This window comes from Botryllus schlosseri, chromosome 8 (genome assembly GCF_051294905.1).
Source record: "Botryllus schlosseri isolate E-star chromosome 8, Bs_hap1, whole genome shotgun sequence".
NCBI lineage: Eukaryota > Metazoa > Chordata > Ascidiacea > Stolidobranchia > Styelidae > Botryllus > Botryllus schlosseri.
The window spans coordinates 24,087,256-24,159,344 of NC_137243.1; the positions used below are offsets into that span (position 1 = coordinate 24,087,256).

At 41.2% G+C, this 72,089-nt stretch overlaps 1 protein-coding gene and 1 non-coding gene across 2 annotated transcripts; one reads left to right on the top strand and one right to left on the bottom strand.

Annotated features, from left to right (window-relative positions):
• Positions 1-6,512: 6,512 nt before the first annotated feature.
• LOC145444921 (anosmin-1-like) lies at positions 6,513-38,015 on the bottom strand. The gene is made up of 15 exons (XM_080322982.1): positions 37,519-38,015; positions 37,190-37,235; positions 32,800-32,933; positions 32,188-32,374; positions 26,733-26,879; positions 25,795-25,884; positions 25,602-25,731; positions 21,847-21,975; positions 21,637-21,788; positions 21,396-21,465; positions 20,170-20,286; positions 20,011-20,111; positions 17,228-17,414; positions 16,232-16,422; positions 6,513-7,402 (listed from the first exon to the last, which is right to left on the bottom strand). Exons 1-15 carry the CDS (start codon positions 37,620-37,622, stop codon positions 7,250-7,252), a joined length of 1,938 nt encoding a protein of 645 aa, XP_080179108.1. The 5' UTR covers positions 37,623-38,015; the 3' UTR covers positions 6,513-7,249.
• Positions 38,016-64,288: 26,273 nt separating this feature from the next.
• Positions 64,289-64,375, top strand: Trnay-gua (transfer RNA tyrosine (anticodon GUA)). Its single transcript is given in 2 exon segments — positions 64,289-64,325; positions 64,340-64,375. It is a non-coding gene; the product is annotated as a tRNA-Tyr (tRNA).
• Positions 64,376-72,089: the final 7,714 nt, after the last annotated feature.

Sequence of the window (72,089 nt, forward strand, 5' to 3'; positions counted from 1 at the left end):
GGGTGGTCACGATTCGTTTCTGGACCCGGCGCAGATTTCATCAGTTTTGGTTAAACCTGGACTGGATGCGTCCAAGTGTCTTTGAGAGTCGGATTTATGATACATTTTACCCAGCCTAATATATGGAGAAACCAGGACTTTACGTGTCAGTCGGATTTTTTGGACTTTGATTTTGCAATCCTATAGTCGCAGTGGATTCCGATTTCGAAATCTCCCACTCATCTTTACACCTCACCGAAAGCAGGCTATAGATCGCATCACATATGATCTGTCACAATTCATTCCCAATATTGCACCACCGAGCGCGTTTCAGCCAAATAAGGTCAGTCCACTGATCCCCGATGAAGCGAGCTACCCCGATTCGTCACTGTACATTGTACAATTGAATCTGACATCGTACTCGCAGTTACCGAACGGGAAATGCGAGGCTCAAAGGGGTGACACAGCAATTCTCTGACGGTAACACTCCCCCGAATCAATATATCCGTAGTATGATGCCGCAAATATGCTTGGAGGTATTGGTATAACATGTGTTGAGGATATATTTACGACACATACGCGAACACAACTGACTGTCTGCAGCGAAATTTGTCGACTTCGAGCGACAGTGCGTGGCTGCCGAAGCAATATATCCCTAGTATGATATTGTAAATATGCGTGGAGGTGTTGGCATAACAAGTGTTGATGATATGTTACGGTACACGCGAACACAACTGATTGTCTATAGCGAAATTATTCGCTCTCGAACGACAAGTGCGTGGTGAGCTCGTGATCGATATATATCGTACAGTTGGGTAAAGCATCAGTTCGACAACTGATCGATTCAAGTTGTATATCATGTACAGCATACAAAATTAATATCGCGCGGTAAATTGCATATCATTTATAGGCACTGGTATGATTACGCTTGACCAGACGTGAAGCAGTAAAAAGAACCCATCATAAATACATTGTTCGGATGGGACTGTCTGTCCTTATGAAGACGCTAGAACGCGGTATAGGTATGGAACAGCCACATTTGTTGCTTGCACCAATTACTAGGTACGTAATATCGGAAATTAACACGTTGATGCGAGTCAAATTGAGAATCAGCTATTTGTTTAATTACTTATTATATTCATACTGTTACTTTATTTAAGCTAATCTATGTCGGGGCGCCTTATACAAATTTCTACTACGACATTCATTCTGATTCTCGGTATGACTCGAAATGACACACATATTTATATTAATAACAGATCATTTCTCGTTACTGTATGGGTGGACAACAAAGCAAACGGGTTCAAGTACGACAGTATGAGACAGACCACAAGCGTCACCTTACACAACCGAACGTATGGACACCTAAAACACGCACCAGGATCTCATGGATCAGAAGAAAACTATATCGACGTCACGACCGGCAATTATTCCTATGAGCCACCGTACACGAAATTGAATTAACCGCGGAACGACAAGTCAACCAGTTTGACGGGCTATTGCTCCCCAAGCCACGAAATTGGACCACGGAACAACGGGTCAGGGCAGGCAACTATTATCACCGTCGTGTACGACCGAAGTCAGCTGTGGATCGTGGAAAAATACAGTAAAATTACAATGTATTATAATAAATCCCAAGTTTCGTGCCTGACCAGAGTACAAAGGTCAATCGAGATTCTTTGTTGTTTTCTCTCTAGCGTCAATCCCCCTTTTTTAATTGCCGCACAGTCAGAAGGGATTTCCCCTCGAGTATTGCTGCAAAACTGAGAATGAGGTAAATCTTTCATTGTTTATTATATTGATAATTCTTGTTTGTTTAAGTAAATAGGGTGCATGCGCGAGTTCCGCACATTATACTAACTACTAACGTGGCTATAGCGATGGCAATTTTTGTAATTCGAGTTTGTAATTGGGAATGTAACGTCCAGGGCAGTTCATTTTCCGCCGTAGATCAGGATGATGATGTGTACTTGAAAACTGTGTTGTCATATGGGCGTCGCCATGTCTGATTTTGATGACATGATTTTCTTTGATCAGCCAACGTATCGTGCAATCCAAGATCTCGAGTCGGGTACATCAAATTCGAGAGTGATATAGGTCGCCGGCACGACAGTAACTTAAAATTTGAAAAGACGAGGTCCGAGTCCCTAAACCTGAAGACGGCATTGTCTTTACCTCTCAAAGACATGTTTATACTGCCCCGAGAATAATCATTCTGACCGTGATGACAATTTACTAACAGGTTGCTGCAATATTAATCAATTCAGTACAAAAATAAATATTTGGCAAAGAGCCATATATGACTCGCGAGCCACAGGTTCTTTAACACTCGATTACACGGTTCGATAGACAGTATTCTGGGTCTTGGACTCAGCTTCCTAGGTTTGGTACTACAATCGAATTGTTTGCCTCTTCAATTACACACACAACAGATAGACGAAGGCTTTCGTTTCAGTAGAGTCAGCAGCGTGTTTGAGACGAATACTTTTTCTAATAAACTTACACTTGATCCATTATGCTGCGTTATTAGTGGTGAATCACAGAATGTTATGGTGATGAAGTGACCCTACTACAATCCGCACTAGATTACAATTGGCGATCATTAGGACAATTTTTTACCTTAAAAACGAATATTTTGACCTCAAAAAACTAATTTTGACCAAATTTTGACCTCACGTATGCAGCTTAGGTGTTTTATCACATAATGTTAGAATTGTACTACTTATCTTCGTTTCTGGTTCGAACTGTCTGTCCTCACGAATTGGCTCGGCCTGAAAAAACTTTTTTGACGAAAAAACTAACAATTTTTTTCATGAAAAAACTTGATTTTAACGAAATCTGGCCCTATGAAGAATTCCAGTAGGTACATCACGTATTATGGTGGAAATAATTAAAATCTGTTTCAGTAAAACCAAAGATACTTTCCTACACTCTCGGGTAGAAAGTGTCCGTCCTTACCAATTAGCTTACCAAGAATGGAGAAATAACGTTCAGCAGTAGCAGTTGTTGGCTGACAACACTGAAGTCGTGCGTACACTGCTGGTGACACACCGTGTTGCTTCATTCTGACACTGGTGCCTACATCACAATTTTTCATAATGCGCTTCTTAATAAAAGAACCATGCAATTCCCACGCAGTCTTGCTTTAGTTAAGATATTGCGGTACGTTGAGCATAACACCTTGTCAACCTATTTGTTTTATTTGAATGTTTATGATTCACAAGGAGCAGACAATGGGCCGTCTACAATAGTAGGCCCATAAAGTAGGCTACAAGCTGTAAAATGTCAAATGATAAGTCCCCGTCAGTGCAAAATCTACGATACAAACGAAATGCAGGCTGTAAAAAAATTTTGACTTTGTTTACAATTTTGACATTTTTGACCTAACGCTGCAATTTTGACCTAACTTTGACTTTTTTGACATGTAAAAAAATCGCCCTAGTGATCATTAATTGATGCAATGGCAACAGTCCATCACAAGACAGGATCCTCAGCTACAGTACCAAATATATTGCCACAAACAAGAATGTCTGTGCGACGGATAAATTTTTCGGATATACCATCACTGTGAATTCATGGTTGGAAATTGGTGTGAGTGTGTCCATCAAAGCACGAGATGTAAATCAGGCAAACGGCACTCCAATGGTAGAAAATGAGTTAAATAAAGCAATATTTGAGGAGATTATCACAGAAGTACCGTGAATTCTTGATATTTCATCGGACGACACACGAAAACATGACCTACGAGACCCCTGGGGTATAACACCACATGAATTGCTATATTTGAATCATTCTCATCTACTTGAAGGGGTGAAAGTACAATTTGGGGCGAAATCGGCGAAATGCACGATTTTCATTTCCAGTGTATCGGTGTATGCATTTAATTTTGGGCACTTGTGAAGAATAAATAACAGTAATGTATACTGCCAGTACAGAGTGAATGCACTGGTTCTATTTCTATCACCATGTGTTGAAAGCGCAGAGTGTGTCACAATGAGGAAACCACGATAAATATATAGTTTCCTGAGAGGTTTCGGTTACAGTCGCATTCGTTCTCGAGGTGTTATGATGCGTTTCATTTAATCAATTCTATGATTTTCCGGCTCACGTACGAGAATGTTGCAGCTGTACGACCAAGTTATTGCTAAACAGAGGAAAGTTACCCGTTTGTCGAAATCATCGTGTTTAAGAACCAAGCAGTCTATTCTAAAACAGGGGACAGTCTTCCAAATATATAGCAGGGAATTGAAATAACAAATGCTTTGCTGGAATCCTCTTCATCAATAACAGGGCTCGATTGTATGTTAATCAAGCAAAGCCAAGTTCATCCAACGGCAATAGTAATGACATTATACCCAGCAACTATTGCTCTGGAGCAGTGATTCCCAAGCGCGGCCCCGAGGGCCGCATGCGGCCCCCAGATAGCCTTCTTGCGGCCCCCAAAATATATTCAGAAATCGATTTATGACAAAAAATAAAATTTATATTTATAAAATAATCTTGCAATTGCAGGGAAGTTGTGAGTATAGACTGCTAACGTTACGTCACTGCTGTTTCAATGCAATGTGCCCTAACCTTCCAGTTGAACGAGCAGTAGCTATAGATATAAATAGGTATTGATAACTTTCAAAACCGGAGGAAAATCCTGAAAAAATGGTAAATTTTTCCCACTCCGTGATCGCTTGACTAAAAAAGAAAAAGAGGCTCAACTCCCGGAAAATACAGTTTTTCTTTCACATTGCCAGGTGGTTGACTGAAAAAAAAGGTCAACTTTCCGGTCCAGCTCCCGAGATAGCCGCCGTAGCGTTCCTACAGAGCTGATTTAATGTATATCAGTCGAATTTGGCCCTATATGTAACCAAAATCCTCAAAAAAGAAGACATTTGGGCGTCCTCCGAGGACACTTTAAAAAAAATCAAAAAAGAGGACAAATCATCTTAAAAGAGGACGTATGGTAACCCTATGATAACTAGATGTGCAACACGTGACTCACGGTTGAATACGCCGAGATGCATACTGCTTAGCAGGCTAAAAGCAGCATAATTGGTAGTCCTATATTCAGGGCCGTAACTGCCGCACCCCAAACCCCCCAATTGAGGGGGGCCGAGCTCGAAGGGGGACCCAAATTACTTCGTGAATTAGCATAAATTATAGAGTATTTTTCGAAAATTTATGCAACTTTTTCAAAAAATTTTCGCGCATTGCGCGATTTTAATTCGCCACATATCTGGATTATTGGGTACTCTTCCCCAAGAAAAAAACCGCAAGATTTATAGAAATGGACATATCAGCGTTGGCCATGACCCCACCACAACGCGCCAAGACATATAAAGTTTTAGGCCATGTAACATGTGACTCCAAGAAGTGTGTCAGAACGATTGTGAGCGAGAAAGCCCTGGCCGTAAAGGATTGCTTTTATGCTGACCAGAAACTTCGAAATACCAAAAACTTCGTTATCTATACAAAATACATATAGGTTCAATTGTCCATATAGGCGCCTAAATGACTGGCGCCGAATGTTCTTGTCTTGGCAATCTGAACCTCACAAGACAAATACCATCCCGCAGGAAAGAAAGTTATATGCCAGTGAAGAAATACCAATCTGAAATCGTGTGATCTTTCAGTTTAGTAGGTTTAGGCAATTCTACATTTTTTGATATAGCAGACAGGAGGTCACGAAATAACATCATGTAAAGAAGTCATGCCTAGGGGTCCGCCCACCCGAAGATGTTTAATTTTACGGGGTCTGCAGTTTCAAAGACACCTCTCACTCAGCTCTACCGGTAAATCTGATTACGTGGGCAAAGAGGACAACCATGCAATTCCCGATCTTATTCACCGATTTTATCATGAATTATCGAAATATTCGGGCGTCGCGCTGTCTCACTAAATAGTACAACTTTAATTTCGTGGCAAAAGCGAACAACGTGATGCGGGGTCAGTTTATCACCCTATGGGAGTCCGGGGTCCTGACGAAGTGCCGTTACGTTCCTGCCAACGGGTATACCCCCGGAGATGTTTAATTACTATTAGGGGCCTATGCCTTTTCAAACACACCTCACTCAGCTCTACCGGTAAATCAGATTACGTGAACAGAGACAGGATGAAAATTGATAGCAATACATGCAATTCCCAATCATATTGATCGATTCAATCATGATACTAAAGAAATTTCTCGCGCTTCGCGCGTTTAGGCGAGAAAAGCTGATTCACTCAACGGACACCCAATGCAGCAGATAAGTAGCGGTAAACAGTGTACAGTTTTGAAATCTCGCCAGGGCAATAAAACTACTCCGAAATAGCCATGATTATTGTTTGGGTCCGTTTCATAGCTGTAGTATTCGTGCGGCCCCGACCGTACTCTGAAATTCTAAATTTGGCCCTCACACCGAAAAAGTTTGGGAACCACTGCTCTGGAGCACATATAGAGTGCCTAGGGTGTTAATAGGCCCTTTGCTGCGCGATCGAGCATTCTTTCTCTCACTCTCATCGCGCCGCTGCTCACTTTTTCCTGATCTGTGACATATACGACATTATTGCGCCACAATGCAAAATTCGAGGTTGATGTTGCGGGTTTTCAGATCCACGAGCAGAATAAAATTTACACTTACGTAATTGGTAAAGCGGTAGCTTTCGATTGATAACAATTTTATGAAATTTAGCCGTGCGATTTGGTTGTGTCTGCACCACTACAGGACACTATGATAATGTAAACAACAACATCGGGGAATCATAAAAGTGTAGCTATAGGTGTCATTACATTTTGTGGTTTATGGTGCATATTGGTTATTGAATAAATTACTTGGCAGACTATTTCAGAGACATATCTGGTGGTGGAAATGCAGGAATTTTATAGAACTTCATAAGTTTTATTAGTATATGAATTTTCATCACAGCAAAACAACACAAGATTGCGATAAAATGAAATGATAACAAGGTGATTTGGAGTGATCTCGCTGCACACATACCACCTGAAAAGCCGTCGTGTAACACTGGTGGTACAATCCATCAATGAAAACATGGCTTGCAGCAATAAAAATAACAAATAAAAGCGGGGCATGCACACTGTGGGACACTACAAAAAAAAACATAAAATGATCCGGCGATACCGATGTAAGGTAGAGCCCAATTCGTTAGATCAAACCCTGATGCGATGACGCAGACAACTGCTTATTCAACAAGGATAGAATAATCATTGTCAAAGAAATGGTTGACAATCAAAATTATCAAACTGCCTTGAATCAGTATCCAAAGGTGTGATGCAACATCTCTACGAATTCACACTATTGAAATTGTTCTCAGTGGAAGGTCCGGTCCTGAATATGTATTTGAACTCCTGTATGGCTCGATTGGAGCTGACAGTGACGAAGTAAACGGCGTAACTTTGCAGTGCTGGTAGAGATTTCACTTCGCAAGATTGATCCTGTAAAATGTTAAAGTAGATCAGTTTCTGTCGCCGTCCAGACATTTTACGGTCTGCGAGATGTGAGAACCCAAAGACGGGCAGTAGGCTACCGGTGACCGGTGACCGTTGCTTAAATGTATTGATAGCGAGTCTTGGAGGAACAGAACTTCAATATACAATTAAATATTATTTTCATACTGTAATAAAAAAATTTTGGCTGACACTCGTCACTGGTGATCGTCATCAAGTAGTGGAGAATTGAAAAGCATATTGTATGACACATAGGCGCCGACTTTTATTTTTGCATGGGGTGGCGGCTAGGCGCGTAGCCAGGGGGGTGTCGAAACCCCGTCCTTTTGAAACGCAAAACCCCGTCCTCTTGAGATGACCACTCGGGCGCTAATATTCAGTTGCAATTCAAAAAGTCGGATTATCAGTGTTACGCGGTGCCGCTACCAATTAGCAAGATTCGTTTGTGCACGCATATCGCATCGCACAATGCAGCGCGACGCGATCTCCCGATTGAGGTCATTGATTTTGCATTCGTCGCTGGACTGAGCAGTAACACGGCGCGACAATCCTGGAACGCAATAGGCAGACCAGAATTATGATTACAAACGCGCGCGGCTAATCGGTAATTATCCCTTACCGTCAACACAATGGGATTTTACTTGATATTGAGTAGCTCGCATCGCGACAATTGGTTGCTTATTAAAACATCGATTTTGACTGCATCGCTGCTTTATGGGCACTGGAATAAATTCCCACTAGCAGGCACACACAATAAAACACTGTTAAATTTTGCGCTCCGAGCATATTAATCACAAAAATAGTTCACAGAATATTTTAAACGCGGCTTGCGGCCCTCATCGATTCGAATAATGCACTTTAATTTGTAGGAGCTGGGCGTATATTTGGTCATCAAATCGCGATAGGATATGGTGTTTCTCAGAGCTCGCGATGAAATCTACGTTTCTAACGACGAGGTCGAATTTGTACATCTGTTAGGATCGTTAGTTTACTGAAATCAGCATCAGCATCAGTACGCAGTGCGAAATACATAGTAGTATTCACTTTTATCGGACTGTACAATCGGCCGGCAAAGTTGCGCTGATAACGAAATTGCAGACATGCCGCAACCTGCAATAGGCCTAATTACAATTACAGGGTGTACTAGTCATACCTAAATACCCAGATTCGGCAATCGCAACGAGCACAATTTGTTGAGACGCGGGCATAAGTTTTAAACAAAAAGGCACATTAACAAAACAATATTACACTCACAGATTGTTACTGTTTGGCGAAAGTGTTTCTGCGGACGGTAGCAGGCCTGCATGCGGACGCGCTAAATCAAATCAAACCACCGACGATAGTGCACATGAGATATCGGTGACCCATTTGGCATAGAAATGATTCTCGCTAATTTGCAGTACGCAGCATCGATAATACGAATTAGTGAATTGGCATCTCAAAAAAGACGGGATTTCTAGTTATAAATGAGAAACTACCTGGCATTGCACCTGGGGTTTTAATGCCGACAACGCGCTGGTTAATATAATCCCGGGGCCTACGGCCTACGTAGGCCCCGATCAGCCAGTCGAATTTGATCGTAAAATGGTGCTGTTTTAATTATCCACGTGTTATTGCAGTAAGAGCAATATGGGCGCATGCCGCGACCTTATCAATAGAAATACATATCTCAAAGGTTTGACATTCGATCCGCGATATAGTTGGCTCGATTGAGTCCATCAAACAATGGAGTTTATTGGAACATGGAAGGTTCTCGTTCAAACTAATCGAATAAATTCAGAATTTGCGCCACCGATAATCTCGTGTTGCATCAATTTTGACGACGTAATTCAACGCCGTGCACAGCACAATGCGCAGTATTAATAAAAAATCAAACACTGATAAGTGACACCGAGGGAACACGAGTGTATGAAGCAGACGAGAATTAGTAGCCTACAGATGATAGCAAACGAGAAAGCGCGCATCTAATCAGTAATTCCTCAACTTGCGTACAGCAAAATTGGGTTCCAAGTCTGACATCGTGACAATCGTTTGCACATTATAACGACGTTTGAGCTGCATTGTTTCATTTGCCGATAAAATTTGACAAAGCCTTGTTAAAGTAATGAATATGCGCACTTTGCGCAGGAATGACTTTCAATTTGCAGGCAAATACAAACACACTGTCCTATTTCGCGCTCCAAGCCTCCAATTAAAGAGAATATTACGGAACTAACTCAAGAATTATTTTGTAAACGAATATGGGCGAAAATGCGATTTAATTAGGAGAAGGAGAACGTGAATTCGCTCGTCTGGTCGAGAGAAAAGATGGTGCTTCTCAGCGCAAGCCGACTCGAAATCGACGTAGTAAACTAGGCTGCTTCGACCTTCGATTGTCTGATTACTAATCACGGATTACAATTTATTGGGGCGTTTTAGGGTGGAGGCCAAAAATATAGATCAAATAATAGATCTGGCGATTTTGCACGTTGCTGGATTTTCTGCGGACCAGAAAGGTAGATTAGTAAGATTCTGCCACAACCAACTGAGTATAGACTGCTGCTTCTTGATCCTGGTCGCCACCAGGATTAAAGTCTCGATTAAGGTACACAAGCATATAAATTTGGCCAGGTTTGTAATAGTTAGGACATTGTAGATTGGAATTGCTTATCTGAGGTTCGTTATAAAGATAGTGAAGATTGCATGTTGACGATATTTTGTTACCGGTACTCAATTGTGCTTCTTATTGACTGATGATCATGTTATTACAGAATGTTTAATGATAATGATAATTGCATACAAACTATGTAATAAATGAGTTCCGCCGTTCTCTTGCATTGGATACAATCAACCAAGCCGTGAAATGCTACATCGCCAAACATGGCAAAAGAACAGAACAGTAATTGAAGGTTGCTTCAAAACAACAGAAAGTGCCCAAACTGAAAATGCCTGTTAAGGCCTTCAGAACATTCAATTGGAAGAGTGACTGAAGATATGGTATCTGACCCGGTGCTATTTATTTCAAGGTAAATTTGTAGACATTGATTATATCGATAATGTGGCGCATATCAGTAAATTAATGGTTATAGAGCTGTCATACCAGCATAGGATCAGCCACTTGAACATCATTTTAAAAGTGATTCCACCGTATTGTCTGTAGTTAATGCAGAAAATCAATCATGTAAGTTATATTGCGAGAGAGTAATGAGAACTTGTTCGATATATTGACCGCATCGAGAAGTGTTCCCCATGATGATGATCGGTTCGTGTCAGAGGCAACTCTTCTCGGTATTTTCATCACTACTTTTTGCTTACATATCAATTGTATGAGTGTAGATGTATAGGCTATTATATCGAATTCTTATCCAGTGGTGTATTCAAGGGAATGCATTCACGATATCAAACGTTCTTGTCATAACATTCAGCGATTTTATAATGAGATTTTTTGCTAGTCGCCAGTCGGTTTCAGTATTTTCCACCATACTAGCAAATACGCATGTGCATTGTGCATATGTAAACATACGTATAGCCTCAAATCCTTCTGAAACATTCACATGTTTTCCAGAAACAAGCTACATGGAATCGCAGTCAACATGCGTGACAAAGACAAGTGATCTGCCGATCTGCCACCTGGTATGTAGCTTAAACTCATTTGAATTTCATGTCGGGTTGATATTTCAAAATATACAATCTTGCAGTTTGGCAAACTTTTGCTCCACTGCCCCAACTATTGTTATGTAAAAAATTCCCACATTGTACTGAGTTTGCTAGTGAAGTGTATCTGCGAACGATAGAGTTGGAAATGGTGTTTGACTGCTCGAAAGATTGCTGATTACCAGTGCAATACACATAGTTACAATCCTGTAACAATTGATATAAGATGGTATACAATAGAGCCTGACCGATTATATCGCTTTGCCGATAATATAGATTCGATATCACTCTTTGAAAGAATTATTGGTATCGGCCATTGGAAATGAATATATATGGGCAGTTTTCGTGAGGTCACAGCATGGTGATAGGAAGTCCATAAACTATAATCTTTGACCACTAGACTGAGAATATTGATATATTTCACATATATTACACTTTACAGGTGTCCTGATACAGCCTTTCTAGTTTATTTCCTGTCCAAGTATAGCATTGGCTGTAAAGCTGTTCAAAGAGATGCCCTGAAGGTTTTAAATGCGCATTTTAAGGTATTCCACACAATTTGAATATAGGCTATAGTGGTTATCGGTGAAGGGGTTAAATATTGGTTTTATCGGTATCGGCCCAAAACTCCAATATCAGTCGGCCTCTAGTATACATATACAATACAATGAAAACTAACAATTCTGCACTTTATGATCAGCTGCTTGCAGAATTACAAGTTTTTAATGACTAGAGACTGACCGATTATTGGTTCACCGCTCATATCGAATGGATACCCCACTTGGAAACAGATATTGATATCAGCCATTAGAGGAAAAAATATCAGCCAACAAGGCAGGGAGAATTTCCAAATGATTTCTTTGTGATTGGCTTCCTAATACAAGTTTTAGTTTAATCATAGGTTACTACCTCATCGCAAGTTTAATCATACGTTACTACCTCATCGCAGAGTCAATATGAACTTCTTTTAATTCAGAAAAACAATGAGCTGAGAATTAAACTCATGGTGTCGAAGATTGAGGAGCTCAAAAAATGAAAAGACATGAGAGACGAAGAAAGATATTTCAGAAAGCAAGAATTCGAAATGCGTATTGAAGAACATGCGATAAAAATGGAAAAATATAGATTAGAACTTGGACAATTGAGGAATTAGTGACATCTGTAATGCAATATTTCTGTGTTCAATTATTTCATTGTGCCTTCCTGTCAAGTTATGTAAATAGCCGAATACTCATTTTCTGAAAAGCAGCATTTCTTTATGATATTTCATTGTGCCTGCCTGCCTGCCTGCATTGTGCCTGCCTGCCTGCCTGCCTGTCCTCTCTAATTTTCGACGAGTTTGCGCACACTCAGCAACTCACTACAGACCCTTGGACAACAGTGCGTGAACGTCTGTAAAAAAAGTCATCACTTCGGATTTTTTCGTGCCCAACTTGGATTTTCTGTGCGCAGAGACCATGTCAGCACTGCGCATTTGCGCACGTGAGTAGCTTAGAGGGAACATTGCTTATAGGTATTATTGGCGGTGCACATTTTTTGAAATGCAACATTTCTTTATAATATTTCATTGTGCCCGCCTGCCAAGTGTTCCTCGCCTTATAGGTATTGTCGATGGCGCATATATTTTGGTACATTTTTTCAATTCATATTTGTCAATTTGAATACAAATAATGGGACACTGCTCTTTGTTTATTACCTACAGTGCAATTGTAGTTAAATCTTTCATTCCACGAAGTCATGCACATTTCATTCTCTTTATTATTTTTACACCAGCACGGTTTACTTATTATTTTTACACCAGCACGGTTTACTGTGTTCGTTAAAATTTTAAAATAAACATAATTAGTAGAAATATGTGTTGATCTTATTTTCAAGATAGGCTATTGCGTCAGTGTATCCAACTTCAGATGTTATATCCGTAGCTTCCTCGGGAGTAACTGCAATATCAGGAACTGGCTCATTGGTTTTTGTAGCAAAATTGTGCAAACATATGGTTGCAATGATTGCCAGGACGGTGTTTTCGATTTGCATTCGCATAGGATTTAGCAACATCTGGAAACGCTGTTTCAGAACGCAAAAGCATTGCTCGATCAGCATGCATGTCTTTGAGTACATATAGCTGTATTTTTTTTCTTGTGCAAGCTGTGGATTTGTTAATGGAGTCATCAGGTACATTTTTAGAGCATAGAGCCTCTGTCTCCCAGCACAACAGCATTAGTCACTACCGGTATTCTCTTGGCATTGCAGTTCATTTGACAGTTCGAAGAAAAATATCCTTTCCTGCAACGATAAATTTTCTGGTACAGAGCCAACTGGGGACTTTATTGGGATATGCGTATTGGGTACCATCAATGCAACCGATGACATTTGGAACTCCAGTATGTCAAAGAAATCACTCTTTGTTGGTAACGAATCATCCAATCGTGGGATAAATTTTCTCTATTCTCTGATGATGCCCGAGAAATGCAGTGGATTATTCGGCGTGCAGTTGTCCGGCTTACACACCAATCAAATCAGCATCTGTTTGTTGAAAATGACGTAGCAAAAAATCGGAGAGCACAGAGTAATTGCATCATGGGGTGCAAAGCCTGGCACCGTACATCCAACCATGGGCTGTCTTTAATCATGTCCAATAGAATTACCGTAGCTCCCTTGTAAAATCTGTAGCAGTCAACGAATTCATTTTCTGGGTATTTTACAAATGAGTCCGATATGTCTGCCAGGTAATGCCTGGGCATAACAATTGTATTCTTGTTGTCCGAACTGCCATCTACGATGTCCAAAATATCCATACTACAGACAGTGATAACAACAGTACCAGTTTGCAATGCCGTCTTTAGAACTTATAACTGTGAATAAACTACAGAGTAATATGCATTAAATCTGCAAAGTGGCTTCAAATCAATTTCATAAGTCTACCTAGGAAACGACGGCATTCATAGCACATGATCAAAATCGACAACATTTCCAATCAGCATTGCCGTTGAAGCAATATTTACTACGAAGTCGATTGGTTGACATGGCAACCTTCCACGGATGACTACATTTTGCGTCATTTTGACGCAATAGCGTCCTACATCCTGGATTTGTAGATCTACTAACTTCGCACGAACATCCAATGTTTTGGCGTGCGGATCATCTACTTCTAAATCGGGAGATCTTGGAACTCGCAGATTAAGCGAAAATCCAGGATGTTTTTACTCAGCTTTTTGGCCTCCACCCTTAAGCACTAGCTCATCGTCGCCAACGAAGCTGCGTATTCAATTATTGGCGCGCGTATCGGTTAATGGTAAATAGTTGGCATTTACGCGCTATCACTTACTCGCTAATTGACAGCACTGATGATTTGAAATCGCAGACGGCGGGCGTTTAATCTGATTGTATGGGGTGGCCGCCACCCCATAAATGTGTCATGGGGTGGCTGCGCCACCCCGCCACCCCGTAACTCGGCGCCTATGGTATGACATATACTATACCAACAATTAGGGTTGCATTTAAACCAACGGGTTCTTTAAAACACTTTGTTTAAAACATGTTTTAAACAGTGTTTTAAAAGGCCCTTTAAAAAATATTTAAGTTGTAAAATTATGCCCTAATTGTGTAAATACTTTCCCAGAACATGTTGTATGAGCCTACGGACATTTACCACCCGACATAGTCGACGTATACGATATGAGGTGGTTGGAACCTTCAAAATAGTCGGTTCAACAGCTATAGCACGTAAATATTTCGTCAAAGAAGCTATATTTATCCTATATTTTAAATTGTCAATGTCGATCCTATATGACGTCACAATTGAACATTTGTGACGTCATGACTTGAATTTGTTTAAATGGATTTTTGTTTCAAATGCAACCCTACCAACAATAGTATCATAATGTAACGCCGTAGTAATCACATTGTTGTGTTAAGGATCTGATTCTATAATTTATTTATGTATAAATGGTCAACACAGTGGATCTTATCTCATTTTAGGACTTGTGGTTCATGACACAAATTTCATGATGTTAATGGGTCTTGGCTTTCTTGTATTGTCGGGAACGTCTTTCAATCCCTCTCGTAGCCATTATTCGGACGCTAACACTCCAATATGCGTCCCAATCGTAATCGTTAGTGCCGATTTGTAGCTCAGCTCACTTTATGTCTTGGCTTTTTGAAGCACTGCAGTTGCAGTGAGGTCGGCGATGAGGAGCCCAGATAAACCGCCGACATGTGGAAGTAGGTCAGAACCGGGATTCGAAACCACTTTCATTGGTGTCGTGACCCTGGTGTTTAACCAAATGCGCCATTCGCTTTCAGGTAGTTTCCATAAAGTTCTAGATTTCAGTTGATAAATGTATGTTATAAGGGATGTGAAATGTTGAGACAGTCTGGTTGCGAGCGTGAGTGGGATGGTTATGTGTCAGTGTGAGTGTGCCCCGGGTCGGATATGGAATATAGTACCAGTATGAAGTAGAGTCGTGTAGTAGGGAGGGGTCTTGTAATGAAAGGGGCTACTGGGGTGTGCGTAATTGTGTTTGTGAAGCAGACATTATTGGTCTGTGTGGATCGCCGTTTTGAGATATGATATGTCAATATACAAATAAAACCATATGATATGTGTTACAGTTGTGGGCAATCTCGAAAAGACCAGATCCTGAATCCAGAGGATTAGGATTTGGAAAACCGGATTTGGCACATTTTGACGGATTAGGATTGGATTAGGATTTGACATTTATTTTTTGGTGGATTAGGATTACGATTGCATTTACTGATTTTCGGGGAGATTGATGTCCTGTGGTGAATGGCAAGAAAGTTTTTCGTTCTGCCACGATTTTGTAAAGTTTGCCAATAAGTTATTACTTCATGTTCTTTAGCACTCATTGAGGGTTTTATTTCTGTTTACAGAAATATATAGGCATAAGATGTAGGCTATAGCTTTCTAGTTTGAATCGGATTAGGATCAGAATTAGGATTTGAATATACAAAAGTTCTGGATTGGGATATGGATTAGCATTTGAAGCTTACGATTTGGATTAGATTAGGACATAGAAATTTCAAATCCGCTCATCTCTGTCTGTTAGCTCACAGTTTGCCGGATCAGGGGCGCTACGACATCAATTGCATCAAATACTGATAGCAAATTGGTCAACATTTTTAGTTATATGAAAACGTTGTCACGGCTCAATGGTCGTGAATATGTACCTTTGTCGTCAGATACTCCCATTTCAGAGGAGTGAGATCGGTGAAGGCAACGTAAACGAGCACCGCGTCATATGCCACAGAACGCGAATTCCGATGAATTTTCGCCGTGAATGTGCCGCCCATTTCCGGATAAAGTTGCAATGCGAATCCCGCGTACTTGCTCCAGTATATGTCGCTTGTTGGTCTCGATACTGAAAAGGTACACTTTATTGGTAATGTCATATTATTTATATCTTACAAGGGTCACCAACTCGTTGCCCGCGCTCTCCCTGTAGCCCGCGAGAACCAAATGATTCGCCCGCGGTCGCAGTAGCAGATATTCAAATGAGAGATTAGGAAAACAAAACGGAGAAGGGTTTCATATGAGCAGCTGTTAAACATGGGTCAGTCGATCCTAAGGAGCAAACGAACGCAGTTTTCAATCGGGGCGCTGCTCGTCTCCGCCCACGCAGTGGCTTAATGGGAATCTAGTTAATATTCCCGAGTCTCGACGCGGTGATTCGCGCTTCGGCGCGCAGTGCGGCAACGCAACTGAGCCCGGACACGCTGGCGTGAGTCCCGGTGAGTGAGAGTTTTCTGTTCTTGGTAAGGGGCGGAAACACTCCCTAGTGCTCTGAAATTCCAAGTGTAGAAATCAAACTGAGTACGGATAAACGGCGGGAATAACTGTCAGTACCTAAGGAGTATCTCTTGGTATTAAAAGGTTGGTGACCCCTGCTCTGGGAGGTGTCGTAAGCACTGAATAATAGTCTTTTTCATCCATAAAACAACACAGCCTTGCATGAAACTGAATAGAGGGTTCGAAGAAGAGTATTGACGAAGGTACATTTCATTAGCGAAGACATCATATACTGAATTTTGTACAACAAATCAAGAGACAATGTCACGAATTGGCGATTAGCGCTAATAAAGAGGTCATCAAATCACCTCAATACTCCACACAACACACAGCACAAAATCAATCAATGATCGAATCAGTCAGAGTCATAAGCTCACCTTTACTACACGTTTGACTACCTTCCCGTCGCTCCACGAATTTCTTCTGATTCCATCCGGCAGGTGGCGTGAAGAGCCTCAACTTCTGCGGTTCTCCCATCTGTCGTTTGAAGGATCCGTACACAGCTCGAACTGAGATTTCGTATTCAGACGCAAATTCTAGCCCATCGATGACGCGGTACGTGATCTGAATTTAAATTTCAACGCGATTGTATTTTTACTGCGTGCGAATGAATGCATAACAAACTTAGGTCTCGGCACAACGATCGAGTACTCGAGTACTCAGGTAATCGAGGAGTTTTCGAGTATTGAAATTATACCCTCCTTGCCTCCAAATCAGTGGTTTTCAAACTTTTTTAGACACGCTCCTCTTTATGATATGGAAAAATTTCGCGACTCCTCTTATCACCATATCACAAAATGCAACCATGATGCTAGCAATCCCAACGGATAGTTTGATGGCGCGAAAGGTTACGACTGTTGATGTCAAAATTCCAAAATATAAAATACGGACAATACACAGAGCAAAAACTATGAATTGGAGGTAAGTCGCCCGGCTTTGCGCCCCCTTCACATGCCCCCTCTCCAGTTTGAGAACCACTGCTCTAAATATTGTAGACATAATATTATAAACTTTTTACTAATAAGCACCATTCCATGACAATTGCAATTTCAATAATATTTTCCACTAAGCAAGGCTGTAAACCTCAACTGGTCTTACCGCTAGCACAAAGGTGCGCACTTGAGTGGAAACGAATTTTCTGTGAAGTAATGAAAACGGTCTTAGTATTGTCAGAAAGTACAATACTTGTGTATGGTCGAGCAAATAACGTATTAATTTCTTTATGTGGTGAAAAACTTGCGTAGTCTCTTTTTGTTCGCACATAACAGGGGGCGGGGATCTTCTCCAGTCGGCGGGCCGAATATAGGAAAATTAAATACTTGGCGGGCCGGATTCCTGAATCGATACATTATTCGCTCATTTATCCACATATACAATGAAAAAATCGTATTTAATGAATGTATTTTAACGACAGCAATGTAACTTCAAAGCCATTTCTCGCCAATAATGACGAAGACAATGTGGATTTGAGAACAGCATTGTCATGCAGGCACCACCATGTCTGCTTCTCTCTGACGAATCAACACACGGTGCAATCCCTAATTACGATTTCAAGACGTTCGATAAGCCCGGTACGCCAAATTTACCTAGATATCAATTCATTAGGGTTTAGTAGGTGACGAGATATAGCGTGGCTGTTCAACTGTGTGGCTTATTTTATCTCGATATTGAATTCATGTGGCCCGCGGCCCCGTGGTCCGCGATCCGTTTCGAGTTGGCGACCCCTGGCATAAGCGGTGTCTTACAAAAGTCTAGAATTGTGCCGTGTTACAAGTCGACGGTTACGGAATCAAAAATAAGAAATATCGGCCCAGTGTAAATGACGATTGTATTCAAAAAACACCATGATTACCACAAATGACATCAGGGCTGAGTACATCGTAAATGGCGATATTGCAAGTCTTCTCGCTTCGAATAACTTACGCATAAGCACCACCCTCGCTCGCTGCGCTTGTATGTGTAAAATTACATTCAGTCACTAAAATTTGACGTATGTAAGCAAGTAGTGGGGAATCTCGGAAGACTATAGGGCCGCGAGCCACACTATCATGTAAGCAGAGGTGGTCAAAGTAGTCAAGAAAGATACTCAAGTAGAAGTAGAAGTAGCAATGACAAAATCTACTCGAGTACGAGTAGAAGTACTTCTTCCATACGCAACCTAAAACTACTTGAAGTAGAAGTAGAATTGACTGACTACTTCAAATCTACTCAAGTAAGTAAGTAGTTGTGAAAACGATCGTAATTCGTTGGCATGGATAGTCAAAAGCTGCAAATTGAGCCATGCGAAAGGTGCAGATCTTAATTCATATTGATGCATACCAGGAGGTATCCAATTTTCAACAGAATAGGCATTCGTCCGCATCATGGGATGAAAATGATAGTATTTATATGGAAATGCTATACTAATCCTCTGTTTACTCGAGCAGCCCGTTTTAGAAAATATCATGGTGTGGCGCCGTTCAAGGTCCGAAGGTTAGCCGAAGAGCAATACGGAGAAATTGTATCGGATACGGGGTAAACACTTTACGCGATGAGTAGTTAATAAAAATATGGTTGATCGTACAAATGCCATATTGTGTAGCTTTATTTCCGGAAAGTAAAGGCATTACCACAGCACTTGCTTTTAGACTTCTAACATGTATGTTATCCGGACAAAAAAACTGATATTAATTAGAACTCATATGATACTGGGAATTGAAAGTGAAATATAAATACTACTTCTGAAAGCGGAACATGTATTTCATGTCTTTAGTCCAGAAAGTTTCGAAGGTTGGTATGCTAAAAGTAAGTAAGTAAGTAAGTAGATCACAGTATATTACGAAGTAGAAGTGGAAGTAGCGATAATCAGATCTGCTTGAGTAAGTACCAGAAATAGAGGAAAACTACTTGGGTACTTCGAAAAAGTAGAAGTACTTCGTTACTGACCACCTCTGCATGTAAGACGGAAAACTGTCAGCGGGCCGGACAAAATCCCTTCGCGGGCTGGATCCGGCCCGTGGGCCGTATGTTGCCCGCCCCTAGCATATAAGGTCCATACTTAAACTTTTCATAACATGCATAGTGTTATGACGTTGTGATGAGTAATACTCGAACTTTCGATTTATGATCAAATCATTTATAGACAATCAATTTTGTGCAGCTCTATACATGTAATGCGAACCTTCTGTTTCGCGCGCATCTCAAACTCTCTGCTCCTCTCCCCAAGAACGCTGGACACGAATCGCGCGCTAACCAGGAACCGGACCAGGTTCGCGGGAGCCTCTATTACGGAATAGTCGACACGATTTACGAATGACTGGCAATCGAACACTTCCCTAACCTGTGAATCGGAATTTCCACGTGATCTTGACCGACAAAGATCCATTGTTCGTTAAGAAAGGCAGTTCCGCTTTCAAATCGGCCACTCTTTCTTTCGGGTGCGGTGGCGGGAAAACGACTGTATGACGAAACGATTGTTCTGAGGAGGGACAAATACGTTTTCACGAAAGTATCAGTGAATAAAATGTAGGTACCGGATTGCTCGGTTCCGCTCACACCGCATCGTCGCCCATATGTAATATTTCATCACAGTAAATATGGCCCACCATAACGTTTGAAACTACCGTGTCGCAATCTAGCAATTACCTATCATATAGTAATCTAGCAGCCCATGACGTGTCCTGCTAATCTAATCTGGAAAATCCAGCTTTTTGAACGTTACACCTGTTTTAGCAGATCATTTTTGAAGCTTTATGGACAAAAGACATGAAATATATTTTTCGCTTTTTAGAAGTGGTATTTGTATTTCACCTTCAATTCCGAGTATCATACTTTCAGTTCTAATTACTTTCAGTTCTTTTGTCAGCAGAACATACATGCTGAAGCATAAAAGCAGGTGTAGTAAAGCCTCTATTTTCCGGAAATAAAGCTACACTGAATATAGCTTTTTTGATCCACAATATTTGTGATCCGCTACAACTTCTACGTATTGCTCTTCACCTGAACTTGGGGACTTATAATATGGGGTATGGCGCCATGCCATTATATTATCTAAAACAGGATCTTCTAGTAAACAAAGGGTTAGTATAGCATTTCCATATCAATACTATAATTTGCATCCCATGATGCGGAAAAATGCTTATTCTGTCGAAAATTGATACCTCCTGAGATGCATCAATACGAACCAAGCTCTGTGAACCTTCCGCATAGCTCAATTCGCAGCTTTTGACAGTCCATGCGTACTAATTATGACTGTTTTAAAAACTACTTGCTTACTTGAGTAGATTTAAAGTCAGTAAATTCTACTTCTACTTCAAGTAGTTTTAGGTGGCTTATAAAAGAAGTACTTCTACTCATACTTAAGTACATTTTTTCGTCGCTACTTCTACTTCTACTTGAGTAGCTTTCTTGACTACTTTGTCCACCTCTGTGTGTACCAGAGTTTCTTTTTCAAATACAATTTACGTTTTACCCTGCACAATGAATCAGTTATTGTTTTGTGTAAATCTGAATTTTTCTGTACCCTCAATTGCCGCTTGTACTTGAGTAGCAACTCTGACTACTTACACGTGACGTTTGCTGACGAGGTGCTGGCGTGGTGACTGTTGTTCCAAACAGAGAAAGACGTGACGTATATCTGGAGAAAAATGGTTTGGATGTTGGAATCTCGTTTTTGCAAGGAGCAGGTTGTTTGACTTTTATTTTTTTGATCTTTTCTAGTTTTTTGAAAAAATTTCGAATGTTAAAAATCTCATGTAAATTACTTTATGTTGTGCTAATTTTTAATTTTAGATTCTCGAAACCTAACCCGGTGCGTGACGTAAGGCTCCAGATCATTGACCCACGATGACCAGAGCTCCTCGCCATCGAAGGGCCGAGAACGCGAGAACGGAATACACTTTCTCCACTCCTTCTCTGCGACGCCACTATCCGGCAGATTATGACGCGATAGGAAGAATCCTGCGACAGAAGCAATCATACTTGATGTCATTACCCAAGGCTGAATAACTCTCCTCACCCTCGATCGGCAAATCGCTGAAAATGTTCTTTTCCATTGTCCAAACTACGAGAAGACTGAATCTGAATCTTGGCTTGAATCGGATCAGAGAAAGATGCAAACTCGAAGGAGCAGGCGGTGGCAGTGGGTCTGAAACAATTTTATACCAGACCTGGATAATTCTAGTCTTCTCATGACAGCGTACTGCGGTAATCTGATCAAATTTCTGGTTTCGCCCCCCCCCCCCATATTCACTGCTCCGAAAAAGAAGACATGTAAAAGGGCAATCTATGCACCCAACTCTGATCGCAGATGAATTGATTAAAAAAAGGTCATTTTTCTGAGTAGGTGCCCGAAAAATCGGTTTTTGAGTCTACTTTCCGTTACGTTGACCTTTATTCAGTCAACCGTCGCGTCATATGCAGAATAAGCTTTCTTCCTATGCATTTTATGCTCTGTTAATTAAATATATCCCACTGGACGCCTCAACATTTTCGCCCGCCTATCGCCCCCAATCGGCCCCTTTTGTATTTTCGCCATCTTGTTTCGAAAAAACGCCCACTATGGGCGATATCGCCCAAGTCGAGAGCCAATGACATAGACCAGAGGTCTCAAACACGAGGCCCGCGGGCCGCATGCGGCCCGCCAAATCGTTTTGTGCGGCATGCGTCGTCCTTTTGGATTTTGAAGTACTCGACCATATTCAACTGCTACATATATATTTCCGTAGCTTTGAGAACTTAAATTCGCTTTAAAACTACTTCCAAACCCTAAAACTACTCATCAAATTTCACCATCACATCACTTTCAAAAGTTACTATGCGGGGGAAGATCAGCTTTTACGTCATATTACTTGTTTATGATGGTAAAACATGACCCGTAGATGATTTGTGACTGAAAATTGTGATTTGGACTTGGGCGCGACCTTTCGTAGAATTACTTAAACTCGGACTGTATGGGTGATAAAATAACTATGACTTGACTTTAGTCGGGTCAAACTTTACAATCAGAGAATGACTTGTGACTCAGAACGCCGTGACTTGGTACGACCACGAACGCTGCAAACTAGCAGACTGTTGTGTTGTGTTGCGTAGCGTAGTGTATTTAGCTATCTAAGCAGGTCTAAATGATAATGGCAATCGTTGGCATTCTATTGCCCCCTTGACGTCTAGTTAGTTACATCCGGCACCATCTTGGGTCTGTTTATCCATGTTATTATTGCCAATTAAAGGTGGCGAGTGAGGTAGTAGTACGCTTCACCGCTGTAACAATAATGGATTCCTCGGCGATTGGACTGTTTTATTACTATGGCACTTTAATCATTATATGCAAGTTGTTATTGATCAGTTCCGATATTCGAAGGTAAATCTAACTCCGATGCATGCACGCCATGATGCATTTGTACACTAGCAAGATGTCTATAACTAATTATTTTGGCAAACTATGTCAAGTACCACTGAAAATTTATTTAAATATTTATGGATGTGATTTTTTTTCGTGCCATGCATGCGTGAATTCACAATAGTAAATCACATTTCCACGATGTTTGTGGAATGCCAGTCTGCAAGGTATCGTCCAATAAGGCCTACTTGGAAATACATTAAATACCCTAGTTATTAGATGCTGCGGCCCGCGAAGCCATCAAAAACCAAGAAATTGGCCCGCGAGCATACTTGAGTTTGAGACCTCTGGCATAGACCATGACCTGAGTATCATTGTACATTAGCAAAAAGTTGAAGTTTGTCATAGCCCTAATCAGAGGTGGTCAAAGTAGTCAAGAAAGCTACTCAAGTAGAAGTAGAAGTAGCGACGAAAAAATCTCTTCAAGTACGAGTAGAAGTACTTTTTCCATAAGCAACCTAAAATTACTTGAAGTAGAAGTAGAATTGACTGACTTTAAAAGTACTCAAGTAAGTAAGTAGATTTCAAAACGCTCCTAATTCGTTCACATGGATTGTAAAAAGGTGCAAATTGAGCAATGCGAAAGGTGACGAGCTTGATTCATATTGATGCATACCAACAGGTATCCAATTTTCGATAGCATAAGCATTAATCCGCATCATGATAGTATTGATATGGAAATGCGATACTAATCCTCTGTTTTCTCGAATAGCACGTTTTAGAAAATAGCATGGTACGGCGCCATGCCCCATATAATAAGGCCCGTAGTTTAATCGAAGAGCAATACGGAGAAGTTGTATAGGATACGGTGTAAACACTTTGCGCGATTAGTAAACGTTCATAAAAATATGGTGGACCGTAAAAATGCCATATTGTGTAGCTTTATTTCCGGAAATTAAAGGCATTACTACACTTGCTTTTATACTTCAACATGTATGTTATTCAGACAAAAGAACTGATATTAATTATAACTCAAAGTATATGATATGCTACTGGAAATTAAAAGTGAAATATAAATACTACTTCTAGAAGTGGAACATGTATTCCATGCCTTTAGTCCAGAAAGTTTCAAAGGTGGTGTGCTAAGACAGCTCTGGAACTAAAAAAAAAGTTCGAGTCCACGTTTCCAGATTAGGACACGCCATGAACATGCTAGATTACGATATGACAAATAAATGCTAGATTGCGAAACATCAGTTTCAAACGTTATGATTAGCCATATATACTGTGATGAATTATTTCATAGGGGTGAAGGGCGACAATGTGGTGTAAACGGAACCAAGCCAACCCGCGACCTAAATTATATTCACCGATACGTTCGTGAAATCATACTGGTCACTCCGTATCCACTGCGCGCGAAGCGCGACGAAAATTCTTGGCTTTACTCAACTTTTGTGAAAAGTAAATGTTGATACTCCGTGAAAACGGTCCCGAAATTTCTCAGGCTATCTTCCTGATTGGAAGATTGAACTACGTCTACTTGACAAACTAAAAATAGCGAAAAGTAGATCACAAAATATTACGAAGTAGAAGTAGAAGTAGCGAAAATCAGATCTACTTGAGTAAGTACCAGAAGTAGAGTAAAACTACTTGAGTACTTCGAAAAAGTAGAAGTACTTCGTTACTGACCACCTCTGGCCGTAATCAGGTAACTTCATAATAAGCAGGTGACACTGGTTCTGGTATAACTATGACATATAAGCCTACAATAAGCTGCGTGTAGTAGCTCTCGCCGTGGAGTAAAGAAACTGTCATTGGCGATGGAGACGATAGCAAGTTTCGTAACGTCGGTGGTTTATATGAGTCTCTCCTCCCCCACGTCGTTGTACTCAATAAGTCTTTACAGCAAAAAGCTCAGAAAATACTCGACAAAGGAGCAAGGCAGAGCATGAAAAGAGAGAGGAAACCCCAACAAAGAAAGATATAACTCAAACACTAGCATGTGGATGCCAGATTGAGAAACAGTACTTGGTCGCTTCGACATCCACATATCTGTTCATTGCATCGTATTGTACATTATATGTCTTGAGCAGGTAAGAGCAATATAAACACCTATTATGTCACCCTCGCAATCTGGATTCCTTAATTTTTGTAATACGCCGACCTTGTCTACCACATTTTCTCGCGGCACCGCGGAGCAGTTCAATCGGCACACCGGTTGAGAACCACTGGCTTAAACGATGCATTTTATAAGCTGTCCGCGTACCACGGTTTGAGATCCGCGGGTTTACAGAACTGAACTTGATTTCTGTGGGATGTCTTTCTAATTCGCAAACGAATTCAATTTTCAAGTTTTTGCGAATGCAGCAAGACTATTTCTAATCAAATTTCTAAGCTGACAAACACTGGTTTATAGGTTCATGTTTGTAACTCACCACCAAAGAGCGTGAAAAGCCTGGTTTCCCGCGTGAAACCACGTGACCCGTTCTGATTGACTGAAGCCACACGGAACTTGTAGGACCACCCGCGGCGCAAGTGAGGAAGGGATACGCCTGACGACGTCACCTGAACGAATCGGGGTCTATTTCGAATACGCGAATACAAACTAGAGCTTGCAACCGAACTAACTTCATGGATGGTTTTCCAGCGAGTTTTCGCGAAATTTTCAGGGAAGATTGCGGATTTCTCCTGCACAACATAAATCGTCCACGGTTTGTTCTGGAAAGAGCGTTGCTTGGTGTCAAGAAGTCAGACTTTGGAAAATGGAAATGTTTTATCTTTCCCACATAGGACCAGTTTCGACATGTCAGCTCCAGAGTTTTTCAAACTTAGATAAGAACTCGGATGATATCCACGCAGTTTTTTTTTCAAATTAGATTAGTACTGGAATGATGGCTACAAATGATTACAACGAATGAATTCGCTAAAACTTGTAAATTGAATTGCATGCCGAATCAGAAAGAAATATAACCAAAATAAAATTCCTTTCGTATCAAATCTATGTTTTTTCTCTAACGAGCCCAATTGTACAAGTAGAACAAGGTTACGGAATTATTTCGAGGATAGGCCCAGTTTCAAAACCTTAAAATTTGCTCAAGTCCTCCATACCATTCATGAAGTAATTACCAGTCATGCAAATGCAATACCATATACAAAATCCTGTCAGCGGTATTAGCGAAAGCAATAAGCACTAATCTATTGCTCTGTTAGTCACAGCTAATGGGAGAACTGACATATTTCATATCTTGATAGTTCTTGAAACCTTAATTTAAAGTGGTGACAGTGATTACGGTTTCCGCTGGTCACACAGATGCGAAATACATTCTTTATTAAATCTATCCGCTTTTTTCTTGAAAACCAACGGTGATGGAGTTGGTTTTGTTTAGGAATAAGTGAATACTCTGGCATATATTTAAGGTTCGGATCCAGACCGCGGTCCATTTTTTGAGTAGCCTTGAATTAAAGCATAGAAACACGTCATAAATTAGATAAGAGTCAGATTTCCGGCATTTCTCTCGAATCAGTCTAGTAAGGCAACTGGTTATTCAAGATTTCAAAACTCCGACCTTTGACCTCCATGACAATTCTGCGTACGACACGTTTCCCGCCAACTTCTCGCGAACTTCGACACTTTCTGCGATCGGTCGCCTTGGCAACCGCGCGTTTTCCGTGACGTACTTGCGGCAAACCGGTGCACAGTCAACCGTGCAACACTGAAACCAATCAACGTTCTCAATCTCAAGCCTCAATATATGTTATAGAAATAGTGCAGTGACTTCGTTAAAAAAATTACCAATATATTTCACCATGGTATTAGCCATAGTCGTACTATAGTATCGATTTTTATGTTATAGCTGACTTCTGATTTTACACACTTTCAAAGGTTTCGATCGGTATACATCTCAGAAAGTCATAACGGAAATGACTTCACGAGTTTGATTTCAGATTCGGAACTCCTTCAAGTTGATTACTTTCAGTGCTGTACTTGGAAAATCCGATTCGTGCGTGTGTTACGTACAATTGATTCATAACCTCTGACAAAGTTATTTAAACGCGACAAGTTGAAGATGAATGTTTTGCTCTCAATAAATAATCAACTGAAGAAGATTTGTGTTTCGGTGTCGGATATAACGCACAGGCGCAAGTCGACATCTTCCTATCTTTTCATTGTATCGCAGTCTTGCATTGTTTTCAAATGATGGAATTCCTAATAAAACTGAACTGAATATCTAAGAAATGTCATATAATGAATCCGTTGTCGCCATTTGAAACACCTCTTCGAACCGAACGTCCTATAATCACATGTACAAATTATCAAATTATGAGCCTGAAGCGAGAGCTCCGTTTATTGCGAGCGAAGTTAGTAACTGACCAGTAAACGCATCAACATGCATGCATTGAAAAGGGACGCGGAAGCATTCACAAATTGGTAATCAAATAATCAACACGATCGACGAGCGCGCCTTGTAGAGCCGCTACACCATCCCCCTCCAGCGGCGGGAATTCTCAGGAACCGTAGCGAGATGGAGGATGCCTGTTGCGTTTCGATCTTCTTGCATTTTGAAGATCGCGCGGTTGCTCGATCTCACTTGGTTGCCGCGGTGGTCTGCCCCGTCTTGCAGGTTGTGCTACTTCCACTGGTTCGTTGAAATCCATATACGCCGGCTTTAGACGATCGACGGACACCGCTTCTGCTCTTCCGCCCATGGATAGCGTAAACGATTTCGTCGATTTCTTCATAACCTTGTACGGTCCGTCGTAAGGTTTGGTCAACGGTGGTCGGTGTGCAACTGTGCATTCTTCCGAATGAACACGTATGTGCATTCTTTCGAATGAACACGTATGTGCATTCTTTCAAACTTGCGGGAACTGCGGTTTTTGCGTGGAAGGAGATTGCGAATCTTCTCCTGCAACGTTGGCAAATCCCGATGTGCGCTTTCTCCTGAAAAAGAAACAAAATCCGTCAATTAACCGTCAATGGAGCACCGTACACAAGTTCGGCCGAAGAGGCGTCCAAATATCCTCTTTGCGTGTTGTACGGATGCCTAAAAGAACCCATGGAAGCTCATCCAGCCAGTTTGGACTAGTGAGTCTTGCCATGAGGGAACTTTTCAAATGCCTATGGAAGCGTTCCACGAGGCCATTGGCTTGCGGGTGGAAACTGGTCGTTCTGTGTAGGAGCACGCCTAGCAGCTGATTGAGTTGGGCCCATAAATGCGAAGTAAATTGCGGTCCTCGATCGGAAGAAATATGTGCTGGAATACCGAAGCGTTCCACCCAGTAGGCGATGAATGCCCTAGCGCACGTTAATGTTGTCGAGTCCTCCATTGGTATCGCCTCCGGCCAGCGAGTGAAACGATCCACCACTGTCAGCAGGTACGTTTTAGCTTGTGACATTGGCAATGGTCCCACGATGTCAACGTTTACCGACTGAAAACGAGAAGTTGTGGGCGGATAATTCGCTAGCGGCGCCCGGACGTGTGTGTGTACTTTAGCGCGTTGACACGGAACACATTGTTTTGCCCATAATCCGACCTCTTTCTTCAACCCATGCCACACAAACTTTGATGCCACCAGTTTCCGTATTGTTCTAATCGAAGGATGCGAGAGTCCGTGTACAACTTCAAAAACTTTCCTTCGCCAAGAGCGAAGGACTACTGGACGTGGTGTACCTCTAGAAGTGTCGCAAGTAAAGCAATGCCGGCCGTTCCAAGCGGAACGTTTTCGATGCGTAGGTTTGATATTGCCGTGCGATATGCTTGCACCTCCGGGTCAAGCTGGGCTTTCGCCATTGCCTCATAATCTAAGTCGAGTAACGGGTTCTGTACATTAGAAATTGCAATTCGCGAAAACGCGTCAGCTACACGATTGTTTTTCCTTATCAATGTGCTGTGGGATACTCATAGATTGCCGACAGGTGACGTTGCTGACGCGCCGACCAAGGCTCTGATATCTTCGCAAATGCGAACGTCAGTGGCTTGTGGTCGGGAGTGGCCGTAAAGCTGCGGCCCTCAAGAAAATATCGAATCGGAAATGTCGAATGGCAAGGTGCAGAGCCAGCAATTCCCGATCAAAAGCACTGTACTTTAGCTCCGGTGGTCGGAGGTGTTTACTGAAGAACGCTAATGGCCTCCAGCGTTGGTCTATGAATTGCTCCAAGACTGCCCCAACCGCGTATTGCGAGGCATCGACCGTCAAAGCAGTCTTTTCCTCTGGAGAAGTGCGAAGCTGACTAGAGCTTCTTTTGCTTTCGCAATTGCGGTTTCCATCGTTTCAGTTTCCATCTCAGTTGTCCAAAGTAGCGTTTTGGGATTTCCAGAAAGAGCACTATAGAGAGGCATCATGATTTTCGCTGCCTCGGGTATGAACCGATGATAAAAATTGATCATCCCCGTAAATACCTTAAGGCCTTTCACCGTTGTGGGCCGGGGGAATTTCAAAATTGCGTCTACCTTTCCGGGCAGTGGTTTAGCACCGTGATTATCGACCCGATGGCCGAGGAAATCTATGGCCGGTTATCCGAACTGGCATTTGTCGATGTTTATGACAAGTCCGTGCTTGGATAGCCTTCCAAAAAGTTCGTGAAGATGTCGTTTGTGTTGTGAGAATGATTCGCTCGCTACCAAGATATCGTCGAGGTAGACAAAGACAAAAACAAGTGACTGGCAAACCATGTCCATCATTCGCTGAATGTCTGCGCTGCGTTTTTAAGCCCGAATGGCATGCGTAGGAATTCGAACAATCCGAATGGTGTGGTGATAGCTGTTTTCAGAATGTCATCAGGTGCCACGGGAACCTGATGGTAGCCTCGCACCAAGTCGATTTTAGAAAAGACATTTGATCCCGTGAGGCGCGCGGTGAAGTCTTGAAGATGTGGGATGGGGTAACGGTCTGGTTGCGTGGCGGTATCAAGACGCCTGTAATCTCCGCAAGGCCGCCAACCTCCGGAACCCTTGGGCACCATGTGCAAAGGCGAAGACCATTGGCTCGAAGAACGGCGGATGATTCCCAACTCAAGCATTTCATTGAACTCAGTTTGTGCGATGGCGAGTTTATCAGGTGCCAATCGTCTTGCACGAGAATGAATAGGCTGTCCTGTTGTTGAGATGAGATGCTCCACCTTGTGCTTCGGTTGTACATGCGTAAAATGCGGGGTAATAATATCGGGATATTCGGCTAAGATTTGCGCGTAGCAAGACCTTCCCGTGCTGACAGAATTAAGACCAAGCGAAACGTGTTCACTAATACCGAGAGGAACGCTGGTTAGGGGATGCAAATGAATAAGGCGATGGTATTTGACATCAACCAGCAAATCTTGCGCCTCAAGGAAATCTGCTCCCAGCAACGGCTGGGACACGTCAGCCAAGGTGAATTCCCAACCATATTTGCCTGACGGGAAAACCAAAGAAAGACGCTTGGTCCGTTCGCGGCCGTAAGCAGCGGACCAGAGGTTTTGTGTCTCCGTTCGCGCCTGGTGGGTGGGATTACGCTCACTTCCGCCCCGGTATCGACAAGAAATAGGAAGTTGGACCTCAGGTCTTGCCGGTAAAATAATTTTTTGCCGGTTGCCCAGTTTACTGCGGACAACCGGCTTTGTCGTTTCCCTGCTGCCAGGCACAGGGAGGGCAACATTGTCGTGCTTTCTTGCCAAATCGTCGATGGAGGCAGAAGTTTGAAACCGTTTCAATCGTATTCGGAATGGTCGGTTTGGTCCTACTCAATTTACTAATACTGTAATCGCCGGATCTCGATAGCCACATTTGATCAGTCTACTGAGCCAAATCTCGGGGGTTATCTAGATCCTCTTTTGCCAGCACTATCCGTATGTTTTCCGGCATTTGCTGTAAGAATAAGTACTTGAAAAGGAAGCAGGGGTGATGATGTCCTAGAAGTGCGAGCATTTCGTCCATCATCTGTCGGTTTTCTGTCGCCAAGAGGTGACATATTCAACAGACGTGCAGCTCGGTCTTGTGGAGACAAGGCAAAAGACTAATAACCTACTTTTGATAGTGTTGTACTTCTCTGCCTGTGGAGGATTGTCCAAGAGTTCTATCAGCCGTTTTGCTGTTGTCTGATCTAAAGATGAAACTACGTAATAGAATTTGGTTTCATCTGCAGTTACTCCTTTCAAGGCGAACTGTGCTTCCGCCTGTCGAAACCAAACTCGTGGTTCCTCTGCTCAAAAGGTTGGAAGCTTAACAGCTACCGTATTCTTCTTGCCTGCTTGCTGACCCATGCTCGTAGTGCAGGGATACGTTCCTGCCTGTCGGGGTCACCAATGAAGCGAGAGCTCCGTTTATTGCGAGCGAAGTTAGTAACTGACCAGTAAACGCATCAACATGCATGCATTGAAAAGGTACGCGGAAGCATTCACAAATTGGTAATCAAATAATCAACACGATCGACGAGCGCGCCTGGTAGAGCCGCTACAAGCCGATAAAATAAAACACGAATTAATAAAATTTTCGAGATTTTGTTGAGATTAGGTTCATTTCGTCTTCACAAAAGAACGAAGAGAGGTGAGTTTCACTCAGTAACAAAGTGAGCCATTTGCGGAGACGTATTCAAGGAAGTATGGAACGATGCTGTCAGCATTGGTGCTCAAAAGTAGGGATCTGCAAATCTGAGAACATATCGATTCTTGAAGATTCAAAATTCCATTCTATTCTACGAATAGGCACCACTTATTTTGACAAACTGTTTATTGAGGATGATCAGCTTATGAAATATCGTTAATGCTGATGATATGTGTGTGCGTTATCCTCAAATCAATCTATCTTCATGTCTTCTGTCGTTATATAATCAAATAAATGATTGCGTTTTGGCTTATAATCCCAATGAGTGTGACCCTCGAGCTAAACCGATTGTCCATCCCTGCTATAAAGGCTGTGGATTATAGCCCCTCTAGTCCCAACTCTCACAATAGATAACTAACCTACGGATAGATGTACAACACGAGACTGCACAAATAGTGCAATATAGCTGGAACCTTTTCGTAGGTTAGTAATCTAGTAATCTCACTTTCTCGTTTCTCTTGCAATCAAAGTCACTCTGGCATTCTGCACTGCATGACGTTACGTTCCAGTCCGGTGGCTCCAATACGAGGGTTCCGTTTCCCCACCAGATTTTTCTCTTCGCTCTGTCGAAGTCACTCGGAGCTGAGCAAAGCCCAGGTTTGTGATGCCGGATGTCGCCAAGGAATGCGCAGCTGAAACAAAACTTCAAAGATACTTTTGGTGTACCGAACTATGATATACATTTTCAATAATTAAATATAATATTAAAATGTAAACAAAACTTACTTCGATCCTCATTGCGAACCCAAGTCAGATATTAGCGGATTTAATATTTTGATATCCAAATACTGTTCCGAATTCAAGATTAAATTCCAAGTCAAAATCCACACTATCTTTGAAATCATGTCAAAATCCAAGTCCAAATCGGAAAATAACTGACATCTATCTAAAAGTCGCATGGAAAGCGAAAAATATTAGAAATTCGATGTCCAAGTCCAACACAGAATTGGTAATACTACTTATCGGAATCAAGCCAAAATTTGCAAATCTGGTTATTTATTCAAATCCAAATCCATGCAGATTGCTCATCTCCGACCAGAACGCTTCATCCACGAACCTGTGCGCGCACTCTATATTCCCACCACACGTTTCCAGGCAAGCCGACAAATTGAGGTTCGGGCGCTCGCAAGGCAACGTGCAGAGATTGCAGTTCGGGTTTCTCGAGGTCGACGAACACGCTCGAGATTTGCCCTGTAGATAACGACAAACTTCTTACTTGTTGTCATGGTGACATTGGGTTCGATACTGACTTTGTCTTGGCACTTATAAAGCGGAAGTCAGGTTCCGTAGCAATCAAGTTATTGAATGTGCAAGAATAAGCAAAACCAACAAAATTGCTCGCAGAGCCTTTAACTTTGTGCACTTTGGTGCTTCTTATTTGAAATGTGCAGTCTCAAATCATATTGAAACTTTGCCAGTAGAAAAAACCATACATCTTAACCACCATTATAACTTAGCCAAAAGAGTGTACAATGTACATTCACTCCCAAATATTGGTACCCCAAAACATAACCTATCCCTCAAAAATAAGATATCCTGTTCTCGAAGTTTCGATCGAATATTTCATGGGACTTGTTAGCGACTGAACAGCATTGGATTATGAATAAAATAGTATTTACGGTGGGCACCACTATAATAAATAATTAAAGAATTGGTCACCGTAAATACCATTTTGTTCATAATCCAAATTTTTCGACGGCAATAACTCCGCTTCCACTGGTTGAAATTGAACCAAATTTGGTGAACTTCGTTTCTATAGACAACTTAACACTTTCATGGGGTAAACAGAAAATTTTCAAATTTTTTGTTGTTTATTTTTATATAATAAATAGAAACTTTCTTCTCCTGTAGCAATGCGGCTACTGGTTCGAATTGAACCAAATTTGGTGTGTAGGCTTAAATTAGGTAACCTAACAATTTTATGAAGTAGCCAGCAGACATGGGGTAATCGCGATTAGTAATCGTAATCGATTTCGACGATTACAGCATTTTGAAGTAATCGTAATCACAATCGATTACATTCGAAAAAAATCCGAAGTAATCGTAATCGACTACTTCCCATATCTAATCGATTTCTTTGTGAAAGAACGATTACTTTTTGTTTGTAGAAGGACTATGACATAAACTGAATATTCGTGAACAAGAATGAGATAATATACCACGATAGCACAAACGTCTGATTTTCAAACGCCACTACTCATTGTTACGTCAGAAGTATTATCCCCGCTCGTCATTGCGTAAGTATCCACACATAGTAAACACACATGCGATGGACATTGTAGTGTGATTGTAAGAACACCCTCGTGATGTATATCAGGTTATCAATACACTACAGAAGCCCCTACCTCGCAGCAGGATATTGATCACCACTCTGCTTATAGTTTCAAATAGTAACTTATGTATTGATGTTTGGTTGTGCTTAGTTAAACGCAGTTTACCGTTGCTGCTTGGCGAGCAGGAGGACTACGTACGCACATGCACCTGGCGAAGATTCGGAATTTTGTACTCGTCGAATAAAACATTGCAGTTTCCACAACGAAGCATTACAAATAAACAGCTGCTGATATATATCATAACCGAGCCGTGCTTAGCCGTTTCTCGTAACAGGAGCTCGCAGTATATGTATCAAGTTGAAGGCAGAATTTTTATGTTCACTATATCTTATTCTCATATAACTACTTGAAACGGGCGCCAATCGTTATTTCACAGTTCGTTGCTCAGCATTTAGACCTGCCGCCATAACCATCCGCTTATATAGCCTGACATGTTAGCGTGGGTTGTAGCTAGAATCAGAACCAACAGCAATTCGTCCCCCAGTCCAACAGTTGATCAATTTTCAAAACTGAATTTCGTCAATAATATTGGTCATTGCATTTGATCACTATTCATTTTTAACCTCTCTCAGCCCCGAGTGTCAGATTTACCTGTAGAGCTGGGGCACTTAATTCATAATTATAGCATCTGGTATGTTGTTATAATTACTCTATTGTATGTTGTTAATTCGTGACCTCCAGTCTGTTGATTAATCAACAGATATTGTACTCGCCCCAACATAGCAGACTAAAAGAATATCTTTCGTGAGACGCACACGCAAATGGTCATGGCTTTATTCCTATATGGATGCACAAGGTGGCATTTGTACTGTGGGCTCAGATTGGAAGGACAGGACTATTATTAGTCACGTCCACCCAGCGCGGCTATTGACAATGGACGAATTCCTTAAGTTTCGGCCAAGGTATTTCTTTGGTATCACATCCCGCGGAGTTGCGTGTTGGCTGAAACTGCATATGTCTTTTGGTGTGTTGTGGGATCGTGGCGCGGTAATGACCGGCTCCGAAATGCCTGTTCCCATAAAATAGCCTATGCATGTTTTTTTTTAAGGGGAGAGGTATGCATTTCAAACCCAGCTATTTACTGCAGCAGGGGTCACCAACCGTTTTGAAACAAAAAGCGACTTCTTGTGTAGTGTGTACTGATTATTGCGACGACCGACGGGTTACCACTTACTCCCGCCGTTTATCCGTGCTCAGTTGGATTTCTTCACTTAGACCAGGGCTGGCCAACCTTTTTGGCCGAAGGGCCACATTCGATTGACGAACTATTATGCGGGCCACCAACCGCGCGAGGCGCGAATATTTTTCGAAGTTCATAGGTCAATAATATTGTCACTTAACTATATTGCGTGCCCGCTGTATATCGCTGGGCGCAGTTTGCGAGGACTGGACTATTCGCCGCCTGGACATATCGACATCGAAAGTTTCGACCAACATGCATCAATCATTTCGTGCCTAGGTTTCACCGTCGACGGTCTTTCTGCTAGCACAAACGTAATGTCGCATATGTTGAACGACACTTTGTCTCGTAATCGCGAATATAATTACACTCAATCTGATACATTAGGCATTCTTTCATTTTCACAAAGGGGTAACAACATTTAAAGCAAGAAATCGAGTGACAACATGTTGCGCGAAACGTTAAGAAAATTTTTACTTTTGATAAATCGATCTCAAATTATTCTGCTTTATTGTAGTGTACGAAGATCTACCAAAATGTGACTGGCTCATGGATCTGCTAATGCGCCGGAACTGATATTTTGGTCATCACATCTCAAGTGTTGCGGCAAGACTAACCAAATTTTTGATTGGCCTTGCAAGTTCACAATCAGTGCAATCCATTTTGTATTATATTACTAATTTTGGAAATTACCTCGCGGGCCACTCGAAACCTTCTCGCGGGCCACATGTGGCCCGCGGGCCACGGGTTGGCCGGCCCTGACTTAGACTCTAAGTGAAGAAATCCAACTGAGCACGGAGGAGCTTGTGTGAGTCCCGGCGAGTGAGCGTTTTATGTTCTTTGTAAGGGCCGGGTTTCCGCCGCTTACAAAAAACATAAAACGCTCACTCGCCGGGACTCACACCAACTCCTCCGGGCTCAGTTGCGGTGCTGAAGTGCGCGCCGAAGCGCCAATCTCCGCGTCGAGACTCGGGAATTGTAACTATAGATTGCCGTTGAGCCGCCGCGTGGGCGAAGACGAGCAATGCCCCGAGCGACTGCGTTCGTATGTTTCATGGGGTCGGCCGACCCATGTTCAACTGCTGCTCATATGAACCAGCTTCAACTTTCAAATCTTTCATTTGAATATTTGCTACAGCGACCGCGGGCGACTCATTTGGTCCGTGTAGGTGACCCCTGTACTAGAGACATTTGAATCGCGAAGCTCGAAGAACATTTTCAATAATTAATTGAATTCTAGAAAATACTCTATAATTTATGTTGATTTACGAAATACTTTTCAGTCCCCTTCGAGCACGCTCCCCACCCTATTAGGGAATTTGGGATGCGGCAGGTAAAAACCTGGCAATAATGCAAATCGTTGGGTGCGATAAATCATCCCAATAAAGTTGGGCAATCGGTATATTATGACGTAATAAGCAAATGACGCATGATGTATGAAGAGAGTTGATATCTCATAAGCCTTTTCATTGCAATCCTTGTGTATTGTCTTCCAATATATCCTTTAGGATTATAGTCCTAAGAAGCAAAACAAATGTAATCGATTACTTTTCCATTGTAATCGTAATCGTAATCGACTACTTCGTGATTTTGCTGTAATCGTAATCGTAATCGCGTGATTCTGAAGTAATCGCAATCGATTACATTCATGAAGTAATCACCCCATGTCTGGTAGCCAGTACGATTTGAGAAAAAAAAGAAGTCATTTTTGAAGAACCCTACTGAACATGGTCAATGGTCATCTATTGAGGGCGGAATAAACTAATCATTCCTAGGGAAATGAATACCCTTCGTAAAGAACACAAAACTAAACGGCAAACTCCAACCCGGTATGAAAATATACAAAACATTCTATTTGGCAGAGAGAAGCCTGTGCTATTAATGCGTTGCTACTATGAAATTGTCAAGTGACGAAGCAGATTGATGTCACTTACCGTAGTATTCCTGACGACGCGTCTTTGTTCTTCCTCTGAAATGCACCTGTGACGAAATAAGGCGACTTGCGGCGGCAATAAGGAACCATCGTCAGTAAATATCAGTCGCTAACCAGACCTGGACAACTAGAAAATTTTCAGCTTTCCCAAATTAGATTGGTAGTAAAATTACCGACTTCACAACAAATTTGGAAATTGAATGGAATTCCTAATTAGAAAGTTCAATCAAATCAGAGTTAGATTAGATAAGAATCTGATTCCGAGAATTACGCTCTGATTAGTCAAATTTCATGACTAGAATGATCTAATTGTCCAGGTCTGATTACTACCTCGAAACGCATCTCGGCCTGAGGAACAAATAGTCCGCTTGTCTTGACTCGCAAAACTTTACAAAAATCACGAGAGAAAATAATATGAGGATAGGTTTCACCATATTGGTATCCGGTAGTCTCAGTTCGTTTATATGGCCCGAATTCAAAAAGCCAGCGATGTGGAGATTCACGAAGTTTTGAATCGAGCCGCCGCAACTAGAATATCAAACCGTGCCGCTTCTCCTGAAAGCGACGCGATATATTGATCGCTTAAGTGATCTAGCCAGTTAAAATCAGTGGCAAAATCAATATAGTAATTCGATCAAGACAATCAATGTCACAAAGAGGCTTGATTAAAATTCCGAAGTTCTTCGCTTCGATTGTGGATTATGAGACACGAATACGGAGGATAAGGATTTTCGCTTGAGTGAAACGATCGAGTGTGTGTATAATGGTGCATATATACGATGACGTCATCCGCTTTGTTGATAGTAGGGTTAGCACAAAGAATGCGTCGTGTTAGTATTCCAAGAGCTTCTTGGAGGTACAGAACTTCAATATACAATTAAATAGTATATTCATATTGAAATGAACCCGAATATTTTCGGCTGACACTCGTCAGGGGTAATCGTCAGCAACTAGTAGAGAATTGGAAAGAACATTGTATATCAACAATCGTATCACAAAATATGACGTCACCAGCATGAAATTTCGAATGAGAGAGCGTTCAATGTACTATTTTTAGGTGATACACGAACTCCTTTTGTTGACAGAGTTTTGGTTGGTGTATTTTGATAAAAGTTGATTCCAAGGCACACAAATGGAATTGTGAACGGCCTCGACCTACGATTCGAAATCGGTCGTCTCGATAATTATTCGCACAAATCGGATTATCCAACAGATGTTTGCCGATGGCAGAATTAATTGCCTTTGATCGATCAGCATCAATCTTAAGTGGATGAGTTAAGGGTGAGCTTTTCACATCGCGTGACGCACGTGTTCTGATAAATCTGGGGACATGTTGGTTTATGCGGTCCTGCAGACGTCTTGACGTTAGTATTCCATTATCATTCAGTATGACATCGCAATAGTGTGAATAATGTATAAAGTTTAAACATGTACCATATATGCAATCGAAAAGGACATATAGCCTGTTCTGGTGCCTTATCTCATTGCAACTACTAAGAATGCTCAGGGTTGATCACGACTCCGGTTACTACATGTTACTTATGCTGCGATGCGACCAATCGAGGAGTACAGCCGTCCGCAGGGGAAACAGTAACGAAACGATAATAATTCAAATTCTTAGTGGCAAGGGGCATACGATACAGTACTCGAAAAAATTCATTTTTCCCCATGCGACATGAATCGTTAGGATTAACATTCGATGAAGATTCGAGAACTCGAAATATCGTGCCCATCCCTATTCAAGAACTTATTGCAATCTATCCTCATTGACCATTACCGTCTATAGTTGAAATAATATCCTTCTCTTCGATTCAAAAACCCGACATTGCAAGTACGATTGCATATTAGTCAAGCAACCCCAATTTCAATCAACGAAAGTATAATAGGGTTACCATATGTCATCTATTTTCAATGAATTGAAAGGGCCCTCGGAGGACGCTTAAATGTCCTCTGTTTTGGGATTTTGTCTTTTTCTAGAAAGAGTGATAGAATGCGGTCAAAAACTTGACCCCCACGGAGCAAACGTTAGAGTTTCGTGAAAAATCGGGTAAAACGGGAGTCGAGTCAAAGTTAATACCTTTTAGTTTTAGTCAGCACTCAACACAACATATCATCGTAAAAAAGCGGAAAATTCTGGAGTCGAGCTGAAGCGATAACCCATTTTTTTAGTCAACATAGTACTGTTGGTCGATTAAAATCAACAGTTTTCTTTTCTGGTGCTGGAGCTTTCAGAATTTTTCAAAAATTTCCTCTTTTTTGGACCTCAAAATATGGTAACCCTACAATATACCCAATAATATTTGCTCTATAACAGTGTTTCGCAACCGCCGGTCCGCGCCGACTTTCCTGCCGGTCCGCCAGGTTTATTACACTTTTATATCTTAATTTCAAGATGCAATATGTTGAAGGCTCGTCCGATGAACATCGATAAAATAAATAAAACATCAAATTTTAAACTGATTCAGAACTTTGTGAGGTAACATATTCGATTTGACTTGACTTGAAGTTCAAGCCGTGTCAATTGACGACTTGCGAGCGAAAAGCGGAGGTGGTCAAAGTAGTCAAGAAAGCTACTCAAGTAGAAGTAGAAGTAGAAATTTTGAAAGCCACCTTAAACTACTTGAAGTAGAAGTAGAATCTGCCAGCTTTAAATCTACTCAAGTAAGTAAGTAAGTAGTTTTGAAAACGGTCATAATCATTTCGCATGGACTTTCAAAAGCTGCAAATTGAGCAATGCGGAGAGTGCAGAGAGCTTCATGCACAATGCGCATTGATGCATCACAGAAGGTATAAATTTCCGACAGCATGAACATTCGACCGCATCATGAGAGGCATATGATAGTTTTGCTATGGAAATGAGATACTAATCTTTTGTTTATTCTAACACCCCGTTTTAGAAAATGGCACGGCCTGTTATCTCACCATATTACGGCATTTAGTTTAGTCGAAGAGCAATACGGAGAAGTTGTATTTATACACGATGCTAACACTTGGCGCGATTCGTATACGATGATAAAAAATATGGCGTAACGTACAAATGCCATGTAGTGTAATTGTATTATCGGAAAATAGAGGGCGATGCTACACTTGCTTTTAAACTTACATATATATGTTCTCCAGACAAAAGAACTACAACTAATTAGAACTCTAGTAATGATACTGGGAATTGAACGAGAAATACCAATACTACTTCAGAAAAGCGGAAAATGTATTTCATGTCTTTTGTCGAGTCAATTTTAACGCTGGTCTACTAAAACAGGTCCAACGCTCAAAAAAGTCAGAGCCCACTTTTCCAGATTTGGGCACGCAATGGGCTGCTAGATTAAGAAATGATGGGTAAATGCTAGATTACGAAACGGTAGTTTCTAACGTTATGATGGGCCATAATTACTGCAATGAAATATGTCGTATGGGCGACAATGCGGTGCGACTTAGCTAGCAACGTTTTTTTCTAAGATCGATCGATATGTATAACTCGAGAAGAAACTCTCGTGGTATCATTTTAGGCTTCTACGCTTCGTTACGACAGCTGTTCTTCGACAATTAGGACACATCGGTTGTCCATTTATATCTGAGAAAGCATATTCAAATTCAATGTTCCGCGCAGAGTTACAAACCCAGTTTCTGCCGTTTAATTTCCCGAACCTTGTTCTAGTTTCTATTCAAACCATTCGCGGTGACTGAAACACTCTTTAAAAGTCTACTGCGCGGCGGGATTCTCTTGAACCAGACTCCAGCCGAATACGGATTCAAAACAATAACAATCTAACCCCAGCATATACCAAGAAACCAGAAAATATCAAAGAATGAGTAATCAAACGAAACAGAGAAGATGCGGTAGAATAGCTAAGTAACTAAATTAATATGTAACAATACCGTGCCAGTAGCAATTGCGTTCATAGCATGCGGCCCGTGGGTTGAGAACCCCTGATTTAAGCGTTGATAACCGACTTATTGGTTCATTTTTTAGTAGAACAGGGTGGAGTTAACATGTGCTTCACAGGCGATGTCTGTCTATAATGATTCTAGAGGAAACCACCGCGAAATCTCAGTAAAAATTGAACTGCTACCTTCTGCGAGATGATTATAAATAGCGCACAGTGTACTTCATTGCAGGGGTGTAGCCAGGATGTCTCGGGGGTTCAAGTTTTAGAACCACTGTGCTAGATGGTGGTCCGGTAACCTAGAGCCCGTATTATAGTATTTAGCATTTCAAATACGTCACAGCCTTATTCCTCCTTATTTCAACAGGCTAGAGGTGGCCAGCCTGCAGACGTACGGTCGCATGCAGCCAGTTGATCAATAATTATTAGGCCCACAACACACACCGGTAATTAAACTAGCGTGTGTTGGCGACCGTCAATATGCAATTTGAATGAAAAAATTGGTCCCCAAATATTTGAGAGATTTTAAACTTTAAACATATAATTCATGCTTGGCGCGATTCAGGGTGACTTGAAATTTTTGTTTCTAATATAATAGTGAAATCTGTCCCACTGTTCAAATGCGGACGGCAGATGAATACGATGCAGATATACCAGGTCGGAATCGTGTGCGTCTCACGAATGAAGGATTGTCTCGTACGTTTGGCCGTTTCCAGTATATATTTCAACTATGTCTATAATCCTGGCTGGAGATCAAAAAAGAACAACAAGCAACAAAGTGATTATTAAAAAAGGACGATGCATCATCATTAATTTTATGCCCAAAATTAACGAAGACAACCCGCTCCGTCAGCTATATCGTTTCATCTGATTATGTGGGCTAAGAATGGATGATTATTTGACAGTAATATATGAAACAACCAATATTATCGACGAATTAAATTTCCCAGATGTAAACATTGTTCTCACTCCGCTCGACCGGAAGAGGAGTCAACATAACTTTTCCCAACATTTATACTCACGATTGTGGTGCATAGAAAGCAAGCCAGCGGGGGTGTTCTGTTGCTACAATTACAAATTTTCATACGCCAGGTATACCTGCAAACACCGGATATCCCATGGATTTACTGGTATATCCACAATTGTTCCCACTAGTCCTACCTCCCCCGGTTAGTTACTGAGGACTTGCTCAGTTTGTCACAAATTGGACGTCCAGTTATGTAACTCCAGGTGACTTCCAGTGGAAGAAAAATCCTACTTTTCGTTCGATTTAAATCATACAAGAGTGTTGGTAAAGTTGAGCACTGCGCAATATATTCAATGCGACGTCTTAGAAATAAAGATACGTTTCTACTCTAGTAGATTAATCTATTGCTACCACGACAACGTAAGCTGTTATCGTTTCGTCTGCTCAATTTATTTGTGATGTAACAATGTGGGATCAGCGAAACGTACAATGAGTGAATGACTGTAGTTGCTCTCACAAGTGACACCAGCGTATCACTATAGAATGTAAACGTGGAATGGCAACGACCGATTTCGCAGCTTCGTTCCGCTTCGCTGAAGCTTTACTCAGACTTATTTTACGGCAGCTGCTGTAGGATTTCTGGCAATCCAAAAGTTGTCTTCCAGAGCTCAGAATTTCCTGAATCTGGTCTTGATCGAAAACTACTGTCGCACTGATTCCGAAAATGAAAATGAAAATATGATCACGTACTGAACCGCTTAGAATTCGCCATCCAAGTCTGAATTATCGGCATTGTCCGAACAACCGAAGAGCCGCAAGGGGTCATTGTTATGGTCATTGTTTTGCGGTCATCCGATTGTTCTGAACAATGCAAATTTTAGATGTTGAAGGTGATTTTTCATCTAAGTACGGAGCCTGAACATATTTTGATTGATATTTTCGAAATCAGTGCGACAGTAGATTTCGATCAAGACCGGATTCAGTAAATTCTGAGCTCTGGAACACAACTTTTGGATTGCATGAAATTCTACAGTAGCTGCCGTAAAATAAGTCTGAGTAAAGCTTCAGCGAAGCGGAACGAAGCTGCAAAATCGGTCGTTGCCATTCCACGTATACATTCTATAGCAGTGATTCCCAACCGCGGCTCCCAGCTACCCTTCTTGCGGCCCCTAAAAATATTAAGAAATCGAGTTATGAAAAAAAAATAAGATTTATATTTATAAAATACACTTGCTTGGCTTGGAGTCTGATGTTTATAATTAGGATTGCTGGAAAGTCGTGAGTAGACTGCTATGGTTACGTCACTGCTGTTTCAATGCAATGTGCCATAACTTTCCAGTTGAACGAGCAGTAGCTATAGATATAGGTAAAGATAGGACCATAACTGCCGCACGCCAAACCCCCAATGGGGGGAAGGGGGATGGGCGAGCTCGAACGGGGCTCAACATTATTTCGTGAATTAGCAGAAATTATAGAGTATTTTTTGAAAATCTATGCATGTTTTTCAATTTTTTTTTGCTCAAAGCGTGATTTCATGCTGCCACATATTTCGGTTTTTGGGTAGGCTACTCATCCCCAAGAAAAAATGCGCAAGATTTATAGAAATGGGCATTGTGCATATCGGCGTTGGCCATTACCGCGCCACGACGCGCCAAGTCATGTTAAGTTTTAGGCCATGTAACATGCGACTCCAAGAAGTGTGTCAGAACGATCGGCAGCGAGAAAACCTTGGCCGAACAGGACAGCCCTTATGCTGACCGAAAACTTAGTTATATATACAAAATCCTGTCTTGGCAATCTGGACCTCACGAGACAAATACTATCCCACAGGTAAAAATTATATTCCAGTGAAGAAATACCAATTTGAAATCGTGTGCGTCTCTTAGTTTAGAAGCCTACGTTTAGGCGAGTTTATATTTTTTGATATAGCAGACAGGAGGTCACGAAATAACATGTTATGGAATCATACTAATGGGCCCTACAGTTTCCAATAGACCTCACGCAGCTCTACCGGTAAATCTGATTACGTGAACAGCGAGGTCAAGAAATTGATAGCAATATATACGCAATTCCCGATAATATTGACCGATTTTATCATGAATTATCGAAAATTTTCGCTCTTGGCGCTGGCTCACTTAACAGTACAACTAGTTTCGTGGCAAAATCGAACAACGTGATATGGGAGCCCAGGACCCAAGTTTATTATTTTGTTAGGGGGGGCTGACGAAGTGCTGTTTCGCTCCTGCCTACGGGTATACGCACGAAGATGTTTATTTATTATTGAGGGGCCCTACCTTTTCAAACTCACCTCCCTCGGCTCTACCTGTAAAACTGATTACGTGAGCAGAGAGATGATAGAAATTGATGGCAATATATATGCAATTCCCGATCATATTGACCGAATCAATCATGAATTACAAAAAATTTTCGCGCTTCGCGCGTCCAGGCGATAAAACCTGACTCATTAACTTGCCCTGAAAGCAGCATAATTAGTAGTCCTATAGCTCACGATCGAAGCGTCCGCATAATTTGATAGGTCCGGTCTTTATCGAAAGCTAGTGTCGCACTGACTCCAAAAATACTAATTGAAGTCTAGCCACGGCAATAGCCACCAAAGGTCGATTGTTCTGAACAATTAGAGCGCAGCAACACAATGACCATAACAATGGCGTCAAGCGATTGATTGGAACAATGCCAATTTTCATATTTTGATGGCAATTTTGGGTCCGTTTCATTGCTCTGGTATTCGTGCAGCCCCGACCGTATTCTGAAATTCTAGATTTGGCCCTGATACCGAAAAAGGTTGGGAACCACTGTTCTATAGTATCACGAAGGCAGTGGCTATTCGTCCGGTACCGGACGAATAATTTCTCAGGCTATTCGTCCGGCACCGTGTGACGTCAGCCCGTTACTATGGAGACTGTATGCGTTTTTGACAGGCCCCGGCTGTGTAGTGTGTTATTTATTCGCATTACTGGTTACTGATTTCCTGGTTAATGATTTGAATGGTTACTGAACACATTCATCTTGAAATTACCCGTGAAGGGTAATCGTCAGCAACTATTAGAGAATTGCAAAGGACATCGTATATCAACGATAGTGTCACCAATGTGACTATATTATTCAATTAAATACAAGATAATAGTGACACGAATTCCCTTATTTCCTTCAGCAATCGTGTTAAACGGAAGTCATATTCGGCAGTGGACGTGATGATTGAGTCAAAAATCCAATACTTCCCAATTATCAAAAGAAGTATCCACCGTATGTAGGTAAAACCTTTTTTTGTTGCAGACAGGAAAAGAGTTTAAGTTGGCTGCTAGTGTATAGTTTTAGATGAGAGCAATATAAAGCTATTTACAGTGAAAAATATTTCATGGCTCAATCAAAACGCGTCCCATTCCACTGGTATACCAGTAGGGATGATGCGATACCGATGAGACACTGCGATCGAAAATACTACTCTGTGGCGAGATAGCGCAGTGGTATAATCCGCGGCTGCAACACCAATGGGTGCGGGTTCGAGTCCGACCGTGGTCGACTTCCGAATTCCGATACCTAAGTGTTGGAGGTTTACCTAGGCTCCTCCGCGCCATCTCATCCGCGTCAGCGGTGTCTTACAAAAGCCTAGAGGTGGGCCGTGCTATAAGTCGGCAGTTACGGAAAATGAGAAGAATACCGGCCTGGTGTAAATGACCATAGTAGTCAACAAACACCATGAATACCCAAAAAAAAAAAAAAAAAAAAAAACTTGAAAAATTCTCTTTGATAATCCCATGAATACAGTACGCGAATTTCTTTACGATGGCATGCTTGCAGAATCTTTCCTGACATGCAAAAAACTTCGACCTGCGTGAGATATGGGTTTTGTGACAAGTGATTTACGTTTTAGGGGGTGTAAAGTAAATTTGGATCGATCGATTTGGATCGATCGATTTTCCTATATCACCTTCCAGACTAACGAACCCGCCATAATTTTTGATACGAAGTATAGGGCTTGTATCAGGGTATATAATGGCACATATTTTTTGAATTAATACCATCCTCGAGTGAACTATTTTCAATTCAATTACAATATTTATAGGGTGGGGGACCTATGGTACCATTGCCAAATACAGCAAAAGAGATGGACTAACTAATCACTTAACATCAGAAACACGCCTACATATTATATAGAGGCTGTAAATCATAGTTATCTGTGGTGTATTATCGCTATTACGAGGTATTTGAAAATCAAAATGTCGCTTTGCGGGTAATATGTATGGGACATTAATTTTGTAAGTTTGAGCGTAAATTAAAACGTGATTTTATAACAAGATTTGAGTTGTTATATCCTATTTTAATCTTGAAGGTGGCGACGAAACATTATTGATTGACTTGCTGTAGCTGGGATTATAGTACTCAACCAAACAAATTGACAAATTTGAGTTTTTGAGCGTATGTCCCCTAGGTCCCATGGTTGTGTGCCTTTGGACCCACCGGGTGGGGACCGATGATACGTTCGAGCAACAAACTTAAAACTTTCATAAATATTTTTTGAAAAGGTGGCTATTCATTTAATTGTCCGATATAGGTGGAGCTTGTATCGAAGTGTTGAGACAGCAAAAGATCTGCTATTCTCGGCTGAAGATTTGAGGGCAAGAGATCATTTTGCAATAGTTGATCCATCGGTACCACATCTCCCCTATACACCTGTATAACCGTTACATCCAGGGCTTTGGAGCAGCCGTAAATTTGCATTGCCCCAGCTCCGGCGCTTTCTTCTATCATACATTAGCTCCGGCTCCAGCTCCGGAGCCCCATTATTACCACTGCTCCGGCTCCAGCTCCGGCTCCGGCTCTGAAAACTATCGAAGGTGTCTGTCTATATCAGGCGTGGGCAACCCGAGCAACCCGTGGGCAATTACGAGAGAAAGTATTTTCGCGTTTGCGGTTGCAGAAAGATCGTCGACGATGAAATGTAGGCACAAAATGATTGTCGTATATTAGCGGAAATCTTCGATATCGATATGTGCAGATGCCGAATAGTCTTGTCCTTGCAAACTGATCCCAGCGGGCGGTATAGAGTCGACCCGCAATATACCCAAAAATATGAATATTAACTTTGAAAATTTTACACGCCTGGCGCGGCTAGTGGGCAACGCACTCGTTCGTCAATTTCATGTGGTCCTTTAGCCGACAAGGTTGGTCAACTCTTGTCCATATAGATTACTAATTTACCCGTAGGTTAGTTATCTATATAGTAATCTAGAGTCTGTCAGCCGTCAGTACCATCGGATGCAGCAACGAAGACATAGGTGCCGCCGTGCCGGCTTGTGACAACATAATGAATTCTTGTCAATTGTCGATAACATCATAGTTGCACCAGAACGCACTTTACTCCGTGCCATTGCTGTGTACAGCATTAAAATTCCTATGCGGCGTTTTAACACTGCATGGCATTGTACTCGTTAACATTAAGCCATACAGCTCAATTCAATCTTTAAATGTGCGATTATTATTTAACTGAAACTGCAGTAAGAGAAATATGGGCGGATATTACGACGTGATCAATAGAAATTCGTTTTGTACCAAATGGCCAATGGTTTGACGTTCGATATTGGTGCACTCGTTACCAGTCCATCCGGTGTCGATCAAGTTTATCAGAATATAATATTTTCCCGTTGAAACGAATCGAATAATCGAATTAACACTGTACCATGCACATTGCGCCATGCGCATAACGAATTATACTATGCAGTAGGCCTATACACATTGCACATTTACAAGTTTACGAAACAGATGATTACGAATTGGAAATAGCGAATTAAATCAGTAATTTGTCTCCAACATAAAATACCATGGGGTTTTGGGCTACTCTTCTGCCATCCCCTATTTACGCTCGAAAGTCCTTACTGGAGTGAATGACGATGATGCGCAGTAATGAATTCCAAATCGCATGCATAATTGCATACTCAATAACACTGTCCAATTTCGCAGCCCGATCACAAAAGAACGAGTATTTGCTCATCCAATTCATAGCAACGATGAGATGGAATTTCTCGGCTCGTGCTCGTCATAGCGGCATTGCAACGAAGTCACGTTTTTATCATCTCTCCCATTTCGCGTAATACATAGTGATCATTATTTTCGGACCGTATACAATTGGCCAACAAAGGTTGTGCTGATGATGAAATTGCGGGTATGCCGAATACCCACAATATTCACAGGTATATTTCGCATACCGAGGTTCGGCACTAATGTATGAAAATAGAACATTGAACATGCGACTGCTCTGCTGTTAAATCACCAGGAACATGGTTATTAGTTAGTCGGAAAAGGTAGCGCCAAATAGGAAACGATTCTTAATTTCGCGAAGGCCTGCTGTTGAAATATGTGAACTCAGCAGATATGGTTGTTGCATATATAATAGCATCTTATGAAATATATGCCGGAGCTACCCCTCAAATAACTGGCTCCAGCTCCGGCTCCGGGTGAATTTTATGTAGAGCTCCGGCTCCAGCTCCGGTAAAAATGCATGGCTCAGGGGCTCCGGCTCCGGGCTCCGGCTCCAAAGCCCTGGTTACATCCAGTATCATTCCGAATAAATAAGTGAGAACACTGCGTTGTGAACCATATTTACAATTTTGAAGAAATAATCTGCTCGGCACTAAATATATAAAGCTGTCTTACCATCGCAATTTGTTTGGTTTTCACCTAGTGGTGCCTCGTATCCGAATTCACATCTACATTGCAAGTTCCGCACTGGGGACAAACTGAGAACGGACACAGAGTCAAACACGATTACACGTAAGACTATACTAAACTAAAGATTATACCTTCAGTGCAAATGCCACTGATACATACGCAGGTGTAATTTTCTCTGCAGGTATCCTTACAAGTGGCCTCGCAAGGAGCAGCTGTAACACCAAAGTAAAACCGCACGTTAAACTGTGACAATATTTCGGAAGCGGTATGCCAATGCGACGTATATAGCTCGTGGTGTATTTTCTATGTTTAATATCTCTCTATTTTTAAAACTTTCAATTTACCTGCCGTAGTCGGCGATTGCGTTGTAGTTGTATCTGTCAATACAGAAAGTATCATGTTGCAAATTAATACTGGCCATACTCAAAGATCAGCCGAGCGATCATATGATATCAATGAAATTAAGAACATAGCGTCGGAAAACATCAATTCATTGCACGGAAGATCCCATTATTCTTTAACCTACATAAATTGAAGATATATTTGGGGTTTGACGGAATGGGTATGAGAAACAATATTGAAAACCCCCATTGTTGATCATGAGTTGTAATGAATATGGCTGAACTCTACTTCAGGGTAGATCAGATGCATTAAATTGTCGGGAGACGTCGGGCCATCCTTCCCACCGATGCTTTAGTACAGGGGTCACCAACAAGCGTCCCGCGGTCTGATTCCAGATTTCGGAAACACGCTAAGGCATTTTGAAATGCTGGAATCGATTTCAGTTTAAAAATAGGGTCCTCGTTGTTTCAAATTAACCAATTCTCATCTGCCAAACATCATTATTCCTCACTAACTGAAAGGGCTACCGTGATGACAACAGCATTCCAGCATGGGGAAATCAGCTGATATGTAAAGGCATATTGCAGTGACACGCAATGTTCCAGAAGCTGCCAAGACCGAGACGCTTAGCGGTTAGCGCTTCCCCACAAGATCAAGCTTTACGAGGAGATAGTCTTTCAGCTAGTATAGTGTCTCTGTAGCCGCAGTTGCTGAAAAGCGTTGTCTTTTCAGGTATTGTACGCAGCTCATAGTACAACATAAATTGAAATCGATGATAATGATATTTTTGTTGTAATGGTATTTCTTTAATAAAACATTAGTTCTTTTGTGGTAACTATGTCCGTCGCCCATGTTAAAGAGCACAGCGTCGTACTGACCGCAAGATTTAAAAACGCGTTTGCTAAAAGAGTGGCCAATTTTGTCTCAATAATGCATTCTTGCGGCTCGCGGCCTCCACGAAATTTGAAAAGTGGCCCGCTATCCGTTTTGAGTTGGCGACCCCGGCTTTAGTACATAAAAACACTTTTAAAAGCTGTTTTCATCATCTTCATTGTGGTCTTCCCCCCACTTAACGATCCGAAAGGTGAAGGGCCAATTCTCCTTATTACTGTGGATTCTCCATACTGTATGCGTTCAGTTCACATACACCGTGTGGTCACCTACAGGTTGTATTGTAAACTGACACAGGTATTACTTTAGAAATTGGCGTAGGTCCGTAATGAAAGAGACATATCTCCTAATGCTCGCGTTTTTATAAAGATATTTAGAACTTTAACCCTTATAACCATTTCACCTGAAAACGAATCCGTCTGTGTATTTATTTCAGTGACTGTTCTATCTGTAGCAGTGATTGTGGTAGACCAGGGGCGGGCAACTTCTACAGTCGGCGGGCCGGATATAGGAAAATTAAATACTTGGCGGGCCAGATTGCTGAATCGATGCATTATTCGCCCATCTATCCATATACACGTGAAATGAATCGTATTTAATGAATGTATTTTAACGACAGCAATGTAACTTCCAAGCCATTTTTCGCCAATAATGACGAAGACAATGTGGATTTGAGAACACCATTGTCATACAAGCACCACCATGTCTGTTTCTCTCTGATCAATCAACTCATGGTGCAATCCTTAATTAGGATTTTAAGGCGTTCGATAAGCCCGGTACCCCAAATTTACGAAGATATCAATTCATTAGGTTTTAGTAGGTGACGAGATATTGCGTGGTTGTGGCCTATTTTATCTTGATATTGAATTCATACGGCCCGTGGTTTCCACGAAATTTAAAAGTGGCCCCCGACCCGTTTCGAGTTGGCGACCCCTGGCATAAGCGGTGTCTTACAAAAGCCTATAGAAGTGTGCCGTGCTACAAGTCGACGGTCACGGAGTCAAAAATAAGAAATATCGGCCTAGTGTGAATGACCATTGTCGCCGACAAACACCATGATTACCACAAATGACATTAGGGTTGAATATAGGCAACATCGTAAAAGCCGATAATGCAAGTCTTCTCGCTTCGACTCACGCGTAAACTAAGCACCACCCTCACTCGCGGCGCTTACATGTTTATAATAACATACAGTCACTAAAATTTGACGTATGTAAGCAAGTAGTGGGGAATCTCGGAAGACGGGTCGCGGGCCACATTATCATGTAAGACGGAAAACTGTCCGCGGGCCGGACAAAATCCCTTATCCAGTCCTCATATTGTTTGAAGAAGGAATATAAAAGTGGATCATTTATTTTCGACCTTCTTAAAATTGCGTTCTGTAACTCTGAAAATTCTGACTTGAAATTGGGAAAATACCCAACGTCTGTTGTGAGTTGCGGTGTACACAATAAATGTCGTAGAACCGGGAAGGGATCAAAATTGGTATCAGTATCAACGATATTACACTGATGCACGTCTTCATATCCAATTCCCTTAAACCAGGGGCGGGCAACATACGGCCCGCGAAGCGATTTTGTCCGGCCCGTGGACAGTTTTCCGTCTTATATGATAATGTGGCCCACGGCTATAGTCTCCCGAGATTACCCGCTACTTGCTTACTACGTCAAATTTTAGGGACTGTATGTTAATATATACATTAATGCGCACTGCGCAGCGTGCGAGAGTGGAGCTTACGCGTAAGTTCGTCGAAGTGGGAAGACTTGTATTATCGGCATTTATGATGTACTCAACCCTAATATCGTTTGTGATAATCATGGTGTTTGTCGACTACAATGGTCATTTACACCAGGCTGATATTTCTTATTTTTGATTCAGTAGCCGCTGACTTGTAGCACGGCACGCTTCTAGGCTTTTGTAAGACACTGCTTATGCCAGGGGTCGCCAACTCAAAACGGGTCATGGCCTACTTTCCAGATGTCGTAGAAGCCGCGGTCCGCATGAATTCAATATCTAGATAGAATAGGCCACACAGTTGAACAACGACGCTATCTCGTCACCTACTCAGTCCTAATGAATTGATATCCTGGTAAATTTAGGGTACCGGGCTTATCGAACGCCTTGAAATGTTAATTTGTGATTGCACCGTGTGCTGATTGATCAGAGAGAAGCAGACATGGCGGCGCCTGTATGACAATGCTGTTCTCAAATCCACATTGTCTTTGTCATTGTCGGCGAGAAATGGCTTTGAAATGACATTGCTGTCGTTAAAATACATTCATTAAATACGATTTACACCTTGTATATGTGGATAAATGGGCGAATATTGTATCGATTCAGCAATCCGGCCCGCCAAGTACTTAATTTTCCTTTATCCGGCCCGCCGACTGGAGAAGTTGCCCGCCCCTGCCCTAAACCTTAGTACAGGTGTGGCCCATCCGCATCATACGGGTCGCATGTGGCCCACTAAAAGGTTTTGAGTAGTCCGCTAGGTAATGCTCGAAATTAGTTATATTACCAACAACTAAAAATTGAATAGTATGTTCATAATGAAATGAACTCGAATATTTTCGACTGACGCTCGTCAGGGGTATTCGCCAGCAACTAGTAGAGAATTGGAAAGAACATTGTATATCAACAATCGTATCACAAAATCTCGTTCGTGTACCACCTAAAAATAGCACATTGAACTCTCTCTTATCAGAAATTTCATGCTGGTGACGTCATATTTTGTGATACGATTGTTGATATACAATGTTCTTTTCAATTCACTACTAGTTGCTGACGAATACCCCTGACGAGTGTCAGCCGAATACATTCGGGTTTATTCCAATATGAATATGGTATATTGATGTTCTGCATATAGCTCTTCAAATATTTGCAAAAAATGAATTACGCATGGAATTTATTGTGAACTTGCAAGGTCAACGGAACCTTTGATTAGCCTGACCGCGAAATTTAGGATGATGATGAGCGAAAAAGCAACAGTTTTACGCACAAATTAACATAATGTAGAGTATTTGACGGTTGCCTGATTTCACTTCAATTTTAAGGCGTTTCGCGCGAATATGTGGCACCTCAGTATTTCATGCTATTGGTAACCGTCTCGTAAATTTAATATACAGAATTGAGTATAACTGTATTCGCAATTATCAGAGAACGGAATAGTTTCGGTATCACTTTCGAATTCCACGGCCGGGCCACGGGACCGGCATTTCGGTGACAGCCATCTTCTAGCCAGGACACAATAAGATATGCAAAATGTCTGCAAACATGCGAATCCACGAGTGAGCTCCCGGTTGGATCGTCACCGATATAATTTTGGACCACAATAATGAACGGGAGTTGACCTATCCGGGAGCCCAATACCCCTGACATTACAATCTGAGTCATTTAGTACCTAGGATATTATTGCTTCGCGTGAATAATACATGTATACAAACACCGATTCTTGATGGTATAAATGCCAACAATTTCGGTGCGTACTGAGGTAACTTGCAGCGCGTCGGATTACTCAGTCCCCAAGAACTAGCTCTCGGTTTCAAAAAGGTTGATGACCCGTGGTCTCTACATATGTAGTCACGGGGTTGTAATGACTCGAGTCTGACTCGAGTCACGATTTTATGATGACTCGACTTGACTCGAGTCATTTTCTCAAAATACGGAAATGACTCGATATGACTCGAGTCAATCTGTGAATTGACTCGACTTGGACTCGAGTCATTGCGCATGACTCGAACCAAGTCATATGACTCGAGACTCAAGACGACCAAGACCGACATTTCGAAGAATAGTAAAATAACTGTTGGAATTTCGTCTATTGGTACTGTTACTTGAAAATGCGACCAGAAACTGGTGAAATTGAGGAAAATTAGTATATTATAAATGCGAACCATTCGATATCACCAAACAGAGTTATAAAAAGTGGATTTAACAAGACTGTACCTGAAAACTGTTCACTCAGACTTGAACTCGACTCGAGTCATAATACCATGACTCGGACTCGACGCTCTGCTCGCTGACTTGGACTCGGATATGACTCAGTGGTGAATTGAAAATGACTCGACTTGACTAGAGTCAAAACTATAAAAGTGAGATTGAATTGTGACTCGAAGCCTTGTGACTTGGTTACAACCCTGTGTAGTCGTGAAAAATAGAATCCTATCAAATGCTACTGTCGCACCGATTCCGAAATCCGAATACTAACCACCTTAGAGCACTGGAGCCCCCTCAAAATCGCCAAGGAATGTGACCTTCGGCTTTATTACGTACAATGGTAGCGCAGAGAAACAATAGCCAGATGAGGCAGAATCGAAGCTGCCTCAATCACTGTTCGCTAACAATCGGACAATCGCAGTACAGTGAAACGCACTATCGATTTCTGAAACCGACAGTGTTGTATGAATTGTATAGTAGAGATGGCCAATAAGTAATGTGGAGAAAATACATTCCCTTACTGATGTAGCTATGTATTTTACATCCATCGCTACGTTAAATTGTGGTATGTGAAAGCTACTTACATAGCCTGCGTTGTCGTTGTCTGTGGCCTTTATGGTGTTTTCGACTGCAATATTCATTTACACCACGTCGATATTCTATGTTATGATTCCATATCTGCCAACTTGTAGCACAGCCCACATCTCGGCTTTTGTAAGACACCGCTTACATGGAATAGATGACGAGGAGTAGCCTAGATAGCCTATGTGTGAAGATGGCTAATGGCAGAGGCGGGCAACATACGGCCAAAGGGCCGTATTCTGCCCGCAAACGGATTTTCAGCGGCCCGCAGAGAGTTTCCGGTACTACATGATGGCCATGGTCATGATACGATCTGTTCTGTTTGGCTCTACATACATTTGCAAGCAAACATTTTCGACCATGAAAATGAACAGACAAAGTTGCGTTCCAATCTAAATGATGTTCAATGCAGTCTTCACTAAGGGTTTCTACGGCCAATATGCAACCAGAGTTCAAAGAACTTGTCGACAACTTTGATCTATCACAGATCTCACTGACTTCAACAGCTATTGATATACATTACGTAAATAAATTCATTAAAATATACTATTTTTCGTCCCCATGCTTGCAACTTAAAATTTACGTTAAATACGGTTTATACCTTGTATATAAGTGGATAAATCCGCGATTAATGTATCGATTAAGGAATCCGTCCCGCCAAGTACTTCATTTTCTTATATCCGGCCGGCCGACTGGAGAAGTTGCCCGCCCCTGGCTAATGGGATAAGAAACAGGTCGCCAACTCGATCAGCTAGCCTGGTAGGTTTTATATATTTGCGAATCCTAATCCAAGGAAATCTGCATCCCCACTCAAAATCCTGAATCTATCCCTGATTTTCCACTGTCTGAATGATGTCTTCAACCAAGTTTGATGTTAGTAAGAGACATATTTAGTTTTGCTGATACAGTGTCCATTTCAATCTTGTAAAAAGGAGATTGGGCGAGCAATGGACGAGCAAAGGGCTATAGAGAATATAAAACCGAAGTTAGGACGTTAAGTTAGATTTGTTGATTGTACTGTTGGTTTAACTCCAGAGCACACAATGCTGACTGCATCATAACCAATTTTTCCAATTTAACCACTTTTATTGATAAAAAATTAACCTGATGAGTAGAAGCTAAGAAAGATATCGAAATACCTTCGGTGGTGGCATTTTGTAAAGGTGATGTTGTTGTGTCGATACCTGTATTGAAAGAAATTTCAGTTGAGTAACATGACAGTTGTGACATGACAAGACATGACAGTGGTGCGTTTGGAAATGGTGCGTACAACTGCGAATGATTTTTTTTTGTTTGCCCCATGCATGGCATTTCATATTAGTCAATTCTATTATATATTATCCTAATGTTACATTACACTACCAGACAATATGACTAATTCTTGGTGTGCCGGTATGGGGGCTACAAAGCATCTAGGTTCGTATAGTTTCGTGATGAGCAATCAGGGTTATAAAACAGATGTCTCTTTCATAGTAAAACAACGCGTTAAACTATTATAATATTTCATAAGCCTTTTGCCAATGTAACGTATATAGCTCTCGGTGTATTTTTCATATTTATTATCTAGATTTTACCAACTTCTATTTACCTGCCGTAGTAACCGATGGGGTTGGGGTTATATTTGTAAATACAAAAAGTATTCTGTTCACAGTTAATACCGACCATACTCGAAGGATCAACGGAGCGGTCATATAGTATCAATGAAATTAGGAATAGAGCGTCGAAAAACATCAATCCATATATTGCACGGAAGGTCCTGTTATTCTCGAAGGTACATAAATTGAAGAATGCTTTAGGAGTTTAACGCCCCAGAAAAATCAAGGGCTAATTCTACTTAATATTGTGTATTCTCCATACTGTATGCGTTCAGTCCGCAGATACCTTGTGGTCACCTACAGCTAGGTTGCACACTGACACCGCAGTATTTATCTAGAAACTTACATGTGGTTCCGTCATGAAAGATACATATTATTGTTGTTCAGTTTCTCCGAATGCTCTCTGTTATATAACTATATAACTATAAAGTTTATATAACTATCTCACCCGAAGACGAATCAGGCAGTGTACTCATTTCAGTAACTGCTGTGTCTGTACCAAGGACCGTGGTCGAGAAATCTTCTGCAAACAAATACAACATGTATAAACTAGCCTCATATTATCCATTCCTACAATTGATTGAATAAAAAATGTAAACGTGGATTATTCATTGCATATTTCCTAAAACTCTGTTCGGTAACTCGCCGGCAAGCAAATTGAAAATTTGCATCTGTCATTAGGAAAATACCCACCGTCCGTTGTAATTTGCGGTGTACTTATCACAATAAATGTCGTAGAACCTGCAATTAGCAGATAAAAACCAGTAGCGGTAGCAGCATCAACGATATTACACTCATACAAATCCGCTTATCCAATCACCATCATAAACCGCACAGTAAAAAGACTTTTCGATAGGATGCCTGCTAGTATTTGGGAGTCACGTGAAATGCTTCGTAGCATCTAGGCTTTTTACGAAACCGTGTATGACGGATATTGCTATCACAACGCTGGGTCCATTCCATGAATCACGGTTACATTACATTGCTGGTAATGGAAAATTGTAACAATAACAGAGATGTGCAAATGATGACACAATGGGTCAAAATATCAATCAAACTGTTTTTATTGTTGTTGTTGTCATCGGTGTTGTTATTGTTGTTGTTGTTGTTGTTGTTGTTGTTCTTTAGTATTCAGCGGCGAAACGTACTACCAAGCTACTCTCCACCCTTCATTTACATTTTGCTGATTCCGGTTTTGTATACTGGTACTACTTAGCCTACTCAAGTGGTCGTGTTTTATCATTACTTCCGCTCCTACGTTAACAGTTGTAGGCAGAAATACATTAGGGTTATCATATTTTGGAATCGGGAAAGGAGGACACTTTCACAAAAATTTCGAACTTACAATACCGGAGAAAAATCTTGAAAAAATGGTAAAATTTCACCACTTCGTGGTTGGTTAAGTAAAAATAGGGTCAACTTCTCGCTCAGCGCCCAAAATACACTATTTTCCTACACAATATCGGTTGGTTGACTAAACAATTGGTCAACTTTATCGCCCATCGCCTAAAAAACACTTTTTTTCCTTCACATTATCGGTTGGTTAACTAAAAATAAAAAGGTCAACTTTCAGGCTCACCTCCCGAAATAGCCGCCGGAGCGTTACTTCAGGGGCTAGGCTACCCCTCAAATCGAAAAATCAGTTAAACGCCTATAACTTGAATACTAATGGAGCAATCTTTTTGAAATTCAGACAAAAGGTGCTTTGGTGGACATTCTAAATTTGATAAAAATTTGGTGTGATATAATCAAGGATTTTTTGGTTTTTATCAAATTTTGTTACTTTTCAGACTAATTTCCAGGAAAAATTTTCACACCAAACTTTTTCACTGAATTTGTTTCTCGATGCTTTTTATGGATTAAAATAGATCTAATGCACACAATAAAAGATTTTTTTAGGCCCAACAAAGGGTAACATGCCAAAAAAAATCGTGTTTTTTGGAAAAATTCTGAAAAACGGTATTTTTTGACTTTCACAGGCAAATACGGATTGACCCCTTACCAATACCCCAAAATAAAAATTTTTATTGTGTTCAGCATCCCAATATATGTCAATCTTCAAATTTTCAAGTTGATTGGATGATTTTTTCTGCCTCAAAAATGGTTACTAGTACTCATACTTACGCAAAATCAAAATTTCGAGAAAAAGTCATTTTAATTTCGCAACACATAAATGCAACAGTTATACTATGAAAACTTCAATTCTAACATAGTTGGTACAATGAAACGCCCCAGGAGTATATGATTTCCTTCAGCATTTTAATGTTTTATGGTTTTTGATAGCGTTATTCATTGTTGCAGTGATCTGAGCGAGTTGATTTCCATTCTTTAAAATCGATTTTCCCTCATGATTCCACACGATTTGCTATAGTTGCTCCGGTAGTCGACAATGAAACGAGAGTGGCTAGTACCAAAACCCCAATGCCATACTTGCTTCTTGCTTGTATGTATTCCGTCATGCCATGCCCCATAGCATAGATTGAGACTGTGATATATGTAAAGGTCTAATCCAGAGTCTCACAGTCTTCAATCTTATCATTTTATCGTCGAAAACCAGCCACCAAACCCGGTTTCTAAGCACACACGAACCACAAACTACAAGCGCCGAGCTCCGCATATGGTTTGTTTACATCCGTGTAACGCATCATTGATCAAACCATAGATATCTCAAATAACACTAGAATATCGTAATGATCAAGCCTTGCGATCAGGGTCTCGGGATATTGGTTGTTGTTGCGCGGTGAGTTGATAATTAGGGGGTGCGGTCACTGGATAGGATCATAAAATGTTAAATTTGACACACTTAGGCTTATCCAATCATTACGAAACTTGCGTAGATGAAAGATAACATCTAATAGTACAAATATCACCAAAAATATTTTTTTTCATTTTTTTCATTTTCAGGGGTAGCCTAGCCCCTTCAGTGATGATTTCCTGTATCTAAGTCGAATTTTACCGTATGGTAACCCTAAAATACATGCATTTTACACTTTGAATTTTGTAAAGTAGAAATTAGTTTTTGGATCTTCTTGCCTCACTATCATTTTAGAGTTGCCATGACGATTGAGCAAAAGATCTTCTATATTATGGTAACCTACTATATTTTAGGAATATTGCACCTATTTGAAGTGTCATTGGACATTTTGCGTTCGTAGCGAGGGTGCACCTCCAATTTCGAAAGTGGTCACCTGGTCACCTTAGATCAGTGGTTCCCAACCTTTTTTCACCCACGAACCATTTCGAGGTTTTATGCAGTGCTCGCGTACCACCTACATAAGTTACGCGCGCTGCAGGCGGTCAAAAAACGTTTCCGTCACTCATGATGTCATAATGACGTATTTGACCTATTCTAGCCGTAATAGCAACCATTAAACTAGGCATTATCAGCCAGGGTTAATAGGATGCATGGAATTGTCTTTTCACCACCAATCGCAAGAAGAACAACATAATGAAATAACAGCAAACAAAAAACGTCAATTGTTTTAATGCTGCGATGGCTGCATTTGTTTATTTTCCACCAGCTCAGCGGTTCTCAAACTTTTTTAGACACGTCTCCGTTTATGATAGTGGAAAATTTCTCGCCCCGCTTATCGTCATATCACAAAATGCAACCGGAATGCTAGCAATCCCAACGAATAATTTGAAAGCATGGAAGATTATGACAGTTGATAAGAGAATTCTCAAATATGCTATTAGGACTATACACAGAGTAGAAAAAAAATAGCGCGAAGCGCGAAAAAAAATTTGCAGTTTGCCGCAGCTTCGCGCCTCCCTTCAAATGCTTTCACGCCCCCCAGTTGGAGAACCACAGCACTAGCTGGTCGATGCGTGGCATATGTTTGCTCACAGTGCATCGAAAGTCATGCATGGGCGCAACAAGTCGGTCATCAGAGATGAAAATCCTTGGTCGCACTCCCACGTAGAAGGGAAAATTAGCAGCTGGGGAGTGAGAAACTAGATTCAAGTACAAGGAGGCCATGCTAAACCTGAAGTTTATTGGAGAACAATCTTTGTGTTCAACCCCACCTTAACTAATAACTCCCTTCGGCCGAACAAAAAAACAGAATCTACTCGCGTACCACCTGGAAGACCTTCGCGTACCACTAATGGTACGCGTACCACAGGTTGGGAACCACTGCCTTAGATTAACTAATAAAACAGTACAACCCGTCGACCAAATCTACTTCTCCAAACTACTAAAGAAAATTTCAGATCTTAATTTTCTATTTCTACTTGAAAATATTTGAAGTGTTTTTGGAATTCAGATTTCTACTTGTAATTGCGTAGAAATTTAGAGAGTAACTTCTACTTTACTTGAGTAGCAACACTGACTACCTCTGACTGTATATGTGGTTATGCTTTTAGAGAGGATCTCAGATAATCGATGTTGTCTTGGAAACTGTATATTAAATCTTCACGTAATAAACGTTTCAGTGAGGTCGGAATACACGGCACCTTCTCGAAGACAGTAAAATTGTAGCTAATCTATGCCGAGCGATATGGCCTCTACTAGGGTTCACCAACGGAGTGACCGTGGGCGCCAGGCCGTCCATCAGGACCGAAGGAGTTGCCCGCGGTCGCAGTTGCAAGCATTCAAATGAGAGCTTTGAAGGTTGAAGCAGTGTTGGGATCAAGTCACTACCTTCGAGTCACGAGTCATTTCGAGTCATTGCACATTTTGACTCGAGTCAAGTCAAGTCAATCGATTTTCAAAGGTGACTCGAGTCAAGTCAAGTCACTCAATTTTTGGAGGTGACTCGAGTCAAGTCGAGTCAAGTCAAGTCAAGTCACGAGTCAAGTCACATTTCAAGTCAAGTTGCCTTTTCGAAGTATGAGGGATGATTACGTCATTGCAATTTGCTAGATGTCTGAAATACAGATTGAGTGGTCATTAATTCCTAACCGATGAACGAATATAGAGCTGAATATACTCGCAAGAAGACGCTGTATCTCTCACATATACGTAGAACTGTTGAACCTCATATTTGCATAGCCTCAGTTTAAAGTTACCAGCCAAAATAGAGAATAGACAAACGAATTGATAAGATGCAACACGTTACCCAATTACCAATTGATGATACAATTCGAGCCTGCGTCAATGGTTGAGAACTATATTAACTATATTCCATTTCAATAAGACAGGAGGTTTGGTTAAGGTAAGAACAGAGAACAGAAATAGACATTTCGCTATTTTATTACTTTACTACTCGAGTTACGACAACGTAAGCTGTAAGCTTCGATCACTTCGTTTGCGGTCAATTTGTGAGAGGACAATCGAGACTCAGTGAAACGCACAATATTTGAATGATTATTCGCTCCCACGGGTTACACCAGCGTTTGGCGAACAATCCGAATATATGCAAGATACAGTGATTTTTATCCACACCGATTACTTGATGACTTGAAATTGACTCGTGAATTTTGGTCCGAGTCACGAGTCAATCCACATTTCTGATACGCCGAGTCAAGTCAAGTCAAGTCATTTCAGCAAAGTGACTCCAGTCAAGTCAAGTCATGCGAAAAAGGTGACTCGAGTCATCCCAACACTGGGTTGAAGTGGAGAAGGGTTCCATAAGAACAGCAGTTTAACATGGGTCACTCGACTCTGAGGAACATGCGAACGCAGTTTGCGATCAGGGCGTTGCTTGTCTACGTCCACGAGGAGGCTTAACGGGAATCTAGTTTATGTTCCCGAGAGTCAACGCGGAGATTGGTACTTCGTTGCGCAGCGCGGAAACGAATCTAAACTCGGGGACGCTGGTGTGAGTCCTGGAGGGAGTTAGGCCTATGCGTTTTTGGTAATGAGCGGTAACCCCGGATTTCTAAGTGAAGATATTCGGCCTAGCGCGAATAAACGACGGGAGTAACTGATAGCCCTTCGCATTGATCAGTCCCCAAGAACTAGCTCCTGGTTTCAAAAAGTTCGGTGACCCTGGTCTATATACTCATGTAGTCATAAATTAAATTAAATTAAAAATAAATCCTAATATTCCAGACAGTTCACTACTGTGAGCAACGTAGCGACTAGATACTCCGACCCATGCCACCAGTTATCACGATAATACCGACTTTTATCGCAGTTTGAAAGAGATATTGATATCGGACCGATCTCCATGTTGAAGCGAAAGTATATCTGTAGCATGTACGCAACCATCTAGTACGAGGGTGGGCAATTATTTTCCTCCGCGGGTCAAATGAGAAGTTGAAAACACGTTGGCGGGCCGAGTTAAAATTTTTAGCTATATTCTCCAGCGTATTTTTATTTTATTTCCAAATGACATTGTTAATAAATGCCGCTCACTGAATGTGTTCATGTCACGTAATGAGAAAGTGACGGTTAATTTAAAAATTAACTATTTGCCGTCATGATTCGAAACAAATGATAAACATGATACATTTTTACCTCTCTTCAAACCCCTATCCTTCTATTAAGACTCTAAAACAGTGGTTCTCCAACAACTTTTTTAGGCCATTAAGCAAAATGTCATTTTCCTTTATGTCAGGAGCCAGAATTTATGTGAGTACGCGAAAAAAGTCTTTCTTCTAGCACTGTTACAATATTCTGCCTCAACGATTTAAGACAACGTTTATGTGCGAAGCGAGAAAAAGTTTAAGATTACTAATTGTGGCGTTTATTTTTGCTTAACTAACCATGCATTTATGATGCTGCTTGACGTAATACTTGAGCCTATACGCATTGCCGTGTAATGTGTGACGTGTTAACGTGTAACGACACTTGTTTTGCAGGGATATTGTTATGTTCTTGATCTTATTTGAACAATAACTCATACGACGAGGTTGCAATATGAAATCAGTATATTATACAGCAGAATATCTTTAAGGCAGGCGACACGATCCAGAGTGCAGTTAAACGAAAGACCAGTAAATGACAGAACACAGGGTATAAATACAACGCAAGGCACACGAGGAAATAATGATTGGCGCTAATTACTAGTCCTATAAAAATAGAAAGGAACGATACCAACGTAAATACACGAACATAACAGATATCTAAAACTAGTTTTAGATATCCCTGTTGTGGTGTCGTGAATAGGACGCCTCATCAACTACGCAATTCCATTTTCATGTGCTTACATTTGCTCTGTGTGCTCGCACTTCGTTCGATCACCTTACATGGTGCATTCTTCAAGCAACCAACTTAGAGGCACAAAACGTGTGAGCACAGCTATTTTACGGTATCAGCAACTTCGGATATAAACTCTACGCATATTGCCATGGTTGTTGTTGTTGTTTTTATTAACTCATATAATTGGCGCTTGCAACTCGTGGTTATTTGCGCCCACGCAGTAAATTTCATACATTTCATAATGGCATGTCTTCTTGAACTTGAGTCTTTTTTTTCGGCTCATTTGCTGCCTCCTTTCATGAGTTCGGCTCTCTCTTCGTCTGGGCTTTTCAATGCGCTGTATTACAGCGGGATCGGCGATGAGGAGCCCAGATAAACCTCCCACACATAGAAACATGGCAGAGCCGAGACTCGAACCATCAACCATCGATGTCGTGACTGCAGTGTTTAACCAACTGCGCCACTCGCTTCCCCATCTTGCCATGGTAATTGTATTATTGTTGGTCGGGTTGCGGCAATGAGCGCATGGGACTATCGTACAGTATATTTGGTGAGATTAGTTAGTCAATAGTATTCAATTCACCCGTAGTTGCCCGTTTTTTTTACTTTTTTAATATGCAGCATCTTTCCTACAAACACATTTACGGTGTGATTTATTTTTATGTGATATTTAGCAATTTGGGCATAATCTGGGAGAACTGAATGCGTTTTATTGGCAGTTGCTATCTATTACCATCGAGTTAAGCTTCCTTTGTAAAATTGGTAATAGTATAAAATACTCACCACCTGTTCCATTTTGTGTTGTATTCTGCGTAGCGTAAAACGTTGTTGTACCTGCAAACATATGGGAATCATTCACATACTGAAATCTATGAGATCATACAGGCATATTTATGGCCATATTCAAGCTATCGCTAGGATCGGGAGTGTTACAGGATATTTTTAGTCCTGTGAAATATCCGGAAAAAGGGTCTTCCTATTTCCGAAAGCTATCAGATACAGAGATCCGTTGACATATTTCCACGTCTGTCGCGGATGTACCTCTGATCATTGTAAGCGATACTGTGTAATCAAAACGTATTAATAGCCCCGTGTGTCATTATAGTGTGCCAACAGCTGCTTCAAGCGTCCTTCGATAGCTCAGTTGGTAAAGCGGTGGACTGTAGAGCCTATTGCGGTAATCCATAGGTCGCTGGTTCGAATCCGGCTCGAAGGATTTAGTTTTTCCGGGCGGGTCATATATAGAGAGAGTGAAAATACGTTGGCGGGTTGAGGATCCAGTTTAGACTATATTTTAAAATGGCCAATTGATAAAATTGTTAGGTTACCATCAAAAGGAGCTGCACAGCAAATTTGATTCTTTTTCGACCTGTAGGAGCGGAGCTAAAAGAGTAAAAATGGATTTACAAAAAAAAAACTTTTACTGTGTTTATATTATTTCTAATTTTATTGGCTACCACGTTATCTTGTCACGTTGTCTAAAAAAACTATTCATAACAAAATTTTAGTCAATTCGAATCCATCAAGGTGAAGTTATCGGATAAGAAAATTTTGAATTACTTATAGAATAGTATTTACGGCGAAAAATTCTATCATTTAGCTATGCTTCTCCAATAACTTCGCTTCTGCGGGTTAGAAATGAGTCAAATACTATGCTATATGCTCCGCATTTCTAGACCATGGAACAATTTCACCGGTTATATTTGAAAAGTTTTTACTTTCATTTTTTTTTTCAATTAAATCCAGCGTATTTTATATCTTTGCACCTACTGGTTTGAAATAAGTCAAATTCGATGTGCAGAGTTCTTAGGCAACATGACAATTTTATCACATAGCCAGTAAAATTTGAAAAAAAACTATTTTTGAACAACCGTGTCCAGTCAAGCTAACACGCATATACATTGCCAATAAGAGAAATGTAGTCTACTTACTATTAGTAGCGACTAATGTCGTATTCACCGTAGCGGAATCCGTGGATGCATCTGCAATACAAGATCACCATCAGTGTCGTGTTTCAATTAGGGTTGCGTGAGGGCGTGGGAATCAATTTTGATGATTCGATATGAGAAGTGAGATTGGATATTTTGGTACCGAAGTGACATGGGTCTTGCCATGGTAGGAGAGTTTACTCGTTTGTTGTTCAGCTTTCTGTGGCATATACAATGTGCCATTTTGTCTAATACATAATATTTTTAGCGAAATGGTTCTCTGCTCCTTCCATATACTGGCCTACGATGTCGGTTATCGGCCTTGTGGATGTGTCGATAATCAGTATCGTTATCGGTCTGCAAAACTCAATATTGGTCGACCTCTACGTTGAAGCTGGTTTGACAGGTCTGGATCAGTATAATGATTGATGAGCGATTGGCGAATCGATGTCACTTCAGTTATGTATGCACAACGTCGTAGCTTCAAGAGGAACAATCTTCCTTAATTAGAGATTGAGGAGCAGTTCTGCGTTACCTAGACATTACGAATATCTTACCAGCATTCGAGTACTAGTATCCTAATTAAGTATCAATTGTAATTATTCGGTTCGTTATTGAGAGTATCGAAAATATACGTCTTTCTCATTAATAGATATTTTTTCAATGCAAAATGGGGTTAGATAAACCTATATTTACTTCACTCTGTGAAGGCCTCCAACCCTGGTTTGGTCGTAGTTCGGCACCCAAAACATGTTGCAAAAGCCCAAGGACATTCATGAAAACCTCAGTTTTGAGAAGTATAATGATCGACCCGCGTTAATGTCACAAAGCGTTATGAAATATTCAGCATTGTCCAGAAATACGAATTGATGATGTCGTTTACAGGGCATTATATTCCGTTAGGGCGCAAAAAAGGTAAACTGTGGAACTTTCCAGGAATTGTTACTGCTATGAAGTCATAATAAAGTATTCGTATATTCGGCTCAACTCGAAGCTGAATACGCTAATCGGAATCGGATTCCGCGAAAGCTTGCAGATTAGCGTAAGTCTGTCCGCAAGTAAGTATAGGTTACGAACCAACCATTATTACTCAAAAATTTGCCTTTCGAATAATATAGCGTACTCACCACCCGTTGTGATTTTCGTTGCGTTGTCGCTAGCGGAGGTTGTCGACGTACCTGTGATTTTTTTTACGATCGTTGTCAGCATGTTCACTGTATGCCACGACATGGAATGGTGCAAGTCTTAGAAATTATTACTGTTTAAATTAGATAAAAAGTTTCGAGATTCGTAAAACGCACATACATAACAGCGAAAATTCAAGTGCGAGATAACAATAAAGTATTACTACATTAAGTCGTGTAGGATCTTGATAATATTTTTTACTCTGGAAATAGGCAGGGAATCTCACATGATTTGTTGCAGCTGGATCAGTAATGTTCACGATTGAGTAATATTGGAATTGCAACAGCGAACCGTGCATATATTCAGTCTTAAGCCCATACATATTATCATAACAGATAACGCAAATCAACAAGCGAGGTAATCAGGGAGGCATGGCACTATCGGAAAGAAGTATTATTACAAGGTCAATGTGCATTTACTGTGCTCTGTACATATAGGAATCTCACCTGGGGACGAAACAGACTGAGTGCTGATCTCAGTAACCGTGGTACCTGTGAATAGTATAATAACTTATATCAGTTCGACAACTGGCACGTGGAATGCCAAGTTGACGTTTATCGTTCCAAGGTTGCAATAGGAATGACTGACACAGATGGGCTTGCCAAACTTTATCGGCCTGCGACCCCATATTGAAGCGGAACAACGAAAGGCGAATTTTACGCGTTTAGCCAATATCCATATGGGGATGGGGATAATTCTTGACCGATAAAAGTTTTCTGACGATGGAGGTGTAACCCAAGTATTTAGCTTTTCAAAAGACTGGATGCCTGTCAAGCTTATCGGCAGAGGTGGTCAAAGTAGTCAATAAAGCTACTCGAGTAGAAGTAGAAGTAGCGACGAAAAAATCTACTCAAGTACGAGTAGAAGTACTTCTTCAATAAGCCATCTAAAACTACTTGAAGTAGAAGTAGAATTGACTGATTTTAAATCTACTCAAGTAAGTAAGTAGTTTTGAAAACGGTCTTACTTCGTTCGCATGGACTGTCAAAAGCTGCGAATTGAGCTATGCGGCAAGTGCAGACAGCTTGATTCGTATTGATGCATCCTAGGAGGTATCAATTTTTGACATAATAAGCAGTGTTTCGCATCATGGGATGCAAATTATAGTATTGATATGAAAATGCGATACTAAACCCTTTGTTTACTAGAAGACCCCGTTTTTAGAGAATATCATGGCATGGCGCCATAACCCACATTATAAGGCCCCAAGTTTAGGCGAAGGGCAATACATGTAACGGATACGGTTTCATCACTTTGCGCGATTAGTATACGTTAATAACAAATATTGTGGATTGTAAAAGTGATATTCAGTGTAGCTTTATTTTCGGAAAATAGAGGCATTACTACACTTGCTTCAACATGTATGTTCTGCAGTAAGTAATTAGAACTCAAAGTATGATACTCGCAATTGAAAGTGAAATACAAATACCACTTCTAAAAACCGGAAAATATATTTCATCTCTTTTGTCCATAAAGCTTCAAAAGTGACCTGCTGGTGTAACAAGTGTAACAAGTTTAAAAAAGCTGGATTTTCCAGATTAGCAAGACACGCAATGGGCTGTTAGATTACGATATGATAGGTAATTGCTAGATTGCGAAAGGGCCATATTTACTGTGATGAAATATTTGATATGGGCGACAATGCGGTGAGAGGAACCAAGCAATCCGGTACCTAAATTATATTCACTGATGCTTTCGTGAAAACATATTTGTCACTCCATCACTACTATGCACGAAGCGCAACAAAATTTCTGGACTTTATTTGACTTTTATGAATATTAAATGTTGGTACATCGTGAAAACAGCCCCGAAATTCCTCAAGCTATCTTTCGTATTGGGGATTAAACTACTTCTACTTGACAAATTGAAAACAGCGAAAAGTAAGTAACTAGATCACAAAATATTAGGAAGTAGAAGTAGAAGCAGAGAAAATCAGATCTACTTGAGTAAGTACCAGAAGTAGAGGAAAACTACTTGAGTACTTCCGAAAAGTTGAAGTACTTCGTTACTGACCACCTCTTCTGATTTGTATGCTCAATTGCTCATAATTGGAGCTCCGAGGGAAAGTTTACGCCATAGTAATAACTGCAAATTGCTGTCGTGAAAATACCAGAACATGACGCCCACCTTTACCTTTACAAGAGATGTTCGCATACCCTGGATGAAGTAAGAACACGAAGGATACTGATTTGTATGCTCATAATTGGAGCTCCGAGGGAATGTTTGCGCCATACGAAGAGGTATAAGGTGCTATCGTGAAATGACCGGATGCAGTTAGAACACGAACGATGCGCTGAAATTCTTGCTGCCTCCACCTATTTCTGAACTCATGCAAGCGTCGTTGACCTAACCAATCGTACGTGAATCTGTACTGCTAGGACGGAATTTTCACCTCTGCTGTACTACGAGTAACCACTAACCATACTTGGTGTTGCTGCATAGTATTGCTTGGGATACGAACTGAGAGAGACCGAGGGTCTTTATTCTCACACAACAGAAATTCGGAACAAATGGAAAGCACTCACAGCAGCAATGATGATACAGAAAATATGCGCATGCATAGTATTTGGTGTCGGATAGGAGAGATCGATACAACCTTGGGAGTCTAGTGGTCTGATAAACCCGCATGAAACAAGTATACGCCTAGATTGTCTCTGCATGATCATTCTGTAACGAATTGTAGTTGAAAAGATGAAGAAAAAATATATGATAACAGTAGCAAATGAATGAATGAATGAATGACGCAATGTCTGGGCAAAGTAGGGCAACAGTGTTGATATCACTATCAGAGGTAATGAGGAAGGGCAAGAGTGTTAATACGGCGACAAGAAGTAATGAGGTGTTTTTTTATAATCTGCCATACAGCAATTCACAGATGGTAACCCATTCAAAACGATAGGTCTTGAGTAGTCGATAGATCTCTTGGTTAGGTAGCTATTAAGTGGGCCCAAGTAGATATTTCCCTTTCGACGAGGGTCTTGTATTATGGGAATGAACATCTTAAGCAGGTATGGAAAAGTCATTAAATACGACAAACTGTTGGAAAACATATTTGTATATAACTTTCAATGTTTATGATCATTAGTTGATAATCTGGTATGCATGGAACGATTTAGCAGAGTTCGAATACTGCAAAAAAAATTTGCTGGCATTTCCCCACATTCCGTATTGCATAAGACAGTAAATGCTGTGCATTCAATTTGCTGCTTCCAAGATATTTAAGCATTGATAGCGTGATTTCAATGTGAACATCTATCATGAAAAATAACATTGAAGTATTTTCAATGTCACAGTTACCGCTACATATTTTTCTAACAGAGGTGTCTGTTCTTTTTTGCAGCCCATTCATCATATGCCAAGTAATTCTTGATGTGGAGTATATTCACAGTCTCATCAAGGCAGCTGTTGGGGATGAGACGAGTGTCAGACGTGACAGACTCACTGCCCAATTTCTTTCCGTACATTGCTTCATTAGTGTCAGATGGTGATACGAACCACAACAGCATCACTGTGAACGAGGCAGAAATAAAATTTGCTGAGGTTTTGCTTGAAAGTAACTTACCCCGGTCTCTGTCTTTATTTTAAATGAAACTCGAGCATTTCACATTTCTTCTTCTTCTTCGGAAGGCCCACCACAGTTTGTTCCAAGCCTTTTGGGCGTTCTCTTTTCTTCAGTTTTGATCCCAGACGTGTCAGACTCTTCCCTATGAGATACTGCCCATCCTCTGCAGTACCAAACCTGATATGAGCTTGGCACTCTTTCCGAAAAGTGCTGCAATGTAATGTGATGCGTTACTCTGTGTTTCAAGCATGTGTGGCAGTGCCCCTGCTCGTAATCCAGTAAAGAGCTAAAAAGGGTAAAGTAGACTTTCTCATACACAACCATCACAACAATGTTCCCCATGAACATGTTCAAATTTATGGGGTTTATATTTGATTGTTGGTTAGTTAGGTCATCAATTTAGGATTGCGCCTGTGATGTGCCGTAAGATGAGGTGGTGGGGTTAGGATTGTGGTTTCGGCACGTGTGGGGTTAGGATTGGGGTTTCGGCATATCTGAGGTTATGATTGGGGTGTCGTAAGATGAGGTGGTGGGGTTGGGGTTGCAAGTGTGGGGTGTCGTAAGATGAGGCGTTGGGGTTGCACGTGTGAGATTCGGATTGGGGTGTCGTCGTGAGATGAGGTGGTAGGGTTGCACGTGTGGGGTTAGGATTGGGGTGTGTCGTAAGATGAGGCTGGTGGGGTTGCACATGTGGGGTTTGGATTGGGGTGTCATTGTAAGATGAGGTGGTGGGGTTAGGATTGGGGTGTCGTCGTGATATGAGGTGGTAGGGTTGCACGTGTGGGGTTAGAAGGACTGGGGTGTCGTTGTAAGACGAGGTGGTGGGGTGGCTCGTGTGGGGTTAGGATTGGGGTGTCATAATATGAGGTGGTGGGGTTGGGGTTGCACTGTGGGGTTAGGATTGGGGTTGCACGTGTGGGGTTAGGATTGGGGTGTCGTGAGATGAGGTGGTGGGTCATAGGAATGGGGTTGGGGTTGGGGTTTAGGCTAAGGCTAATCCAACCCTAATTTCACGATACCCGACTACAAAATGCTCATGGGGAACATTGCTTCTTGATGTTCATGTTGTTGTGGACCCGGTGAAAATACCGTATTATATGTAACTAACCCTTATACTTACTGTTGGTTAGGTCGGAGACCCTTAGATGAGCTCTGAAATCTGCGGCCGCCGTAGATGCAGTGAAAAGATGTCTGGTCAGTAGGGCTCTTCAAAAATGACTTGTTTTCTCAAATCGTACTAGCTACTTGATAAAATTGTAAGGTTGCCTAATTTAAGCCTACACACAAAATTTGGTTCAATTCCAGCCAGTAACCGCTTTGCTACAGGCACTGGCGTAGCAGCCACCTGGCGGTTCTGGCTCTGCGCCAGGGGCGGCAGGCTCGAAGGGGGCGGCAAAATGAGGCTGCACCAGCCGACTAAAAGCAGCGTAATTGGTAGTCCTATAGCTGGTGTCCCGCGAGTTAAATTTAATCAAACTGGTCTCAATCGAAAGCTATGTTGCGCTGATTCCGAAAACACAAATTAATAAGTTAACATGGCAACGGAACCCCTCCGAAATAGCCGTCATGGCCGGTTGTTCCTAACAATCGCAACACAATGACCAATTGACCATGATAATGGAAATTATATCGAGCGATTATTGGGAACTACGCCGATTTTCAGACAAGCATTTAAATTGTTTTTCCGGAATCAGGGCACCAATAGCTTGTAAGATCAGTATTGTTAAATTTGAGCGCTAGGAGGGCCTTGCCAACTATAGGATGACCAAGACCAATTATCCTGCTTTTAGCTGGCTCAGCAGTAAGCTTGTCTGCGTATTCAAGTGTGAGAACTAAGTTGCGCATCTATTCGTAGGTTAGTGATCTATACTCTGGTTTACGATTTGGTACAGCAGACCGAGATAGCTGTGAAGGTAAACCATGCAGTCCTAGGAATTGCTTAAGTTGGTAATAATTGTCAGAGTGACGGATTGTGCTTAAATTTATACAAGTGTTAATTATTAAGACTCGAAAATAAAACGTGGAGCTTTCTGTAGAAAGAAGAAGAAAGCAAGACAGGCAGAAATACAGAAGCAGATTTAAACTTGAAGCTGAAACTAGGTTTACCGGCATACACCACTTAAATGATATGTTTGGATTTTAATCCCCAGGCGCTGCTGCAAAGCGAAAGTCCCAATTTATTCACCAGCGCTTTTAAAAGCATTCATGACGACGAGGTGGACTTTTTGGAGTAGGCTGCGAAAATTGACAGATTT

Excerpts from the sequence above, each read along its gene's own strand:
- LOC145444921 (XM_080322982.1), bottom strand. The coding sequence starts at position 37,622 with ATGGTGAAACCTATCCTCATATTATTTTCTCTCGTGATTTTTGTAAAG. Across the intron at positions 37,236-37,518 it reads AGGCCGAGATGCGTTTCGAG|GTGCATTTCAGAGGAAGAAC; the intron begins GTAGTAATCAGA and ends ATTTCGTCACAG. Across the intron at positions 21,976-25,601 it reads GCTTTTCACGCTCTTTGGTG|ACCCACTGCCACCGCCTGCT; the intron begins GTGAGTTACAAA and ends AAATTGTTTCAG.